This window comes from Salvelinus alpinus, chromosome 5 (assembly GCF_045679555.1).
Source record: "Salvelinus alpinus chromosome 5, SLU_Salpinus.1, whole genome shotgun sequence".
NCBI lineage: Eukaryota > Metazoa > Chordata > Actinopteri > Salmoniformes > Salmonidae > Salvelinus > Salvelinus alpinus.
Window position 1 is genome coordinate 43,301,676 of NC_092090.1, and position 70,842 is coordinate 43,372,517.

At 41.8% G+C, this 70,842-nt stretch overlaps 5 protein-coding genes and 1 long non-coding RNA gene across 11 annotated transcripts; 4 read left to right on the top strand and 2 right to left on the bottom strand.

Moving 5' to 3' along the window:
• Positions 1-24,739: 24,739 nt before the first annotated feature.
• On the top strand, positions 24,740-27,315 carry LOC139576215 (ribonuclease P protein subunit p29-like). 3 transcript variants are annotated; one of them, XM_071401998.1, is made up of 7 exons: positions 24,740-24,947; positions 25,134-25,186; positions 25,750-25,973; positions 26,112-26,189; positions 26,281-26,342; positions 26,540-26,641; positions 26,763-27,315. In XM_071401998.1, exons 1-7 carry the CDS (start codon positions 24,941-24,943, stop codon positions 26,897-26,899), a joined length of 663 nt encoding a protein of 220 aa, XP_071258099.1. In that variant the 5' UTR covers positions 24,740-24,940; the 3' UTR covers positions 26,900-27,315. The 3 variants fall into 3 exon arrangements, with proteins under 3 accessions (XP_071258099.1, XP_071258101.1, XP_071258102.1); XM_071402000.1 differs by having other exon boundaries at positions 24,746-24,947; positions 25,134-25,200; XM_071402001.1 differs by having other exon boundaries at positions 24,828-24,947; positions 25,134-25,178.
• Positions 27,316-33,714: 6,399 nt separating this feature from the next.
• Positions 33,715-35,386, top strand: LOC139576216 (pleckstrin homology domain-containing family F member 2-like). The gene is made up of 2 exons (XM_071402002.1): positions 33,715-33,880; positions 34,026-35,386. The coding sequence occupies exons 1-2, from the start codon at positions 33,789-33,791 to the stop codon at positions 34,927-34,929; spliced, it is 996 nt and encodes a 331-aa protein (XP_071258103.1). The 5' UTR covers positions 33,715-33,788; the 3' UTR covers positions 34,930-35,386.
• Positions 35,387-36,557: 1,171 nt separating this feature from the next.
• LOC139576217 (protein C19orf12 homolog) lies at positions 36,558-48,226 on the bottom strand. 3 transcript variants are annotated; one of them, XM_071402003.1, is made up of 3 exons: positions 43,105-43,354; positions 42,260-42,433; positions 36,558-38,257 (listed from the first exon to the last, which is right to left on the bottom strand). In XM_071402003.1, the coding sequence occupies exons 1-3, from the start codon at positions 43,298-43,300 to the stop codon at positions 37,992-37,994; spliced, it is 636 nt and encodes a 211-aa protein (XP_071258104.1). In that variant the 5' UTR covers positions 43,301-43,354; the 3' UTR covers positions 36,558-37,991. The 3 variants fall into 3 exon arrangements, with proteins under 3 accessions (XP_071258104.1, XP_071258105.1, XP_071258106.1); XM_071402004.1 differs by lacking the exon at positions 42,260-42,433 and having other exon boundaries at positions 43,105-43,370; XM_071402005.1 differs by lacking the exons at positions 42,260-42,433; positions 43,105-43,354 and adding an exon at positions 48,118-48,226 and having other exon boundaries at positions 37,951-38,257.
• LOC139576218 (tumor protein p53-inducible nuclear protein 2-like) lies at positions 43,431-46,715 on the top strand. Of its 2 annotated transcripts, none has more exons than XM_071402006.1 (4): positions 43,431-43,880; positions 45,155-45,320; positions 45,527-45,662; positions 45,774-46,715. In XM_071402006.1, exons 2-4 carry the CDS (start codon positions 45,194-45,196, stop codon positions 46,000-46,002), a joined length of 492 nt encoding a protein of 163 aa, XP_071258107.1. In that variant the 5' UTR covers positions 43,431-43,880; positions 45,155-45,193; the 3' UTR covers positions 46,003-46,715. The 2 variants fall into 2 exon arrangements, with proteins under 2 accessions (XP_071258107.1, XP_071258108.1); XM_071402007.1 differs by having other exon boundaries at positions 43,749-43,880; positions 45,502-45,662.
• Positions 48,227-48,486: 260 nt separating the features above from the next.
• LOC139576219 (uncharacterized) lies at positions 48,487-49,843 on the bottom strand. The gene is made up of 4 exons (XR_011675076.1): positions 49,705-49,843; positions 49,044-49,114; positions 48,860-48,919; positions 48,487-48,609 (listed from the first exon to the last, which is right to left on the bottom strand). It is a non-coding gene; the product is annotated as an uncharacterized lncRNA (long non-coding RNA).
• Positions 49,844-50,107: 264 nt separating this feature from the next.
• LOC139576220 (G1/S-specific cyclin-E1-like) lies at positions 50,108-54,958 on the top strand. Its single transcript, XM_071402009.1, has 12 exons — positions 50,108-50,316; positions 50,816-50,863; positions 51,053-51,140; positions 51,247-51,306; positions 51,530-51,699; positions 52,137-52,272; positions 52,712-52,858; positions 52,953-53,048; positions 53,327-53,461; positions 53,707-53,818; positions 53,951-54,108; positions 54,284-54,958. Exons 2-12 carry the CDS (start codon positions 50,850-50,852, stop codon positions 54,398-54,400), a joined length of 1,233 nt encoding a protein of 410 aa, XP_071258110.1. The 5' UTR covers positions 50,108-50,316; positions 50,816-50,849; the 3' UTR covers positions 54,401-54,958.
• Positions 54,959-70,842: the final 15,884 nt, after the last annotated feature.

Sequence of the window (70,842 nt, forward strand, 5' to 3'; positions counted from 1 at the left end):
CCGGATAGGTGACTGTAGCCCAGGAGTGGCTGATGGAACTCCTCAGCTGGCTAGCTCCGGAATAATTTAAGTTTGCTCCGGGATCGACGTAAGCCAATAGTCACACGGTTTGCAGCTAGCTAGCTGTGAAATCAAGGTGCAAACGTCCAGAGCCTGCGGCTGAAATCCGGGGACACTGAGAAAAATAGTCCCGGTATGCTCCGGTCCGAGTCGCGTTGCACAAAAGTGCCGATAGATTATCGAGCTAAAGGAATAGCTGAAGACCACAAACGTGGGCAGCTGAAACACCAACGCTAGCCAGCAAACCGGCTAACTTCTAGGCAGCTTCAGATCAGCTACTGGCTAGCTTCTAGTTAGCTTCTGGTTAGCCTCTGGCTAGCCTCTGGCTAGCTTCCACTGTGGATTTTCAGATTTTAGGTAAATAATACTTTTTTTTTGTAATTTGTGAGGCGGGTTGCAGGAAAGCTTTTGTAGTTGAGTTCTTGGATAATAAAATATATAAAGATATGCGAAGAAAGGTGTAAATATATATATATACAGGACACGACAAGACGAGGACAAAAAAATAACGTCTGAACTGCTATGCCATCTTGGAACTTAAATGTGTCTGTAGGTTGTGACAAATGCAGAGTGAAATGCAAAGAAAGCTTCCTTTCCTGTCAATCTGTCCATATGCAAGGGCAGCTTGAGAAGACAGAACCAACTGTCATCTTCGTGTGAGTGGATTCTGCTATATGTCTTCAATCCTTTAAGTGAAAATGGCATAAATAATTTACAAATGCCTATGAGAAGTTCAATGGCAGATTTGATTTCAATATGCCCATTTTTCAAGCCTCAGAATCGGGCCTTAAACTGAAAGAAAGGGAAGTAGAAGTTCATGTGTCTACTGAACTGGCACCAGGTAAGCTACATTTCAATAATTAAACTAGTGCCTACTGTACATTTAGCAATGACCATGTATTTAAGAATTCATAAATCAGTGAATACATTTGATATAAACAGTAACTATAGCTATAACCTAATGTCTAGTATAGACTGTACACTTGCAGTATCAAGCAACACTAGGCCTCAAGTAGCTTGAGGACTGATTATCTTCTTTAAAAATGTAACGCAATATCAATATGACGTTGTGCTCACTAAGCCACATGACCTGACCATGACCCGTGTCATTACATTAAAAGGAACAGAATAATATTCATGTAATTTGTGAGCACTGGGCCACTCGATCCCAAACAGCACAAGGGCTATTATTATAACAACATACTCTAGAGCAGGGATCATCAACTAGATTCAGCGACGGGACGTTTTTTTCTTGAGAGGATGGTCAGGGGGGCAGAACATAATTATAAATAATTTGTACACTGGAAATTGACAGCAGGAAGCCAAAACAGATACAATATTTAACTCAAACATAATAATTAGCCAAACCTTGCTTACATTTGTATACGATTATGTGTCTCTCTGTTATGTGTGGGAATACTTGGGAACAGATTTCCAAAATAGAAAAAACTTGGAGCTGTTTTCCTGGTGTTTTTTGTCTTTTATGTTCAACCATGTTTGTTTTCTTTGCTCAGAAAATTTGAGGGGCCAAATAAAACCAGGCCCGCATGCCGCCAGTTGGGGAACCCTGCTCTAGAGTCTAATGCTGGCAGAGTATTCTGTGAAGGAGTATTCTGTGAAGAAACACATACAGTATATAACAATAAAAGAAATGACAGTAATACCAATCCTAGGACAGCCTTCTGCTCAACATGTATTACTTTGCTGCTGCCTGTCGCAATAAAGCTGGGTGTATTCATATTTACTCTGTTATTTAGTTTACTCTGAAAGAGCAGTTGCTTTTAGCTAAGTTACAAGCTGGTATATGGATTAACCTCAGAGGTAATTATCTTCAGTGTGACCTACCCTGTGGATAACCCGACACTTTAACCCAGGCATGTGGAGGGAACATGACGTCCCAAACATGAGGAGCTGTCAGTGGCAAGCACATAGAAATAAATACCCACCGTGGCACACCACATCTCTGTGACATTAGGAGCGTCCATAAACACACAACACACACTCTCTCGCCCTCTCTTGTTAAAACACGCTCAGGAAACATGTGAGACAGATAGCTAGATACATTCTACTCAAGTGTTTGGGAATAGACACTTCTCAAGTGGCTCCTCGTGTTTTCATCTGTTACATGAGCTGGTATCTGGTCACATTGCATATTACTCACAAGGTCCTACTGACCTTTATCACACAAGTGATCCACAAGTGTACTGACTTACGAGCAGCATGTTTTCCTACAGTCAAATTTCCAAAACATTCCTTTTCATGGCTGCAGTGCCTGGGGCTCTCAGACTGCACTGTTGACATTAGTGAGTCAGCCTGGCCATAGGTCATAGACTGTGGTCAATGTCATTCTTTACCAAGTTCATAGTTACAGATAGCCTTTGTCAGGTTCTACAATACAAAGTTGCATGGTTTTCTGAAATCAAGTGGAAAGCTGTTTTCAAATGCTTTCAAAGTTAATGTGTGCTGATGTAAGGTATTGTCATCTTGAGTGTAGTGCTGTGTATAAGTCCGTGGCTCGTCAGGCTAATGTGTGTTGATATATTGGCTGTTTGTGTATGCATGTGGGTTGGATATGCATGTGTTCTTTTAAAAGTAGGCGGAGGGCATATTCCTGTATGTGTTTACTGCCCTACTGAGTCTGAATTTGTTTCCACTAAGCAGAGGCTGTCGGGCTGTCGGCTGGCTACGAGCACAAGAGTCATTATCAGCCAGCCCCCACAGTGTGTGTGTGTGTGTGTGTGTGTGTGTGTGTGTGTGTGTGTGTGTGTGTGTGTGTGTGTGTGTGTGTGTGTGTGTGTGTGTGTGTGTGTGTGTGTGTGTGTGTGTGTGTGTGTGTGTGTGTGTGTGTGTGTGTGTGTGTGTGTGTGTGTGTGTGTGTGTGTGTGTGTGTGTGTGTGTGTGTGTCCTCTGGCTAAGGCTCAGAAGCAGTGTCAGAGACATAATGTAGAATAGGAGGTAAGTACATGAGGCTCCATTTAAAAATGAAAACAAAATAAAAACCAATGATTAATTGATTCTTGACATCTGCAAGAGAGGTATTTGTTGCCAAAAAATCACATTAAAAGTGTTTACAGTTACAAATTCATATCATCAAAAAGAATATTGCAAACAATGTGGGTTCTATCTATAAATCAATCACTATGATTTTGTGTGTAATCCTTTAACAATGAAGCGATAAAGATGTTGTTTATTTTCTGGCCTCTGTTTGCCTATCAAAATAAATCAGGCAGTACTATGCGTATTTCAGACATTACGACATTCCTACAAGGCTAGACAGTCTATCAAATGTGATGTCAGACTGCCCCCTGGAGGACAATCAAGAATAAATACAAAAACTGACTGGAAATAGGTGGTTTCTTTCACACACAGAGAGAGAGGGAAAGAGAGAGAAACAAGCAAGAGGGAAGAAAAAGCAAGCATCAAAACATATTAGATTGTTATCTGGGGCATGTCAGAGCAGAAACTATAACCATGAAGTCCAAGGAACTGTCCGTAGATCTCCGAGATAGAATTGTGATGAGGTATACATCTGGGGACGGGTATAAAATAATTTCTAGAATGTTGAAAGTTTCCAAGAGCGCAGTGGTCTCCATTTGGGAAATTGAAAAAATATGGAACTACCCAGCCTAGAGCTGTCCGTCTGACAAAACTGAGCAACTGTGTAAGAAGGACATTGGTCAGGGAGGGGACCAAGAACCCAATGACCACTCTGACAGAACTACACAGTTCCTTGGCTGAGATGGGAGAACCTGCCAGAAGGACAACAGTAATACGCTCCATCATTCGACTCTGTTTGTTCCTAACTGGAAATTGAGACCCGACTTATCATTCCTTGCAAAGACTGAGCGGTAGTATTGAGTGAGTTTTCCAATGGAAGTCCCGCCCCTGTGTCTACATCACATCTTTTCTGGTATCCCTTCTGGTATAAACACAGAAGAGATGGACATTCTGCTACTTCGCTTCTACTGCTTGCGCAATTATGTCTCTATCAAGTTTGGAGGAGTGTCTGTGCGAACTGGTGAGACAATACAAGAACCTTTGCAACCCTTTGATGTAGGTGTATTCGGACAAGCAAGCAAAAGACAACAGCTGGAGGGAGAAAGCACGGAATTTGAAAACCAATACTGATATTAAAGGAACATGGAGAAAGATTTGGGAACGGTTTGTTCACATTCTGAAAAGGGTGAAGGAGACGAGGAGTGGGGCTGCCGCTGGTGTGTGTCCCACCGATTGTCAGACAACTGGATTGACTTTGTGTTCACGTGAAACATCGTCAGACAGACACCAATATGTGACTCGCTTCAGAAAACTAGGCATATGTCGCACGTCACTACTTCACAGGATCAGCATTGGAAAGTAAATAAAATGCGTTTTTGGGCAGATATGCCTTCCGCAACATGTGAACTTTCATGTGCCTTAATAACAAACTTGTATTCCAGCCTAGTTGGTTTAGCTACATAAAAAGACAGGAACCTTCCCGCTAGCAATGATTGGCTGAGATAATGGTGGGCTGGACATGCCGGGTTGATGAGTTTGGATTGGTCTGCCATGTAGCATGCTTATGTCTATAACGTGAGCTGAATGTATTGATAGTCCTTTCTACCGTGCCGTTTTTGAAAGATATAACCTTAGCCATGGAGAACTACAAAAGTGTTGCTACTTTTCTCAACAACATTGATGCCCCGCTATCAACAGATCAGTTGGAAAAAGTGATGGGCTACTTTCTGCACATGCCAAGGTCAGTGTGAACTGGAGTGATTTTACACAACGCTGGCCAAACAAGATGTAGCTACAAACAAAATGGAGTTAAATGGTTCCAGTCTGTGTGAAGCTTTCATCCATGTATACAGGTATGAGTCAAGCTACATTTTCAGATATAACTTTGTAATTTTGTCAGAAAGTTGTTTTTATTGCAAGTTAAAGTAAAGTAAAGTAAAGTAATTAAGTAAAAATACTTTAAAGTTCTACTTAAGTATTTTAGGGGTATCTGTACTTTAATTTACTATTTACATTTTTGACAACTTTTACTTTTACTCCACTACATTCCTAAAGAAAATAATTGACTTTCTACTCCATACATTTTCCCTGACACCCAAAAGTACTCGTTACGTTTTGAATGCTTAGCAGGACAGGGAAATTGTCTAATTCATCCACTTAAAGAGAAAATCCTCGGTCATCCATACTGTATCTAATCTGGCGGACAAACAAAACACAAATGCTTTGTTTGTAAATTATGCCTGAGTGTGGGAGTGTACACCTGGCTATCCGTAAATGTTAAAACCAAGAAATTTGTGCCACCTGGTTTGCTTAATATAAGAAGTTTGAAATAATATGTACTTTTGCTTTTACTTTTAATGCTTAAGTATATTTTAGCAATTACATTTACTTTTGATTCTGAACTATATTTAAAACCAAATACCTTTTTACTTTTACTCAAGTAGGTTTTTACTGGGGGACTTTCACTTTTACTTGAGTCCTTTTCTATTAAGGTATCTTTACTTTTACTCAAGTATGACAGTTGGGTACTTTTTCCACCACTGCTAACATTACGTGTATGATCTGTGTAGTAATATGATTTTTATCAGAAATCCATTGCCTTCCGAGTTATAGCCTAATGTTAGCTAGCTAACATTGAACCTAGTTTTAGCTTTAGCTACCTGCAGATTCATACTACAGCTATGACATTGTTTGTACTGGTAGTAGTATGAGTTGGGATTATGCCGGTTCATTGTTTAGCTAGCTAGCTAGCTACATGTCTAAACAAAAGACTCCACTTCGGCTGGATTATATTACATGACCCATCATATTAGCCAGGTGTGTCTGAAGGTGATTAAGGCCATCTATTGTATTTCATGAACATATGCACATGTCTAGACAATAGTGACGCATCCACTTAGCTAGATGTGGCTGGGGCGTGGTTATAGCATTTCCTCCAATTCAGACAAGTGTGTCAGGTAACATTCATCTAATACTGATAAAATATGTATAAAATATTTTTTTTCTGGACACTTTCTGTTTTTGATATTGCTACTATGCAAGTAACCACTTCACTGTACCGTTTACACCTTCTGTATCCTGTGCATGTGACAAATACATTTGATATAGTGTGTGTTTACCACATGGCCTCACATGTGAATCCTTAACCCTTTCACACGTACCATCACACGGGTGTGACCATTCTACAGTGGTCCCTGAAGCGTATGATCACACCCGTGTGATTAGAACGCTCATTTAGAACGGCCAGTTTCGAATGACGTAACAATCAGCGTTTGAGCTGGCCACACTTTTTTCAGAAACTATTTACACAAACACAGTCCTTACAAAGTTATGTCCAGAATGTGAGCAGTTTATTTTTGGATGCAATGTTCAGATATTCACAGAAGTATCTATAGCATAACACAATCATCCCAACCGGGAAAATGTAGGCTACATTTATCCTAGCCCTAATTGAGGTCCAGCAACACAAGCGGTCATATTTGTATAACTTTATAATTAATCACATCATGGGTGAGCTCACCATTGATCAAAATAATTGAGTAAAACATTTTCTAGAAATCGACAGTAATCCAACGATGATTAGTTTCAGCGCGCAGCCATGCTTTTTTTCCTCACAGAAACCAAAGATAATAAGAGAAGACAATATGAGTTTGGTACATTTATAGTATGCATTTTGAAGGGGTGTGTCATCTACCATTGTTCACATCCCACCATTCACTTCCTGAAGTTATCAAAAAATGAGTGAACTCTTACTCATTTTGTTATAGCATCTTTGGTCCGACAGACGATTACGTGAAACCCAGAATGCATTGTATGTCAACAAACATGGTTCCACACACATAGCTGGAATAAGCTTAGCTCATCATAATCAGTACAACCCTCAAAAACGTATTTTACACACATAACATGTGCCCATTACAATCTATGCAAGAATCGGAATGCATGATTTATCACCGTTACTTGAAAACGTGAATAAAACAGTAAATATATAAATAATTACCATACAAAACATTTTCTGATAGTGATTTATTGATACAAATGGTGCATGCCGGCAGTCAATCACGTTTCCTCTCACTCCCACTCTGAGCCATTCAGTGTTGTTTATGTATGTAGCTAGTGAGCTACATATATACACAAAAATATTATGTTACAGTAGAAACCACATAACACAACTCGCAGAAACTATTATAACGTAATAAGGCACAACTTTGATAGAAACGCACACATTTCCAAAGTTATTATTGGTAACGGAAACCACTATGACTGCGATGCAGGCAACAGACGGAAAATGTGAACACGTGTGTGCAGGACGGGAGATGAGCAAATGACTGCAGACTTGAACTGCACTAACAATTGGGAAGTGTTCGGGGAAATTTGTCCGGGTTAGAAATGTTTTAAAAAATGTATTGGTCCGCAAAAGTAAAAATTACTACTTTTATGTGAATGAATGAGGCGGAACACACCTCTATTCAAACTGTTCTTAGGAATTAATTTGAAATTGACAAGTTGAAAACAGCCTATAAATAAAAACAGGCTGCGTGCCTTGGTTTGAGGGAAGCGCGGATTAAATGTACTGTTGCGTAACAATCACATTCTGGAATGGAGAGAACGTTCTAACATCACATGCATAAGAAAACTCACACTTGGGTGACCGTTAGAGATATTTGGAACTCAGGCATGAAAAGGTTAAAGAGATAGGTGGGGCTAAGGCTTAAGAGGGTGTGAACGATAATGAATGGGGGTAGACAAAGAAGAGCTCTCCAGTAGATTTACCAAAACATTCAAGGACCATTTTCTCAAATGTGGGCTTACAATTTTATCAACTTTCAAAGCAGAATTACTTTCCCATTGTTCTTCAACTGCAGGGTATTTTTTTTTACCCAATGTAAAAAATATAATTTCAAATGTTGCTACATAAGACCGAATCGAGGCGGTCGGTCACATACAGTACATTCGGAAAGTATTCAGACCCCTTGGCTTTTTCCACATTTTGTTACGTTACAGCTTTATTCTAAAATTGATTCAATAATTTTTTTCTCATCAATCTACACACAATACCCCATAATGACAAAGCAAAAACAGGTTCTTTAAAAAAAATGTTTTATGCAGAATAAAAACAGAAATACTTTAATTACATAAGTATTCAGACCCTTTTTTATGAGACTCGAAATTGAGCTCAGGTGCTTCCTGTTTCCATTGATCATCCTTGAGATGTTTCTACAACTTGAATGGAGTGCACCTGTGGTAAAATAAATTGATTGGACATTATTTGGAAAGGCACACATCTGTCTATATAAGGTCCCACAGTTGACGACCCATGTCAGAGCAAAAAACAATCCATGAGGTCGAAGGAATTGGCCGTAGAGCTCCGATACAGGATTGTGTTGAAGCACAGATCTGGAGAAGGATACCAACACATTTCTGTAGCATTGAAGGTCCCCAAGAACAGTGGCCACCATCACTCTTAAATTGAAGAAGTTTGGAACCATCAAACTGAGCAATTGGGCGAGAAGGGTCTTGGTCAGGGAGGCGACCAAGAACCCGATTGCCACTCTGAAAGAGCTTCAGAGCTCCTCTGTGGAGATAGGAAAACCTTCCAGAAGAACAATCATCTCTGCACCAATCAGGCCTTTATGGTAGTGTGGCTAGACTGAATCCACTCCTCAGTAAAAGGTATATGACAGCCCACTAGGAGTTTGCCAAAAGGCTCTCAGACCATGAGAAACAAGATTCTCTGGTCTGATGAAACCAAGATTGAACTCTTTGGCCTGAATGGCAAGTGTCACGTCTGGACGAAACCTGGCACCATCCCTACAGCAAAGGATGGTGGTGGCAGCATCATGCTGTGGGGATGTTTTTCAGCGGCAGGGACTGGGAGACTAGTCAGAGATTGAGGGAAAGATGAACGGAGCAAAGTACAGAGAGATCCTTGATGAAAACCTGCTCCAGAGCGCTCAGGACCTCAGACTGGGGCGAAGGTTCATCTTCCAACAGGACAACGACCCTAAGTACATAGCCAAGACAACGCGGTCTGGACAAGTCTCTGAATGTCCTTGAGTGGCCCAGCCAGAGCCCGGACTTGAACCCGGTCAAACATCTCTGGAGGGACCTGAAAATACCTGTGCAGCGACGCTCCCCATCCAACCTGACAGAGCTTGAGAGGATCTGCAGAGAAGAATGGGAGAAACACCCCATATACAGGTGTGCCAAGCTTGTAGCATCATACCCAAGAAAACTCAAGGCTGAAATCGCTGCCAAATGTGCTTCAACAAAGTACTGAGTAAAGGGTCTGATTACTTACATAAATGTGATATTTATTTATTTGTATTAATTTGCTAACATTTCTAAAAAACAGTTTTTGCATTGTCATTGTGGGGTATTGTGTGTAGATTAATGAGGGGGGAAAACGACTTAATCCATTTTAGAATAAGGCTGTAACGTAATCAAATGTGGAAAAAGTAAAGGAGTCTGAAAACATTCTGAATGCACTGTATGCCAGATATGGTATGTACTGGTCATGCAGCCAAGCCCTTTTGTACAGTCAGTTTGTTATCTTATGTTTAGCAGACCTACGTAGAACATGTGAACTCAGCTCTTTTGTGGATGGTAGAAATTGAGTGGGAAATAGTCCGTGCCTGTGTTATCATAACGATTAGCAGGGCTAGTTTAAACATCAAAAAACAGACAGTCTGTCAATAAGATTGAGATATTTCTGAAATCCTTTCCTTGGGTAATCATTTTAACTCAAAGGAGCCCATGGATATGTTTTAAGATTGCATTCCATTCTAATGTATTTAAAAATATATATTTAACGTTTGTTTAACTAGTACATACACACAGCAAGTAGGTCACATGGGGAGAGGCATTGTGCCATGAAGGTGTTGCTTTGTTTGTTTTTTTAAATGAGGTTTGCTGTTCACTTGCGCTATATAAGATGGAAGGGAGTTCCATGCACTCATGGCTCTGTATAATACTGTACGTTTCCTTGAATTTGTTCTGGACCTGGGGACTGTGAAAAGACCCCTGGTGGCATGTCTGGTGGGGTAAGTGTGTGTGTCAGTGTTGTGTAGGAGTTGACTATGCAAACAATTTGGAATTTCCAACACATGAATGTTTCTTACAAAAACAACAACTCTTAGCCAAGAGAGAGTATTAATATTTGACTATATTATCAAGACTGTTTCAATGACAGCTTTTTCCATCGACGTAACATTGCAAAAATCAGAAACTTTCTGTCCAAAAATGATGCAGAAACATTTATCCATGCTTTTATTTCTTCTACGTTAGACTACTGCAATGTTCTACTTTCCGGCTACCCGGATAAAGCACTAAATAAACTTCAGTTAGTGCTAAACACGGCTGCTAGAATCTTCACTAGAACCAAAAAATGTGATCATATTACCCCAGTACTAGCCTCTCTACAATGGCTTCCTGTTAAGGCTAGGGCTGATTTCAATGTTTTACTGCTATCCTACAAAGCATTAAATGGGCTTGCTCCTACCTATCTTTCCGATTTGGTCCTGCCGTACATACCTACACGTACGTTACGGTCACAAGCCCTCCTTACTGTCCCTAGAATTTCTAAGCAAACAGCTGGAGGCGGGGTTTTCTCCTATAGAGCTCAATTTTTCTGGAATGGTCTGCCTATCCATGTGAGAGACGCAGATCCAGCCTCGACCTTTAAGTCTTTATTGAACACTCATCTCTTCAGTAGGTCCTATGATTGAGTGTAGTCTGGCCCAGGAGTGTGAAGGTGAACGGAAAGGCACTGGAGCAACGAACCGCCCTTGCTGTCTCTGCCTGGCGGGTTCCCCTCTCTCCACTGGGATTCTCTGCCTCAAACCCTATTAAAGGGGCTGAGTCACTGGCTTACTGGTGCTCTTCCATGCCGTCCCTAGGAGGGGTGCATCACTTGAGTGGGTTGAGTCACTGACGTGATCTTCCTGTCCGGGTTGGCACCCTCCTTGGGTTCATGCCGTGGGGGAGATCATCGTGGGCTATACTCGGACTTGTCTCAGGATAGTAAGTTGGTGGTTGAAGTATCCCTCAAGTGGTGTGGGGGCTGTGCTTTGGCAAAATGGGTGGGGTTATATTCTGCCTGTTTGGCCCTGTCCGGGGGTATCGTCGGACGGGGCCACAGTGTCTCCCGACCCCTCCGGTCTCAGCTACCAGTATTTATACTGCAATAGTTTGTGCCGGGAGGCTAGGTTCAGTCTGTTATATCTGGAGTATTTCTCCTGTCTTATCCGGTGTCCTGTGTGAATTTAAGTAAGCTCTCTCTAATTCTCTCTCTCTTTTTCTCTCTCTTTCTTTCTTTCTTTCTCTCAGAGGACCTGAGCCCTAGGACCATGTCTCAGGACTACTGGGCCTGATGACTCCTTGCTGTCCCTAGTCCACCTGGCCGTGCTGCTGCTCCAGTTTCAACTGTTCTGCCTCCGGCTATGGAACCCTGACCTGTTCACTGGACGTGCTACCTTGTCCCAGACCTGCTGTTTTCAACTCTCTAGAGCCAGCAGGAGCGGTAGAGATACTCTAAATGATCGGCTATGAGGCTGGGTTTCTGTACAGCACTTTGTGACATCAGCTGATATAAGAAGGGCTTTATAAATAAATTTGATTGATATTATCCCTCTGATTAAAAAGAAGAGGAAGATGTGCTGCTCTGTTCTGGGCCAGTTGCAGCTTAACAAGGTTTTTATTTGCAGCACTTTACCATATGTGCATCGTTTCAGGAAATTAGGCATGTGTCGCGGGTCACTACTTCACAGGAGAGCCTTTTGAATGTCAACTTTTTTTTAAATCAAAATGTGTTTTTTGGCAGAAATGCCATCTCGATCATGTGAACTTTCATGTGCCTTAAAAACAAACTTGTATGCCATCTGTAAATAGGAATTAAATTGTTAAATTACGAGCCTAGTTGGTTTAACCACAGAAAAAGCCAGCAACCTTCCCGCTAGCCATAATTGACTGAGATAATGAGTGTGCTGGACATGCCGAGAGATTAGTTTGGATTTGTCTGCCATATAGCACGCTTCTGTCTATTTAAGCTGGTCAGTATGTGTAGGTAATCTTGTTTAACGCGGCTTTTAAAAATTTATATTGGCATAGTATTGGCATTTTCCGGAGTTCCAAATTAAGCAGCAGCAGCTGAAAAGATGAGCTCCTACAAATATTGAAATTTAAATGTTTTTTTAGAGTAAAGTACATCGAAAAAAATCAAAAGAAAACTGCAAACTGAATAGGAGACCAAACAAGCAGCAAACAAAGAAGAAAGGCTTTTGAAAAAGTAACAATTTTTCATAAAATTATACCGTTTTCTTAGCTAGCTAAGTTGTTTACCTGTTGCTAGGCAGTTGCTAGGGACATTCCTGAAAGAAGCTAGCTAGCTAACAAGGAGTGTCTAGTTGGCAGAAGAGAAGAAGGGACAAAGAAGGGACAAAGTGGGACAAAATAAGGACAGAAGAAAAGGGAAAGGGGACATTAAGGTGAAGCAGTCCTCTAAAGACACAAAAGACAATAATACAAGAAACAACACTTCTATTGCCTCTCCCTCTACGATACGCACTTCCGGTTTGGTTTGGAGCGAGTAGTTGCATTCCGCTTTGCTCCACAGGTAGTATTACAGGTAGTATTACATTTCATTTCATTACAGTACAACAGTTTGATTTGTTTGATCTTAGCTGGCTACATAGCCGTCTTTGTATCCAAGATAATTGTGTAGTCTAGAGTAATTGTCGAGGTTACCTAGCCAGTTAGAGGTTACCTAGCCAGCTACACTTTCAAACAAAGTCAACAACGCAGCCACTGCTAGCTAGCCTATTTCACCAGCCAGCAGTACTATATCATTTTAGTCAATAAGATTTTTTGCAACGTAAGCTTAACTTTCTGAACATTCGAGACGTGTAGTCCACTTGTCATTCCAATCTCCTTTGCATTAGCGTAGCCTCTTCTGTAGCCTGTCAACTATGTGTCTGTCTATCCCTGTTCTCTCCTCTCTGCACAGACCATACAAACGCTTCACACCGCGTGGCCGCTGCTACTCTAACCTGGTGGTCCCAGCGCGCACGACCCACGTGGAGTTCCAGGTCTCAGGCAGCCTCTGGAACTGCCGATCTGCGGCCAACAAGGCAGAGTTCATCTCAGCCTATGCTTCCCTCCAGTCCCTCGACTTCTTGGCACTGACGGAAACATGGATTACCACTGATAACACTGCTACTCCTACTGCTCTCTCCTCGTCTGCCCACGTGTTCTCGCACACCCCGAGAGCTTCTGGTCAGCGGGGTGGTGGCACTGGGATCCTCATCTCTCCCAAGTGGACATTCTCTCTTTCTCCCCTGACCCATCTGTCTATCGCCTCCTTTGAATTCCATGCTGTCACAGTTACCAGCCCTTTCAAGCTTAACATCCTTATCATTTATCGCCCTCCAGGTTCCCTTGGAGAGTTCATCAATGAGCTTGACGCCCTGATAAGTTCCTTTCCTGAGGATGGCTCACCTCTCACAGTTCTGGGTGACTTTAACCTCCCCACGTCTACCTTTGACTCATTCCTCTCTGCCTCCTTCTTTCCACTCCTCTCCTCTTTTGACCTCACCCTCTCACCTTCCCCCCCTACTCACAAGGCAGGCAATACGCTTGACCTCATCTTTACTAGATGCTGTTCTTCCACTAATCTCATTGCAACTCCCCTCCAAGTCTCCGACCACTACCTTGTATCCTTTTCCCTCTCGCTCTCATCCAACACTTCCCACACTGCCCCTACTCGGATGGTATCGCGCCGTCCCAACCTTCGCTCTCTCTCCCCCGCTACTCTCTCCTCTTCCATCCTATCATCTCTTCCCTCTGCTCAAACCTTCTCCAACCTATCTCCTGATTCTGCCTCCTCAACCCTCCTCTCCTCCCTTTCTGCATCCTTTGACTCTCTATGTCCCCTATCCTCCAGGCCGGCTCGGTCCTCCCCTCCTGCTCCGTGGCTCGACGACTCATTGCGAGCTCACAGAACAGGGCTCCGGGCAGCCGAGCGGAAATGGAGGAAAACTCGCCTCCCTGCGGACCTGGCATCCTTTCACTCCCTCCTCTCTACATTCTCCTCTTCTGTCTCTGCTGCTAAAGCCAATTTCTACCACTCTAAATTCCAAGCATCTGCCTCTAACCCTAGGAAGCTCTTTGCCACCTTCTCCTCCCTCCTGAATCCTCCTCCCCCTCCTCCCCCTCCTCCCTCTCTGCTGATGACTTCGTCAACCATTTTGAAAAGAAGGTCGACGACATCCGATCCTCGTTTGCTAAGTCAAACGACACCGCTGGTTCTGCTCACACTGCCCTACCCTGTACTTTGACCTCTTTCTCCCCTCTCTCTCCAGATGAAATCTCGCGTCTTGTGACGGCCGGCCGCCCAACAACCTGCCCGCTTGACCCTATCCCCTCCTCTCTTCTCCAGACCATTTCCGGAGACCTTCTCCCTTACCTCACCTCGCTCATCAACTCATCCTTGACCGCTGGCTACGTCCCTTCCGTCTTCAAGAGAGCGAGAGTTGCACCCCTTCTGAAAAAAACTACACTCGATCCCTCCGATGTCAACAACTACAGACCAGTATCCCTTCTTTCTTTTCTCTCCAAAACTCTTGAACGTGCCGTCCTTGGCCAGCTCTCCTGCTATCTCTCTCAGAATGACCTTCTTGATCCAAATCAGTCAGGTTTCAAGACTAGTCATTCAACTGAGACTGCTCTTCTCTGTGTCACGGAGGCACTCCGCACTGCTAAAGCTAACTCTCTCTCCTCTGCTCTCATCCTTCTAGACCTATCGGCTGCCTTTGATACTGTGAACCATCAGATCCTCCTCTCCACCCTCTCCGAGCTGGGCATCTCCGGCGCGGCCTACGCTTGGATTGCGTCCTACCTGACAGGTCGCTCCTACCAGGTGGCGTGGCGAGAATCTGTCTCCGCACCACGTGCTCTCACCACTGGTGTCCCCCAGGGCTCTGTTCTAGGCCCTCTCCTATTCTCGCTATACACCAAGTCACTTGGCTCTGTCATATCCTCACATGGTCTCTCCTATCATTGCTATGCAGACGACACACAATTAATCTTCTCCTTTCCCCCCTCTGATAACCAGGTGGTGAATCGCATCTCTGCATGTCTGGCAGACATATCAGTGTGGATGACGGATCACCACCTCAAGCTGAACCTCGGCAAGACGGAGCTGCTCTTCCTCCCGGGGAAGGACTGCCCGTTCCATGATCTCGCCATCACGGTTGACAACTCCATTGTGTCCTCCTCCCAGAGTGCTAAGAACCTTGGCGTGATCCTGGACAACACCCTGTCGTTCTCAACTAACATCAAGGCGGTGACCCGTTCCTGTAGGTTCATGCTCTACAACATTCGCAGAGTACGACCCTGCCTCACGCAGGAAGCGGCGCAGGTCCTAATCCAGGCACTTGTCATCTCCCGTCTGGATTACTGCAACTCGCTGTTGGCTGGGCTCCCTGCCTGTGCCATTAAACCCCTACAACTCATCCAGAACGCCGCAGCCCGTCTGGTGTTCAACTTTCCCAAGTTCTCTCACGTCACCCCGCTCCTCCGCTCTCTCCACTGGCTTCCAGTTGAAGCTCGCATCCGCTACAAGACCATGGTGCTTGCCTACGGAGCTGTGAGGGGAACGGCACCTCCGTACCTTCAGGCTCTGATCAGGCCCTACACCCAAACAAGGGCACTGCGTTCATCCACCTCTGGCCTGCTCGCCTCCCTACCTCTGAGGAAGTACAGTTCCCGCTCAGCCCAGTCAAAACTGTTCGCTGCTCTGGCACCCCAATGGTGGAACAAACTCCCTCACGACGCCAGGTCAGCGGAGTCAATCACCACCTTCCGGAGACACCTGAAACCCCACCTCTTTAAGGAATACCTAGGATAGGATAAAGTAATCCTTCTAACCCCCCCCCCCCCCTTAAAAGAGTTAGATGCACTATTGTAAAGTGGTTGTTCCACTGGATATCATAAGGTGAATGCACCAATTTGTAAGTCGCTCTGGATAAGAGCGTCTGCTAAATGACTTAAATGTAAATGTAAATAGTAAAACTGCATACGTGTTGCGCTCCACTTTCTGGAGGACCGAGTTTTGAAATCAGTGGCATTCGAGTATGATAGCTAAGGAGATGGAGAAAACACATGTCTCCGGATTACATCTTCAAACTAAGTGCAACCATGGCACCCGTGACAGGGAGACACATCCATCCATGATGTATATGGGTAAGAAAGTCTAGCTAGCTACATTTTGGTTAGCTACCTGCAGATTCATGCAGTGTAGTAACGTCAGGAGTTGGGATTATGGTTAATTGTTTACCTAGCTAGCTAGCTAGCTTCAGGTCTTAACAAAAGACTCCACTATGCAAGTAACCATTTCGGGTGCGTTCGTAAATTCAGTCTGGCCATCTACTCCGATTTCAGAGCACTCTCGTCTGAGTGTGCCAGAGCGCAGAATAACTGATGAATATACAAACGTTCAACACCTGTTGAATGTGGCCGGTGTCTGTAAACGTTGGCAAAAAAGCGTAATTAAATTGTTGCCAGCAGCACAGTTACAGTCACCAACACTCTGGATAACATGAAAACAGCCTAACCAGCTCTGCAAGGCCGAGTAAAATGGTAAAATGGTACCAAATACAATGCTCTTAGTTTTAGAGATGTTCAGGACCCGTTTATTACTGGCCACCCATTCCAAAACTGACTGCAAGGATTTCAATGACTTCCTTTCCTGTGGTTGCTGATGCGTATATGGTTGAATCATCAGCATACATGAACACACATGCTTTGTTTAATGACAGTAGCACATCATTGGTAAAAGTAGAAGGCCTTGCTGCCTGCCCTGTTGTATACCAAACTTTACATGTTTGACATTAGATAAGCTTCCACTAAAGAAAACCCTTTAAGTTATATTAGACAGTTAGCGCTGAATCAACGATATGACAGAGGTTGACAAGCCATAAGACATACATTTTTTCAACAACAGGATATGGTCAATAATATCAAAGGCTGCACTGAAATCTAACACTACAGCTCCCACAATCTTCTTATTATCAATTTCTTTCAACCACTCATCAGTAATTTGTGTCAGTGCAGTACATGTTGAGTGCCCTTCTCTATAAGCATGCTGAAAGTCTGCTGTTAATTTGTTTACAGAGAAATAGCATTGTATTTGGTCAACAAATACAACAAAAACAAAAAATGTAACAGTTTGCTAAAAGTTGGCAGCAAGCTGATAGGTCTGCTGTTAGAACCAGCAAAGGCCGCTTTACCACTCTTGGGTAGTAGAATGACTTTGGCTTCCCTCCAGGGCTGAGGACAAAGACTTTCCTATAGGCTCAGATTAAAGATTTGACAGATAGGAGTGGCTATAGAGTCATCTACCATCCTCAGTACCTTTCCCTCTAAGTTGTCAATCCCAGGAGGATTGTCATTATTGATCGATAACAATACTTTTCCCACTTCTCCCATACTAACTTTACAAAAGTCAAACTTACAATGCCTCTATTATTCGTTTTTTAATGCATGAGTACAATGGCTCACTGTTCGTTGTTGGCAATTCCTTTCTAAGTTTGCCCACTTTGCCAATGAAGTAATCATTAAAATAATTGGCAACAACATGGTTTTGTGATGAATAAGCCATCTGATTCAATGAAAGATAGAGTTGAATTTGGCTTTTTGCCCATCATTTCATTTAAAATACTCAAGTTGTTTTCAATAATTCTTTATATCATTGATCTTTGCTTCATAACTTAACAGCTTGAGAAAATCTGCAAGGAATAATGGGAAAAAAATCTCCAAATCCGGATCTGCAAAGCTGATACAGACATACCCTAGACGACTCAAATCTGTCATCGCCGCCAAAGGTTCTCCTACAAAGCATTGGCTTAAAGGTGTGAAGACTTGTGTAATGAGACGTTTCTGTATTTCATTTTCAATAAAAGTTTAATATATTTCTACAACCACGTTTTCCCTTTGTCATTATGGGGTATTGTGTGTAAATGGGTGAGATAAAACATGTTTTTTATCCATTTTGAATTCTGTAACACAACAAAATGTGGAATAAGTCAAGGGGTATGAATACTTTTTGAAGGCACTGCATGTTACGACTTCCGCCGAAGTTGGTGCCTCTCCTTGTTCGGGCGGCGTTCGGCGGTCGTCGTCACCGGCTTTCTAGCTGCCACCGATCTACGTTCTTTTTCTATTTTGTTTTGTCTTGATTGAACACACCTGGTTGTCACGTTCCTGACCTGTTTTCCTTGTTTTTGTATGTGTTTAGTTGGTCAGGGCGTGAGTTGGGGTGGGCATTCTATGTTATGTGTTTCTATGTTGGGTTAAATGTGTTGCCTGATATGGTTCTCAATTAGAGGCAGGTGTTTGACGTTTCCTCTGATTGAGAACCATATTAAGGTAGGCTGTTCTCACTGTTTGTTTGTGGGTGATTGTCTTCCGTGTCTGTGTATGTCGCACCACACGGGACTGTTTAGTTTGTCGTTCGTGTATGTAGTCTGCTCCTGTTCGTGCGTTCTTCGTGTCTATGTAAGTTCTCAAGTTCAGGTCTGTCTACGTCGTTTTGTTGTTTTGTAATTTCTCAAGTGTTCTTCGTGTTTCGTTTTTTTTCATTTAATAAATCATTATGTCTACATTCAACGCTGCATTTTGGTCCGACCCTTACTCCTTCTCCTCATCCGAGGAGGAGGAATTAGACAGCCGTTACACTGGTTCCCATTACGTTAATATTATATATTATTATAAAATTTAACCCTCTGGTAAATGATTTAGACATTTTTACATGTGATTAATAGTGTCAATTACGGCCCTATTCAATATGCCAAGATTTTAGTTTTTTTTAGCTTCCAATTACATTCTGCTCTTAGTTCTACCATAGTTCTTGGGATACTGTCTGGAAGCCTATGGCTATGTGCTTTTCTTTTGTAGGTGAACATACTCTTAGAAAAAAAAGGGTTCCAAAATGGTTCTTCAGCTGTCCCAATTGGAGAACCCTTTTTGGTTCCAGGTAGAAATAACCCTTTTAGGTTCTAAATAGCAAAAGAAATGTAAAGAGTGTATGTGCGAACACTTTCCTTGTTTATTTAGTAGACACAATTACTCCGATAGATTTGCAGTCCCTACAGCTATGTATTGCCCATTCAATGACCAAACCCCAACAGTGGTATTATTAGCAGTCTGTTCTAACCAACGGAGCTACCTCGCTCCTAAGCAAGTGTAAAAACCTGGAGGACAGAACAACTAAGTGTAAAGTTCAGTGAAGCTCAGCAGAGCTGCAGAGGCTGAGGTGAACTAAAACTGATCTGTGACCTTCACAATAACACATCAGAGCACAAAAGTAGAGGAGAGCTCTAATCTCCCAGGTATCCGGTAAGTAGCCTACCTACTGTGGCAGTAGTCAAAAAGGGCCACATGAGAATCCCCTCCTACCAAGTGCCAATATGAATTTTAAGAACAGTGAAATCAATAGTCAAATCATGACTTAATTCTCACGTCCTAGGGCATAAACCAGAGACCAATCATTTAGTCTTTAAGGTGAAAAGAAACAGACACAAGAATACAAGTCAGTCAGTTAGATAAGCGAAACAGGGGTTGAGTAAAGATGCGGAACATCTTTTGACGGCCTCCTTAATAATATTTGCTGGAGTACATTGAGACGACCTAAACTAGAAGAAACACACAAGTGCAGGAGAACAGGCATCAAGGGAGCAGAAAGCTGGTGGGCATAACATAGGCTTAGTGCACTTCATTGCCCAACAACAGCCTATTGATGCTTCACTGAAATCGAGTCTTTAAAATAAAAAGTAATCTAGCTTTTCTGGGTCTAAATTGATCTGCCACTCTGAAACTAAAACAGCATGCTTGTTGAGGAGGGGGGATTATCACTGTTGGGGCATAAGACTACAAAGAGACTCTCTCGCCAGCAAAAAAAGATGACTATAATTGTAGAATATTTGTCTGGTATAATTTGTGTGGATGCCATTTTGATTTATTTTGAAAATGCTATACATATGCTATTTTAGGAGCAGGATGCAAGTTCATGACTTATGGAGAATAACTAGTTCGCTAAACATTCAAAAAATGACTCACTCAAGTATCAGCTTCCTAAATAATGTGATAACCATTCATATTAAGCCTCTTCACGCATTAGTCTACTTGTAGGGTAGCCAACTACACAACTCCTCGATTTACGATGAAGGTGAGCGGCGGCTAGTATGAGTGGACTGGAGCTCCGATGTCACATAAAATTCAGTTTTTATTCAAAAAACAACTGATTTCAGCACCCAAAGAATAGCCCGCAATTACGCAGAACAATGGCGTGTGTAATTGCAGGCTATTCTTTGGGTGCTGAAATCAGTAGTTTTATTTTAAAAATCTAGAAGATTGAAATACTGCTCATTTTTAATAACTGCTAGTTTTTCGTCAGCATGCTAGGCTAGCTAATGGTCAAGTAGTCCATTGGATCAGAGATTTGGTTATAATGACGAGATACCTATGTCTCCACCCTAACAATGGGATTCGTTGTCGACAGAGCGGAGCGGCGGGCTGTCAAGTTTGCCTATTCCTCTCTTTGGATTGGTGGATAAAACTTTTTTAATATTCAATGTGGGGTGTTGAAGTCAACAGCCTGTATTCAATGGAGAGAGATGCTATGCTACTAGCCTCCTGTCATGAATATGCATAGCCATCAAGACAACTCCGATATGAAGTGTTTTTTCTCAAAGTTGCCGGGATGTCACATGTCTTACTCATATCAGTACACTCGTAACAACCTAAGCATTACAAAACTTATATTAGATCAAATAAACTTCACGTAGCAAATAAGCGATTACATTTTTTGTTGACCAAATTCAACACTCTCATTGACCTCCATACAAAAACTCCTCGCTTGGTGAGCGAAAGAAAGTAAACAATGCCACCTGCTGGAGAAGACAGATTTTTGGCCCAGTTAGCTGACGGAACAACTAGCAATCATAAAACACTAGTGGTATTTCAATCTTCTCGATTTGTCAGTTGTGATAATGGGACAATTAGCAGTACACTGCCATCTCCCATCCCTGGATTGAGGTACTTTTCCCGAGCCATATCTGGCGCCAGCTCTGCACTGTCCTGATCGTTGCACAGCCACATTCTATGGAGCAAGATACCTGCCAAAAGGTTGACCATACATATCGCTATGATCGCAAGAAAATCCATACGTAAATTGTTAGGATCGTAAGAAAAGCCATGAAACATGAACGTACACGTGAAATGTAATCTGTGAACATACAAACACCATGTTATGATTACGGACTAACATTTTAGGCTTGAACAAATCTTGTGTTGCAAATCTGACATACAATAATACCTTTCAGAGTTTAGGCAGTTTCATCTCACCAGCAAAAAAACATTCACCAAATGGCCAGTGAGGAGTGCTACCCGAACTAGCATTCCGGAAAAGAGGTTTTCAAGTTAAAAGTCTCCATTCTCTATTACCTCTCAGTTGGTTTACTTTATATTTAGATAGCAAATGTAATGGATTAGTTTGCCAGCGCAAGACTAGATAGCACTAGCTGTGTTATGCCTACAACAGTGAAGCTTCAGTCCACTAGGTGTATCTCTACAGCATGAGCATAGCTCTATGAGACGTGGACATCCCCATGCAAGCATCTTGTCTTATCATTTTGGGTACTGGTGTCTTTAGAATTTTTGTATTTTTATAAGTGTTTTTATTATAGGGCTCCCTTTAAAAAGAGACCCTAGCTCATAGGCCTCTAAATAAATGTTAAACAAAATAGTTGAAGAAGCACGTTCAGTGGCTGATAGGGGAAACAGATCTGACAATATAAAAAAAAGATGTTTAAGTAATTTAGCAGACGCCCTTAACCAGAGCGACTTACAGGGGCAATTGGGATTAAGGTGCCTTGCTCAATCAAGGGCACATCAACACAGTTTTCACTTTGGGGATTCAAACCAGCAACATTTTGGATACTGGCCCAATGCTCTTAACCACTAGGCTACATGACACCCAATAAACAGAGGCTATAGATAGTCTTGACCATTTGAGACCCCTTGGCTATTTCGCTCAGGACAGGTTATAGACAAGACTTAATCAATATTTTGTTTTGTCTCATTTATTGATAAGGATATAGCCTCTGCGTGATGGAGTTGTGCAATGCAAATTGGTATAACAAGCCTACATACAGAGTGGAATTCACTAATACAACAGCCAAAATGCCTAATATAAGTCCTACAATCCGTGCTCCCAAATACTGTAAAAAGTGTGATTAATTTGGTTACATGATCACCACAATAGCCCCAAGTGGCAAAAAAAAAAATATTATGCAATTATACGTCCATTAAATAACACACAACAGCATGGCATATTTAGATAGGGCCCTACCTGTTTTGAGCCCCACATCTTTGGGGGGCTTGTCTGTTTTGCATGTTATTTTGACTATTTTGACATTAATACGTGTCACATATCAGTTTGCAAACAATGTAAAAAAAAAAAAAATATCATTGCGTTAATAAAGCCGCATACAAACATGGTCTCTTTTTTGGTTACTTGAGTAAGGCAGCTCCAAAAGGCAGGTGTTCCAGCCTAACTCAGTGCTTTCTGTGGTGGTGGGGCAAGCCAGCAGAAAATACGGAGCGTTGTGCCGTGATTGGCTCAGTGTTCTGTCACTCATGGTGACACTACGTCACCGCCAAGTCTATGGGTAGAGCTAGAAAATTCTAGCCCCTTGGGTGCTGCCATAGAGTTACATTAGAAGTGCCATTGGCCACAGATAAAATGAAGTCAAATCAAGTTGTATGTACAGTAGCTTTGATTGGCGGCCTATGCATATTTGTAAACAACAGCTGGTGCACGAAATCTAAGGAAGTCTCGAGGTTTTGCTCACCTGAGGTAGAGTATGTCATGATAAGCTGTAGACCACACTATGTGCAACCAGAGGGAAAACAACTCTGGACCACCTTTACTCCACATGCAGAGACCCATACAAGCTCTCCCTCGCCCTCCATTTGGCAAATCTGAACATAATTCTATCCTCTTGATTTCCTGCTTAGAAGCTAAAACTAAAGCAGGAAGCACCATTGACTCGGTCAATAAGAAAGTGGTCAGACGAAGCAGATGCTAAGCTACAGGACTGTTTTGCTAGCACAGACTGGAATATGTTCTGGGATTCTTCTGATGGCATTGAGGAGTATACCACATCAGTCACTGGCTTCATCAATAAGTGCATCGATGATGTCGTCATCACTGTGAGCGATCATACATACCTCAACCAGAAGCCATGGATTACAGGCAACATCCGCACTCAGCTAAAGGGTAGAGCCGCCGCTTTCAAGGAGCGGGACTCTAACCCGGAAGCCTATAAGAAATCCCGCTATGCTACGTCTGTAGCCATAAAGTGCTTTGAAAGGCTGGTCATGGCTCACATCAACACCATTATCCCAGAAACCCTAGACCCACTCCAATTTGCATACCGCCCCAACAGATCCACAGCTGATGCAAACTGTATTACACTCAACACTGCCATTTCCCACCTGGACAAAAGGAACACCTTTGTGAGAATGCTATTCATTGACTACAGCTCAGCATTCAACACCATAGTGTCCTCAAAGCTCATCACAAAGCTAAGGACCCTGGGACTAAACACCTCACTTTGCAACTGGATCCTGGACTTCCTGATGGGCCGCCCCCAGGTGGTAAGGGTAGGGAACAACACATCCGCTGATCCTCAACACGGAGGCCCCTCAGGGGTGCGTGCTCAGTCCCCTCCTGTACTCCCTGTTCACTCATGACTGCATGGCCAGGCATGACTCCAACACCATCATCAAGTTTGCCGATGACACAACAGTGGTAGGCCTGATCACCGACAACGATGAGACAGCCTATAGGGAGGGTACTATTTAATGAAGCTGCCAGTTTGCGCTGTTCTGTGAAGGGAGTAGTACACAGCGTTGTACGAGATCTTCAGTTTCGTGGCAATTTCTCGCATGGAATAGCCTTCATTTCTCAGAACAAGAATAGAATGACGAGTTTCAGAAGAAAGTTATTTGTTTCTGGCCATTTTGAGCCTGTAATCGAACCCACAAATGCTGATGCTCCAGATACTCAACAAGTCTAAAGGCCAGTTTTATTGATTATTTAATAAGTACAGCAGTTTTCAGCTGTGCTAACATAATTGCAAAGGGGTTTTCTAATGATAAATGAGCCTTTTAAAATGATAAACTTGGATTAGCTAACACAACGTGCCATTGGAACACAGGAGTGAGGGTTGCTGATAATGGGCCTCTGTACGCCTATGTAGATATTCCTTTTAAAAAATGCAGTTTCTAGCTACAATAGTCCTTTACGACATTAGAAATGTCTACACTGTATGTATGTCTGATCAATTTGATGTTATTTTAATTGACAAAAAAAATGATTTTCTTTCAAAAACAAGGACAAAAACTAGTGACCCCAAACGTTTGAACCGTAGTGTATATTTTTCAGAATTTTCAGCTCAGCACCCCTACTTCACGCGGCTATGACCGTAAGCGTTAATATTAATGTTAATGTTAGTGTTAATGTTCAGACCAAGCATTGGGGTTCTTAACAAAACACCCCCATACAGAAGAGGCCTTCCTCCAATGTATAATGTAATGGAACAAATAGTCATGATCAAGGGCTAGGTTTACGGTATGAACGTCTCAAGGATCCCATTTAGCAATAACCATAGCTTCTCGCCGGCCTAAATCAGTGTTGCAGATGTGCGCCTGCGTACGGTAGTCCCATGTGTTGTGAATACATGCATTGCCAGTTGAGAGCTAGCTAGCTATTTTACAACTGGAGCTGTGGCTTCTATAGACATACTTGCATACCAGGTGAAATATGGAGAGTGAGTATCCTAATCTGTCTTTTTTAAACGAACTATTACTCACATGAATCCATTCGTTGTTCATTATTTAAAGATTAGCTAGCTACACGTTTACGAACGTTAGCATATGTGTTGTTCCTAGCTACATCTCACAACATTCGCTAAAATGCTAACTGATAACATAACATTTGTTCTCTTATCTTCTAGGACTCGTGCAGGCTAGCCTACCTCCTGATCAGGGACGCATTCTGGGTATAGTGGTGGGTATCCTACGGTACTGATGTGATACTGTTGTGTTAGCTATCATTATGTAGCCAGGAATTAGGTTGGACACAACCTGAGACAGGCATTTATAGAAAGCCTTCCACTGCAACTAGGTAGTCTGCTGTTAGGATCTAATCACAGACACTCTTTAACATATTCACCATTATAAACTGGGTGGTTAGCAACCGAACCAATAGAATGAACGACCAGCCGGCTTGGGTAGCAGCCCGAGATTTGTGTTGGAACTATATCTTGTGGAAGGATGTAATAGTATGAGTAAATTCATACTATGTCAGTCATTATTTGAATATTTTGGTAACCCGTTGTATAAAAGTGATAATGCTTTCGAAGCCAGTGTTTGGAGGATATATTGGCATGGTTTTCCGGCCCTCTACTAATATATCCTTCAAACACCAGCTTCTCAGGCATTATCACTTAAATATGCTGTCACATAGCCTAGCTGTTTTCAGTTGTGCAGACAAGCTAGCTACATAGCCTAACTAGCCTGTTAGTTATAGTTGTCTCGTGATGGGATATGTCTGTTCTGGTGCCCATACAGTCTCAGAGTGATAAGCAGGCGGAGATGTTCACAAATGGCTTTCTGAAGAACAGTTTACCGGGTTTGAGCAAGAAGGAAATCGGCGACTTCATGCTTCGCAAGGCTGTGGTTCTAAAGTATGCGAAAAAGAAAAAGGAGAAGAAAAAGAAAAAGAAAGCGAAGGGTCTCACTGCTAAACAAAGGAGAGAGATGAAGGTCTTTCAGCTGAAACCAGAGCATCAAAAGTTTGTACATGCTTTTTCCTCGTAGTAGGACTAAATATGTTGTTTACACTGCTCCGACATGTAAGAGGTTTACGTTCTAATAAGGCGTATTTCATTTTTTTTTTTTTACACGCTTATTATTATTTTTTATCTCTGTAGATATGAGCTTTTCTTGCCCTTGCATGAGCTATGGAAACAGTACATCAGAGATCTGTGCAACGGATTGAAACCAGAGAGGTAAGAAATGCATTGTGTTTGGTTCATGTAGGACAAAGCTTTTTGTATGGCTAGAATGTTAAATCCTAATAAAATGACATCTATGTTGAAGCAACCCACAGACAATTCAGCAGAGGCTGTTGAAGGCTGATTTTCATGGTGCCATTCTTACAGGTGAGAGCTTGTTTATTTGGTCAAAACACTTTTGCTGTTACTGTCACTAATCGATGCCAGTCTTGAGGATCTTATTTAGCACATCTATGGCACATTGTATATAATTTACATTTAAGTCATTTAGCAGACGCTCTTATCCAGAGCGACTTAATCATGTCTATGTAATGATCACCAACGTTTTTGCATGTGTGAAACAGTGGCGAGGTCCAAATGCCCCTCGTATGTAGGCACCACAGGAATCCTAGTGCAGGAGATGAAACATGTCTTCAAAATAATCACAAAGGAGGACAAACTGAAAGGTTTGTACGCCACATTTCAGTACCTTTGTTTAGGTACTCATTAAGTCTGCTGTTATTGAACTTTTTTTCCAACTGCCAAGCTGACATTCTATTTTCTTCCTTCTCTCTCCGTCTTCTGCAGTCATACCCAAGCGAAACAGTGTGTTTGCCGTGGAGATTGATGGCTTTGTCTCCCATATCTATGGTAGCAAGTTTGAACTCCGCTCCAGCGAGCGATCGGCAAAGAAATTTAAAGTCAAAGGAACCATAGACCTGTGATCCTGTTGGAGTGTAGTAATGAGACTGAACTCAAAGGACAGAGAAGTAAACAACTCCTGTCAGGATCTATAATAAGGACTATCACCATCTTCAATTCTTATTTTCAAGTTATACGGGAACCTCAGCATCTGTTTTGGATGCAAGTCCTGTTCTATAGCATTTTGTACTGTAGCAAAGACAGAAGACCTGACAAACTCAAAGCAATCAAAACATAGTTGTGATTTAGAGAGCATTTGTGTTGGTATTTTCTTTTTTTGTAAACGTATCCATTGATTGGTCAATGATTCAATTCTTTTACATAATTGTAAATGCATTATGATCTGTTTTCAGTTGTTTTGAGCAACACTACCTATGTCCACAAGGTGGCACTAAATCAATCTGCTTCAATGTATGTACAATAAACATCTATATCTATACATTTTTGTCAAATGACAGATTACATTTTCTTGATCACCTAGTTTGAAGTAACACAATGAGTTTCAATACAATGATACTACGTGTGTGGAAACTGAAAATGTGCCTGTCTTTGGTATACAAGATGCTTAATTTCCTGATCATTTGGGAATTTCCTAGGTGGTCAACTTTTTGCGAGGTACCTGTTGTATATTGTTGGTTTGGATGTTGGTTTGTCAATTGAAGTTACGTAGGTACTAGAAACATTGCTGACCTGAAATTTTCATTTGGTAGTTGAGTTGCATTGACAAGTAGGTCTCTCATTGTTGGCTTTTAGATAGCTCATACACTGCTCAAAAAAATAAAGGGAACACTAAAATAACACATCCTAGATCTGAATGAATGAACTATTCTTATTAAATACTTTTTTCTTTACATAGTTGAATGTGCTGACAACAAAATCACACAAATTATCAATGGAAATCAAATTTATCAACCCATGGAGGTCTGGATTTGGAGTCACACTCAAAATTAAAGTGGAAAACCACACTACAGGCTGATCCAACTTTGATGTAATGTCCTTAAAACAAGTCAAAATGAGGCTCAGTAGTGTGTGTGGCCTCCACGTGCCTGTATGACCTCCCTACAATGCCTGGGCATGCTCCTGATGAGGTGGCGGATGGTCTCCTGAGGGATCTCCTCCCAGACCTGGTCTAAAGCATCCGCCATCTCCTGGACAGTCTGTGGTGCAACGTGGCGTTGGTGGATGGAGCGAGACATGATGTCCCAGATGTGCTCAATTGGATTCAGGTCTGGGGAACGGGCGGGCCAGTCCATAGCATCAATGCCTTCCTCTTGCAGGAACTGCTGACACACTCCAGCCACATGAGGTCTAGCATTGTCTTGCATTAGGAGGAACCCAGGGCCAACTGCACCAGCATATGGTCTCACAAGGGGTCTGAGGATCTCATCTCGGTAACTAATGGCAGTCAGGCTACCTCTGGCGAGCCCATGGAGGGCTGTGCGGCCCCCCAAAGAAATGCCACCCCACACCATGCCTGACCCACCGCCAAACCGGTCATGCTGGAGGATGTTGCAGGCAGCAGAACGTTCTCCACGGCGTCTCCAGACTGTCACGTTTGTCACATGTGCTCAGTGTGAACCTGCTTTCATCTGTGAAGAGCACAGGGCGCCAGTGGCGAATTTGCCAATCTTGGTGTTCTCTGGCAAATGCCAAACGTCCTGCACGGTGTTGGGCTGTAAGCACAACCCCCACCTGTGGACGTCGGGCCCTCATACCACCCTCATGGAGTCTGTTTCTGACCGTTTGAGCAGACACATGCACATTTGTGGCCTGCTTGAGGTCATTTTGCAGGGCTCTGGCAGTGCTCCTTCTGCTCCTTCTTGCACAAAGGCGGAGGTAGTGGTCCTGCTGCTGGGTTGTTGCCCTCCTACAGCCTCCTCCACGTCTCCTAAAGTACTGGCCTGTCTCCTGGTAGCGCCTCCATGCTCTGGACACTACGCTGACAGACACAACAAACCTTCTTGCCACAGCTCGCATTGATGTGCCATCCTGGATGATCTGCACTACCTGAGCCACTTGTGTGGGTTGTAGACTCCGTCTCATGCTACCACTAGAGTGAAAGCACCGCCAGCATTCAAAAGTGACCAAAACATCAGCCAGGAAGCATAGGAACTGAGAAGTGGTCTGTGGTCACCACCTGCAGAACCACTCCTTTATTGGGGGTGTCTTGCTAATTGCCTATAATTTCCATCTGTTGTCTATTCCATTTACACAACAGCATGTGAAATTTATTGTCAATCAGTGTTGCTTCCTAAGTGGACAGTTTGATTTCACAGAAGTGTGATTGACTTGGAGTTACATTGTGTTGTTTAAGTGTTCCCTTTATTTTTTTGAGCAGTGTATTTGTTTCTTTATTAACCATGAGTATGATTTTGTCAACTTTTTATGCTATTACAATAATGAAAACGGAGTAATTGAATTTATATATTTTTTTTTAATCAATTTAATAGACAAAGCATTTGCTGTCTGTTTTGTAAAATATTGTAACATTTTATTTCCCAGTAAAACGCCTATCCCTGTTCTAAAGTAGTGTGCCGACGAATGAGATATTTCGTTGTTTGGGCAGGGGGGTGTGTATGAGACCAGCTGGAAGGGAACAACTTAATGTCATCACTTCCTTCTTCACTGGGACTTCAAATATGCTTTCTACTCTTTCTTTTCACAGGGTGTAAGGTCTTGGTCAAGAGGGCTGGTGTATCAGTCCGTGCAATGCAACCTCATTTGATGCAGCAAAAAAGCATACAATTTATTCAACCTTGTATGTGTAATATTCAAGTCCACTGTTTCTTGCATGCATGTGCTATGTTTATTTTTTCTGCCCTGGTGACTTGGCATTCCATGCTAAAGAATAGCCACACTTGGACATATTTTGGGGTTTTTTCCCTCATAAAAAAACCCACAGGATGCACATTAACCAGATTTCACAATTTTTTGGTTCTACTTCTGTATTCTTGTGAAGCTTGTTAGAAATCTCTCATGTTTGTCATGGTATAATGGCCGGTAAGAGTATTCCTTGAAACAATGTCTTCATCTTTTTCTCCACCTGTACAGTCTTTGCTGTATTCTGCTCAACCAGACAGACAACATTGGGGTTGTTTTTTAAATGTTGGTTGTTGACAGACAGTTGATGATGGTCTGTTTTAAAAATAGAATGATGCCTTTTTGGTAAACATCAGGCACAGTTCAACTGTACTTTCATGTAGTGTTTTTTCTACTGAAAAAAAGGCCAACCCTGTTAGCTGTAATAACTCTTGCACCTAGTTCAATGATACACACGTTTGAGCTAACACAATTACATCGTTTACTCATTCTTTTGGTGAGATGGAGATAGTTGTGTTTAAAGAAGATATGGCCTCTGAAAATGGCCCGTTTGTGCGTTTGCTTTTTTAATCTGCGTGTTCCATCATAAGGTGGCCTGAGAAGATCACGTATGATTGTTTGAATTGTGATGTCATGACATTTTTCAATGCTTCCCTATCAGAAGTTGGTCTTTGTGTAGGCCTATGTCCTAGTTTATACAACATTCCATAAGAGTGATCCATCAAGAGAACACTTTCTCATACTACCGAATATTTGTGGTTTTCCCCAGAGCGAGAATCTGGTCAACATGCAGCAAAATCATTTGTGATTTTCCATTCAATGCTGCTTTTCAATTATAGCAAGTTCATTGTTTTGTTTTTCAGTTGCAACTAGCTAGTATCACTAGCCATCATTATATTCCTATAATTTATAGCCATGCGATTTTTTCCCTATCATTACATTGTTATTAATATTTCTGCTTAAAGCTGGAATCCCTGGTTGCTACGTACATTTTTGGACCTATAAATGAATGATACACTTTGAACGGGGTATGGTAGTAGGTGCCAGGTGCACCGATTTAAGTGTATCAAGTACTGCACACTGCTGTGTTTTTCACTCAACAGTTTCCTGTGTTTTATCAAGAATGGCCCATCAAAAGAGGTTGTAACTCAATATTAGGAGTGTGTCCTAATTTTTTGTACACCTCAATTCATCAGAGCATGGACTCTACAAGGTGTCAAGTGTTCCACATGGTGCTGGCCCATGTTGACTCCAATGCTTCCCACAGTTGTGTCAAGTTGGCTGGATGTCCTTTGGGTGGTGGACCATTCTTGATACACACGGAAAACTGTTGAGTCTGAAAAACCCAGCAGCATTGCAGTTCTTGACACAAACCGGTGCGCCTGGCACCTACCATACCCCGTTCAAATGCACTTAAATATTTTGTCTTTCCAAAAGGGCTTGTAAGTAAGTGTTAATTAAAAATATATATCTAAAACTAAAAAAACGAATAGTTAAAGAACAGCAGTAAAATAACAGTAGCAAGGCTATATGCAGGGGTACCGGTACAGAGTCAATGTGTGGGGGTACAGGTTAGTCGAGGTAATTGAGGTAATATGTACATGTAGCTAGATTTAAAGTGACTATGGATAGATAATAACCAGAGAGTAGCAGCAGTGTAAAAGGGGGGAGGTGGACAATGCAAATAGTCTGGGTAGCCATTTGATTAGCTGTTCAGGAGTCTTATGACTTGGGGGTAGAAGCTGTTAATACTTTTGGACCTAGACTGATTGAAGTGGATTGAACAAGTGACTTCAATAAAGGATCATAGCTTTCACCTGGATGTACAGTGGGGAGAACAAGTATTTGATACACTGCCGATTTTGCAGGTTTTCCTACTTACAAAGCATGTAGAGGTCTGTAATTTTTATCACAGGTACACTTCAACTGTGAGAGACGGAATCTAAAACAAAAATCCAGAAAATCACATTGTATGATTTTTAAGTAATTAATTTGCATTTTATTGCATGACATAAGTATTTGATACATCAGAAAAGCAGAACTTAATATTGGGTACAGAAACCTTTGTTTGCAATTACAGAGATCATACATTTCCTGTAGTTCTTGACCAGGTTTGCACCCACTGCAGCAGGGATTTTGGCCCACTCCTCCATACAGACCTTCTCCAGATCCTTCAGGTTTCGGGGCTGTCGCTGGGCAATACGGACTTTCAGCTCCCTCCAAAGATTTTCTATTGGGTTCAGGTCTGGAGACTGGCTAGGCCACTCCAGGACCTTGAGATGCTTCTTACGGAGCCACTCCTTAGTTGCCCTGGCTGTGTGTTTCGGGTCGTTGTCATGCTGGAAGACCCAGCCACGACCTATCTTCAATGCTCTTACTGAGGGAAGGAGGTTGTTGGCCAAGATCTCGCGATGCATGGCCCCATCCATCCTCCCCTCAATACGGTGCAGTCGTCCTGTCCCCTTTGCAGAAAAGCATCCCCAAAGAATGATGTTTCCACCTCCAAGCTTCACGGTTAGGATGGTGTTCTTGGGGTTGTACTAATCCTTCTTCTTCCTCCAAACACGGCGAGTGGAGTTTAGACCAAAAAGCTCTATTTTTGTCTCATCAGACCACATGACCTTCTCCAATTCCTCCTCTGGATCATCCAGATGGTCATTGGCAAACTTCAGACGGGCCTGGACATGCGCTGGCTTGAGCAGGGGGACCTTGCGTGCGCTGCAGGATTTTAATCCATGACGGCGTAGTGTGTTACTAATGGTTTTCTTTTAGACTGTGGTCCCAGCTCTCTTCAGGTCATTGACCAGGTCCTGCCGTGTAGTTCTGGGCTGATCCCTCACCTTCCTCATGATCATTGATGCCCCACGAGGTGAGATCTTGCATGGAGCCCCAGACCGAGGATGATTGACCGTCATCTTGAACTTCTTCCATTTTCTAATAATTGCGCCAACAGTTGTTGCCTTCTCACCAAGCTGCTTGCCTATTGTCCTGTAGCCCATCCCAGCCTTGTGCAGGTCTACAATTTTATCCCTGATGTCCTTACACAGCTCTCTGGTCTTGGCCATTGTGGAGAGGTTGGAGTCTGTTTGATTGAGTGTGTGGACAGGTGTCTTTTATACAGGTAACGAGTTCAAACAGGTGCAGTTAATACAGGTAATGAGTGGAGAACAGGAGGGCTTCTTAAAGAAAAACTAACAGGTCTGTGAGAGCCGGAATTCTTACTGGTTGGTAGGTGATCAAATACTTATGTCATGCAATAAAATGCGAATTAATTACTTAAAAATCATACAATGTGATTTTCTGGATTTTTGTTTTAAATTCCGTCTCTCACAGTTGAAGTGTACCTATGATAAAAATTAGACCTCTACATGCTTTGTAAGTAGGAAAACCTGCAAAATCGGCAGTGTATCAAATACTTGTTCTCCCCACTGTACCTGGCCAGTCTATGTCATGGAAAGAACAGTTCTTAATGTTTTGTACACTCATACCCATTGATTCTTGAAGAATTATAAATGCAACATGAGCTTGGGTCAACTGTTGTTTTTTACTCCAGTGTTTGTAAGCAATGTAAATGTAAACAAACACTGTATAGCCTCAAAACATGGTAACAATGTTGATATCATGGATGATCAGTCCTTGCATCCATAGCCCTGTCTATGAATTTGAGAGTGTTTACACTTCTCCAAAGCCCATCCCTCAGCTTTTTACCAAAACACTGGCGGGATGACAGCTTTGTTATTGTTTCAATTAAGGATGCTAGCTCTAATGCTGTCCAACGGGGTTTCCTGTATTCATAGTCCTAGTCATAGAATTTGCAAATACAATACTTGTATTTACTGTAATTTAAACAGGATCCCTATGCCCCGAGTCACATCCCTTCATGTTTGAGAATCTGGTCTTGCCTGTTTTCCCTCGTTCTAATTGCTCTCTTTCTCGCTCTCCCCTCTTTCTCTCTCTCCGCGTCAAGTTGTTTTGGAACTCCCCATGCCGTGCGACTCAACAGGAAATGTGAGTTTCACATATAAAGGACCTCTCGTGGCAACTCACTCTTCATTACCGAAACGACTACTTGACACTGACAAAACCTACTGTATGGTGGTCAAACGGGAACTAAGCGATTTACTACCGAGACATAGACTGCTGCAGCGTAAACAAGATATTTATCACAAAACGGAGAGTAAAAGGTACAATCGACTATTTCTCACGATACATTTATTCGATCATTAGTGACATAGGCCTACCATTTCAGCTCATGTTTAAATCTTAATGTTATTTTTTGTTATTTCAATTGTATTTACATTTTGTGAATGTTTTGTTAATTTCCTGTAGTGGTGTAATCCAGCTCATCATGGTGGACCAGCTGGCTTTCACGCAAGAGAACAGAGAGCGGATCCTGGCGGTGGAGAACTCCTTTGGCCCCTTTGGGAAGTTTCTGTTCAGACCTGGCCGGGTCTTGATAGGCGAGGGGCGGCTGATGAAGCTGTGTCGACGCCGCCCACAGCCCAAAGTATTTTACTTGTTTAATGACATTTTGGTCTACGGTAGCATCATCCTTCATGGACACTGGCACAAGAACCAACAGATAATCTCCCTGGAGGATATCCAGCTAGAGGACCTGGAGGACGGGGTCAGCATGGAGAACCAGTGGCTGATCCGCACCCCAAGGAAGTCATTTTACGTGTCAGCTGCCTCTGCTGAGGAGAAGCAGGCCTGGATGGAGCACATCGAGGACTGCAGGTCCAAGCAGCTGCAGCATGCCGGCTGCCAGCCCGGATGCACCTTCGCCACCACCTGGATCCCTGACCGGGCGTCCGCCATCTGCATGCGCTGCGCTAAAACGTTTGGGGTCAACAAACGTCGCCACCACTGTCGTCGCTGCGGCTTCGTCGTCTGCAACGCCTGCTCCAAGAACCGGGCCGTAATCTGTCACATCTCTACTAAGCCTGTGAGGGTATGTCGACTGTGTCACCTCAGTCTCCAGGACCACGGGGCGCTGACCCAGGACGAGGTGCGTTCACAGGGGGACAGCGATGGGAGGAACTGCTCTGATGAGTACGAACTGGTCATGCCTGAGTACGAGGCGACTATCGACGATGAGGCAGATGAGCGGATAGATGAGCACGCACCACACAAGTGGGTTGAGTCTCAGATCAACTCTTGGTCCCCGTATAACTATTTAAAACCGCACCATCAAAGTCCCAATCTCACTGGCTTGTCAAACCACTTGACTTGAATTGGATTGACTTTTGGACAATGTGAGAGGACACTGAAAAGTATTTACTGAATGAGTATGTGGTGAAGAAAAGTGTCAAATCAAGACGTTACATGATCACATGTAATGATAAATATTGTGCAAATATGAACACTACTGGATCAATATATTCCTGTTAATATACCTTTGAGTGTATTGTGGAGCTTATTTGTGTTATCCGTTTGATAAATGTTAACCTGTATTATGCATTGTTGACTGTCCATTATACACACACGAAGCATCTTTGTTTACATGAAATATTTTGCACTGAATACTTTTATATTCATCCTATACTTATCTTCTTTAAAAAAGGCATGTGGACTAAGATAATGTGCCTATATTGTGTACCTGTAATTATAACTCTAAATGACAATACCTATGCTTCTTTATCACATTCATATCAACCATTTACCTGTAAAATAAAATATTTTGATAGCAACCTTTTGTCATCCTTGTCCTGAACACCTGGTAAGACTGCTTGTTGACCTCCAAACAGCTGTAATCAAACTATTCAGTGCTTAGTGTTACAAAGTCCAGCAGACACATGAAACAGTCCTGGGGTAACAGGTGCAGTAAATAAGCCTTTAGAGAAAGTTCTTGCATCACTTGATTTTCCTAACTCTAGTGTTGTCATTGGCAATACTCAGGCCAACTGCCAATTACATTTTGGAAAGAACTTATTCAAATGCAACATGTCTATCATTAACACTTTATCTAGAAGTCTTTGCTAGGTAAAGCTCCGCCTTAGCTCACTGGTCACCATAATACCCATCCGTAGGAGAAAAAAAAAGTTGCTGAAATATCTCCCTCACTAACTTTAAGCATCACCTATCTGAGCAATTTACCTATCGCTGCAGCTGTACACAGCCCATCTGTAAATAGCCCATCCAACTACCTACCTCATCCCCATATTGTTTTTATTTACTTTTTTTGCACACCAGTATTTCTACTTGCACATCATCATCATTTGCACATCTATCACTCCTGTGTTAATTTGCTAAATTGTAATTACTTCGCTACTATTGGCCTACTTATTGCCTTACCTCCTTACTCCATTTGCACACACTGTATATCGATTGTTCTATTGTGTTACTGACTGTACTTTTGTTTATCCCATGTGTAACTCTGTGTTGTTGTTTTTTTGTCGCACTGTTTTGCTTTATCTTGGCCAGGTCGCAGTTGGAAATGAGAACTTGTTCTCAACTGGCCTACTTGGTTAAATAAAGGTGAAATAAAATTAAAAATAACACTTCATAGGCATTTCAAACAAAATCAGTTTAAATCGTCTACTGTCTAAAAGGTTTTTCAACGAAGATATAAGACTGCTCTCACATCCCAGACTACCAATAAAGTGGTGATGTAATATGATATCGTGAGACTTCAAACCATTGGAATTTGAAAAAGCTGCGATTAAACTGTTTATTAGTAAGCCATTCCTACAAGACTAACAACCATCTCTCAGAAACGAATGACATAACTTCTTATGAAATTTGTCCTCGAGATGAGTAATCTATCTTTCTCTGTATGATGTTATGACAACCTGCATGACCACATTTGCTTGCAAAGAAGGAACAAGGAAACGCCTAGAAAAAAAATGCGCAGAGACGTCATAACAAACCACCTTTGCACATACTTCAAAAAGTGCTTTAATACCTTAAGATTCTAGTATTATTCAAAAGTCTACATTTGAAACATTGAAAAAGAGGAACTATGTTACATTGCGTACCATTTCAGAAAACCAGAACAAAAATACTAAGTAATTGCGTCAGATGAGATACCATTCTGTTCCGTGCATGCATCTGTCCAGGAGATTACATTGCGTAGCATTGTCTTCCTTTTCTTACAAATAATGTGTAAGTGGTTGAATTTCCCTTACGAAACTGTCAGTTGATTCACTGAAACATGTTTTCTGGCTTAATGATGTCATACTAAAAGCTTGTGAACATGCAAGTCACCATTTACCTTTACTTCATTCATCATGATTTTCATATAAACTCTTTAGTACAGAGCATTACAAAAAGTGTCTAAGATTTTCCCAATTAGTTCATTCTAGGACTAGGTGGGACTTATCACCATTAGGCGCCAGAAGTATCAAGGCCGGTTTCTCAGAAGTACTCATCTCTTACCATGTTCACAACGCATGAGTCGCTTGAGATCCAAGGCACACTTACAAGAGGAGTGATCAGGGTTATTTTGTCATTGTCTTTGTATGTTGCAAATAATGTAAATTATAAATGCACAGCAATATTCAACGTGTACATTTCAGTGCAGAATATTGGCAACAAATGATGCCCTACAGTACAAATAAAGTGCACCATATTGATTAATTGCTGGACTGTTCTTGCAAGAGAAGTTTCAATCATACCGCTACATTCAGAGGTAAAACTTTCTCATCTAAAACAAAACAAATGTGTACATTAAAGGGCAATTCCACCACTTTTCAACCTCATATTCATTATCTCCAGCGCCATACCAGTGTCTACATACAGTATGTAAAAACAGCGCGTTTTTATGATCTGTGGTTAAAAAGATAAGAAAGGTCATAAAAAATGCTTCTCTGTGACATAACAGGCTAGGATTAAAAGTAACAAAACAGTGATTTTCAAAAAAGTTTCGAGCCAGAGGGTATTTTCTTGCTCCTCACGTCACTGCGAGTCTCAAAGTGTTTGAAAATCACTGTTTTTAAATATGTTCTAACTTTTGATGATATCATTGGGTAGAACTTTTAACTCCATATTTGTTTCTACAAAACGTAGAAATGTGCCATTTTCACATATGTAGACACTGGTATTGTTCTGGAGGTAATGAAAATCACGTGAAAAAGTGGTGGAATTGTCCATTAAGTGCTTTATCAAAGGATATGATCAGATATTGGGTAACATGACTGGTCTGACATGAGCCTCAATGTATTAACTAAATAAGGCCTCTTCCACTGAAGGTTATTTCAGTCTCCAAAAATAAGCTGGAGTTGAACAAAAAGTTGTTTCTTTCAAAAGGCAGCAAATGTGTGTTCTAAGTTCCTCCAGATATTCAGTCTGTATAGATCAGTCCCCATATCTCACCTCTGCTCTCAGTTCCTTTGTGATATAACTGAGTAGGGCAGCAGTGACCTGCTGCTGGAGAGTAGCATTCCCTATGACCAGGGCGGTCAGCTGGGCCAGGTCTGTCCAGTCCAGTGAGCCCAAAACGGCCATGATATCAGCATAGAGCCTCTGCTGCTGGTGGGGAGGCAGCTCCATGATGATCTGAGGGAGAGGTCTGAACTGTTCACTGGTCATCCACCATCCCAACAGGCCACCTACTGCACCACCTAAAGAGCCACACAAACGAGATCTGTGTCAGAAGATCAAGAGGGGAGAAGAGCTGCAGCCCACAGATGGTTAAACACTCATGATTTTAAGATTTACAGAGAAGACAGAAATATCAATGGTGGAGGTGTGGCTGTTAATATTCAGAACCACATTCCTGTAAGGGATAGAGAGGATCTCATGTGAAATACTGCTTAAGTAATATGGCTACAGGTTCATCTGCCTCACCTAAAGCCCATTCTGGTGGGAAGCTGCTATAGACCACCAAGTGCTAACAGTCAGTATCTGGATAACATGTGTGAAATGCTTGATTATGTATGTGATATCAACAGAGAGGTATATTTTCTGGGTGATTTAAATATTGACTGGCTTTCATCAGGCTGCACACTCAAGAAAAAGCTTCAAACTGTAACTAGTGCCTGCAACCTGGTTCAGGTTATAAGTCAACCTAGCTACAAACAGTACAGGAATGAAATCATCAACATGTATTGATTAGATCTTTTCTAATGCTGCAGAAATTAGCTTGAAAGCAGTATCCAAATCCATTGGATGTAGTGATCACAATATAGCAGGCATATCTCGGAAAACCAAAGTTCCAAAGGCTGGGCTTAATATAGTGTGTAAGAGGTCATACAATATGTTTTGTAGTGATTCCTATGGTGTTGATGTGAAGAATATTTGTTGGTACGTGGTGTGTAATGACAAACAACCAGACGCTGCACTTGACACATTTATGAAATTGCTTATCCCAGTTACTAATAAGCATGCACCCATTAGGAAAATGACTGTAAAAATGTTAAATCCCCATGGATTGACGAGGAATTGAAAAAATATTATATTTGAGAGGGATGAGGCCAAAAAGATGGCAAACATGTCTGGCTGTACAACCAATTGGCAAATGTACTGCAAATTGAGAAATCATGTGACTAAACTGAATAGAAAAGAAGAAGAAACTACACTATAAAACAAAGATAAATGACAAAAAATTATAGTAAAAAGCTTTGGAGCACCTTAAATGAAATTTCGGACAAAAAGGCAAACCCCGGTCCATCATTCATTGAATCAGATGGCTCATTCATCATAAAACCAACTGATATTGCTAACTGCTTTAATGATTTTTTCATTGGCAAGATTAGCAAACGTAGGTATGACATGCCAGCAACAAATGCTGACACTACACATCCAAGTATATCTGACCAAATTATGAAACACAAGTATTGTATTTTTTAATTCCATAAAGTAAGTGTGGAAGTGGTGGAAAATGTATTGTTGTCTATCAAAAATGACAAGCCACCGGGGTCTGACAACTTGGATGGAAAATTACTGAGGATAATAGCGGACGATATTGCCACTCCTATTTGCCGATTAGAAAGTGTGTGCCCTCAGGTCTGGAGGGAAGCAAAAGTTATTCCCCTACCTAAGAATAGTAAAATCCCCTTAACTGGCTCAAATAGCTGACCAATCACCCTGTTACCAAGCCTTAGTAAACTTTTGGGAAAAATGGTATTTGACCAGATACAATGCTATTTTACAGTAAACAAATTGACAATAGAAGGACATTCAACAAGCACAGAACTTACACAAATGACTGATGATTGGCTGAAAGAAATTGATGATAAAAAGTTTGTTGGGGCTGTTTTGTTAGACTCCAGTGCGGCTTTTGACATTATTGATCATAGTCTGTTGCTGAAAAAACGTATGTGTTATGGCTTTACACCCCCTGCTATATTGTGGATAAAGAATTACCTGTCTAACAGAACATAGAGGGTTCTTCAATGGAAGCCTCTCCAACAAAATCCAGGTAGAATCAGGAATTCCCCAGGGCATTGAGTAAAGCCAGTGTGTCTATGTATGCGGATGACTCAACACTTTACACATCAGCTACTACAGCGACTGAAATGACTGCAACACTTAACAAAGAACTGCCGTTAGTTTCAGAATGGGTGGCAAGGAATAGGTTAGTCCTAAATATTTCAAAAACGAAAAGTATTGTATTTGGGATAAATCATTCACTAAACCCTAAACCTACACTAAATATTGTAATGAATAACGTGGAAATTGAGCTAGTTGAGGTGACTAAACTGCTTGGAATAACCCTGGATTGTGAACAGTCATGGTCAAAACATATTGATACTACAGTAGCTAGGATGGGGAGAAGTCTGTCTATAAGAAAGCATTCTTAACAGCACTATCAACAAGGCAGGTCCTACAGGCCCAAGTTGTCGCACCTGGACTACTGTTCAGTCATGCGGTCAGGTGCCACAAAGAGGTACTTAGGAAAATGTTTATTGGCTCAGAACAGGGCAGCACGGCTGTCCCTTGGATGCACATAATATTTCTACCCTAATGCTATACTTTATAAGCAGACTGCATATACCCTGAAAATCTCATAGCTGCACACACCCAGAGAGCTAACATAGTCAATCTCTCCTGGCTCAAAGTGGAGGAGAGATTGACCTCATCACTACTTGTATTTGTGAGAGGTATTGACATGATTGTGGACTACAGGAAAAAGAGGACCGAGCACGCCCCAATTCTCATCGACGGGGCTGCAGTGAAGCAGGTTGAGAGCTCTCAAGTTCCTTGGTGTCCACATCACCAACAAACTAACATGGTCCAAGCACACCAAGACAGTCGTGAAGAGGGCACGACAAAATCTATTCCCCCTTAGGAGACTGAAAAGACTTGGCATGGGTCCTCAGATCCTCAAAAGGTTCTACAGCTGCACCATCGAGAGCATCCTGACTGGTTGCATCACTGCCTGGTATGGCAACTGCTCGCCCTCCGACCGCAAGGCACTACAGAGGGTAGTGTGAACGGCCCAGTACATCACTGGGGCCAAGCTCCCTGTCATCCAGGACCTCTATACCAGGCGATGCCAGAGGAAGGCCCTAAAAATTGTCAAAGACTCCAGCCACCCTAGTCATAGACTGTTCTCTCTGCTACCGCACAGCAAGCGGTACCGGAGCGCCAAGTCTAGGTCCAAGAGGCTTCTAAACAGCTTCTACCCCCAAGCCATAAGACTCCTGAACACCTAATCAAATGGCTACCCAGACTATTTGCATTGCCCCCCACCCTCTTTTTACACCGCTGCTACTTGTTGTTATCATCTATGCATAGTCACTTAAATAACTCTACCTACATGTACATATTACCTCAACTGTGCGCACATTGATCCTGTGCCGGTACCCCCCTGTATATAGTCTCGATATTGTTATTTACTGCTGCTCTTTAATTACTTGTTACTTTTATTTCTTATCCGTATTTTTTTAAACTGCATTGTTGGTTAGGGGCTCGTAAGTAAGCATTTCACTGTAAGGTCTACACCTGTTGTATTCGGCGCATGTGACTAATACAATTTGATGTGATGATTTGATGATGCACCGAGCTGTCTGTTTAAACTACCGGCACACAGATCGGACACCCATGCAGTCCAGAACAGACTATTGGAGGCGCACAGTACTACATAGTGCCATGATTACATGGAACTCTATTCCACATCAAGTAACTCATGCCTGCAGTAAAATTACATTTAAAAAACAGATAAAATACACCTTATGGAACAGCGGGGAAACATAGACACATGCATACAAACACACAATAATATGTACACATGCATTTTGTGTTATAGATATGTGGTAGTAGAGTAGAAGCCTGAGGGCACACACTTAATTTGTTGTGAAATCTGTTATGAATGTATTGTAATGTTTTTTAAATGTATAACTGCATTAATTTTGCTGGACCCCAGGAAGAGTAGCTGCTGCCTTAAATAAAAATAAAACACCCATATTTATCCAAATCTACCTCACCAATCATAAGACAACATTGGCTGAGAATTATTCTACCCTAATGCCATACTTTATAGGTCTACTGCATATACACTGAAAATCTCATAGCTGCACTCAATACAATTGGTTTGAGAAAGGATATGGCTCCACCTTGTGGTTGAAGTAGGGAAATGCAGATGATTATAATTATGGTTACTTAATTGATAGGATCCTTACCAACAGCGATCCCTGGGGGACCACCTAGAAGACCCCCTAAAAATGCAGTCCCTCCTGCCACTGCGGATCCTTTCCCAGAATTCTTCACTGCTGCTTTTATCTGCTGATTTGCAGACAGGTCACAGCATAGTTGCATGACATCATCCATACGTGGAGCCATTGTAGCTGCTCTCCCTGGTGTTATGGCAAGAGGGATACTGAAGATCAACATGCAACCAAGCCAACTCATCTGTCTCTAGTATACATTGCGAGTAAAAATAGCCACTACCAATTTAACATTGGAAGAGATGTATGACTTGACTTCTGTGAAATGTCCTTATGACTAGGAGTATGCCATCTTCTGGTAATGAACTGCATAACACTGCTGAGAGTAGCCTATACCAAAAGTAAAATAAACTATTGTTCAAATGAATGGTATAGGCCTTTTTCACTCCAAATGTTGACAAAACCTGATAACTATATTATTGTAATCAATTCAGTTATCATATTTAGCATAAAGAGACTGGGGAAATAACTGAAACTTAATGCAGACCATTGCCATGAGTCAAAAACTTCTCACACAAGAGATTCAACATGCTTCCCTCGGAGTTATGTTATAACCACAATAATAACGACCGCAGATAACAATAATTCTACTTCACTTCTGATATGTATGCCTTTAATAATGGCGTTAAGACGACATATTGTTAGTGTGTGTCATCATGTGGCTATCAGCTTTCTCTCTCCGTTAAAAGTGTGGCAATAACCTTTACATAACGACATAGTTGTCCCCATCACACAGGACGGACTCTGACGTTGGCCTACATGAAAATAGCCTAAAGTAAACATTGGTGGTGAATCCCTACCGTCAGATCTCGCACTTCGATGATGTGTAACTTGTGTATAATGAGCGTTGGTTAAAAAAAAAATAGTACCGCGGTGAATGACGGGACATTCGTTTAGGACAAGCCCACATCCTGTTAAAACGATTCGCTGTGGTTTGTTAGAAGCACAATACAACACACAGTCAAATAAATAGGTCTCAGTAGGGCAACCTGTCATAATTGTCGTTTACGCGGCAAATATTTGCAACAATGTTGCACGAAAAGTCATTGAAACAATTCCCCCCTTTTCGTCATATTGGTGGGGTTCGTTTTGCATGTCCCAGTGCTCAAGGTTGGGGGAGACTCCTCTTAAGAATCAATGAAATTATCTAAAATAACCAACTCCCTGCAAACGGGGCACCGGGCCATGCAAAACGAAGTCGACCACTGACTGCAAACAGCTGTACAAAAAAAAGAAATCTTCCACTCTTATGTATTTTGACTTGTTATTATAGACCACACGCCTAGACTATTTGAAAGATTGGACGTCGGTTGAAACCAATTATCTAGGTATGTTTCAAGGAAGGACACTTTTGTTCACTTGACAGCTAGTTGCCAAAATATGATGACAAAGGTTAGTTAGTGCGCAACCAACTGAAGCTCCGCCTTCGAGTTGGGATTTTTGTTTACGTTCACCACCCACCAAAGCAAAGGGAAGCAGTTGGTGTTCATAAACAAGTCTGTATCAAAACAATTACAGATCAGTTATAGTTTCGAGCCAGCCGTCTGCCACCGCCCGTTAAATATACATTTGTCAGGTAAGAACAATTACATCGTAGCCTTCAACATTGTGCGAGAGGTTGTATCCGTGTAACAGCCTTTGTTCATGTGTTGTCTAGACACTTTTCTTTAGCCTACTAACTTATCTATCCACTGCATTGTTTGTATTGATTTCTACATCCCCAGAGTGTCCTATTAAGCCAGCTTTTTAGTTTGGTAGACTACCATGTAATTGTAACCATGTCATGTGTAATTTTGTATGTAGGTTAGTTTATTTGTTTGATTGTCAGTGAGTGAATTACATATAGTAAATGCAGTTCTTAATTATTTACTTATTTATTGAAGAAGTTTAAAAGCGAATTAATGCCATATGAAGTTCACCCAAACTACTCTCCTATGTTTTGTTTAAATGATTTAATAGTTTCTATCACACATATATATCTTGAATAGGGGCTAATGTAAGGATTGTCTTACATGTCTTTAAACTTCCCGATTTATGGACTTTTTGATGGCACACCAGAAAAGATATGCAATACATTTAGCACCTTATGAGTTAATTCTGTCGGGGCACAATTGGATCTTCCCTTGCTGGCAGGCTGGGGTGTAGCTGTTTATTGACAATATAGGTTGACAAGTACACCAAGGCATTCAAAGACCGTGGCTGTCTGGACAGCCCGAGGACTAAAAGTGGATGTTGTGGTATTCTGTCTAGTCTATGACACATCAAGCCTGAAAGACATACACATACTGTTTATACCTGATTATATTTTTAATAGGCCTATTCGACTAGAAATGTAGGCCTTTTAAATCAAATGATATACACTCAAATGTTTTTTTTAATTTACAAACCAGCTGTTTTCACCATAGTTTGGCCAATTGGCTTCATATTCACCACATTAGTTTATTCAGAACATATCTTAAGATTCAGATTCTGGCTTGAAATGAGATTGCTGGTCAGAAAGGATGCCATGTCCTCCAGTCTGCAGATAGCTTCCAAGGGGAATGCTGTTCCTCATTCTGCTGTGCTGGCAGGGTCATTAACCCAGGACCCAATGTTAAATACTAAAGGTCATAATGTAAGATGTTGTTCAGAGTGCTTCCCGGGAATAGTTTCCAATCTATTTTCTGTCAATGTGGATATTAAACTACACATGCCTTTTCAGGTTGTGCTGTTTTCTTGCATTTGATGCAATGTTTTACCATGATCAGTTTTGCAATTTTACCAGTTTAGCAATAATTGCATCCGTTATGCAACTGTTTACCTTATGGGGGCGACATACTGTAACACTATGTTAACTCATTTTCTTTGCAGACTGCAATAAGAGGGCCAAGGGAGCCAAACATATACACAATGATTGGAAAGATATTTGCCCATTTCCTTGGTAGCACAGACAATGATTTTTCCACAGATGACAATGAAACCTATGAGGAGCTCATTGAGTTTGAGGAGGGAGGATGGGTCGTTATCAACATTCAAGGTAAGCCGATAATTATGTTCCCTGAAAGTTGAAATCACAAGTTGGTTGTTGAACTGGTATGGGCATTGTTGTCTGCAGTTACTTGTTTTGTAAATGGTAGCATTGTAGTTATTTGGATAGTAGATCTAATGGTCACTATTAGAGGTCTCACTAGTGTTTTTCCTCTTTGGTCTCGGTTTAGTACATTTGTGGTCTGATGTTTCCAGAGAACAACTCCCTGAACCCGCCTGAGGAAGACCCTTTGGAAAACCTGCTGATTGAGCATCCCAGTATGTCTGTATACCAGATCAGACACCAGACCAGTGATGAGGAAGACTCAGATGAAGAGGATGCTTCTCCCAGGTCAGTTTTCATCCAGGGGATCCATCTACTTAGTCAGTGTGATAACACAACCATTATCCTAGAGAAAGGAGCGCCACATTTTACAGTTATTTTGTGTGCCCCCCCCCCCAGGCCTGTGCCAGTCAAACAGCATGTGTCCTGGAGGTTAGCTGCCTGGGGCAGCCCGCTTCCATGCAACGTCCAACTGCTTGCCATACAGCAAGCCAGGACTCACGTGGAGTGCAAGAAGCTGACCAGGAGTGCTTTCCAGAGACAGAACCTTGCCAAGATGCGATTCTCCCCCTCTGACAGACGCTTTGGTCACTTCAAACAACCCTGCCAGCGTCTGTACAACTACTGAGTGTCTACTGAGGAACCACGTCACTGTCTGAAGCCACTTAACATACAGACCGTAGACATATTACCATGTCAATTTCTTTACCCTGATCAAGGGAACCCCCTTTGCTGAGTATGTTATTAACATGCTGAGCCCAGTTTGAGAGTGAAATAGCCTTGAGTAGATGTGTGTGTGCATGTGAAAAGTATTATAATTGGCTTGTTACTGTTAAGTCTTATAGCTCTGATAAACTTTTATTTAGTGTATGAAATGCAAAAGGTTTTAGCACTTGCAAATATGAATTTGATTGAATATGGTATACATTTTGCTATTACTTTGTGAGCCTTAGATTTAGATACGTTGTGGGTATATTGCTTTCAGGAAAAGTTGTTAATTAAGTTTCATAGCTATGAAAAGCTATTTTGTATATGATATGTGACGACACAAAACATCACTCTTGAGTAATTGGACCTCTGAACAAATACAATGTATGTAAGGATTACCAAATAATGATGAACACTGTTTTCTAATGTATGTTTTCTAATTGTGTGATTCACTTTGTTTTCATACATTTATTCCCAGTGTGTTCGTATGTTTGCTATACTGCTACAAGACCTGTTTGTAAATATATTCCGTTTTTTTTGTGCTATTTTGGTGTATATTTAAATGTGAAAAATTGTTAAACAAGTCTGTTTTGTTTGGGTATTATTTGTGTTTTATTAAATAGCATGAGACAACTTCAGTAATTACATGTATTATTACCACCAAATGTATTTCATTGTTCTGCATTCAAATATTTTAGTAGCACATTTAGTGGATTTCATTTTCGAAGCAAACGCACCTTCCCCAAGAACTTCTTAACGCTTTCCGGATCAACAGCATTTCCCCAAACACCTCCCCTCTTGAAATGAGAGCCAATTATCATTGCAATAGCATCAAGGTAGTGTTCCATGTTGTAATGGGTTACTCCTGAGCCAATAAAAACTGGGAGTCTTACAGAATGCAACATCTGCAAATAGAAAATAAAAGATTGTAAATATTTTGAGATGTTACATTATGTTTACTGAGCTCATTATATTGGAAAGCTGTGCAAGAGCTTATATGAAACAAATACCTAAATGGTTGGATTTAGGAATGCATTGCAAGTGTCATGCATCATCTCTGATAAGTAAATGGTAAAAGTATGTTCAGAGATGATATGAGAAAAACACATGAGGAAAGAGATCAATCCAGACTCTGGCAGCTCCATATACCAATCTGACAACAGAGCCAGCCCAATGAAATCATACTGGGAGACTGTAGGAGCACCTCCAAACTAGGCAGCAGGGTTGTGCGGCAGTCTGGCCAGAGCCTGCCTGTGTTTACAGCCTTCTATCTAAGTCAGCCATCTGTAGGCTGTGCTTAAAAATAGCAGACGATGTTGGTGTCTATATTAGCCAAGCAGGGCTGTGGCAGGCAAGGGCAGGACCTGGCTGTGTGCCCATGGTCAGCATGATCCAGACTGGGGGGGACTGTGAGGCTGCCATCCTCTCCCCAGACGAGGCTGCTCTTTATAAGGCCAGCAGCGAGGCCCAGAGGCTCCATGGGCTTTAGGGAAGCTTAACCTCTGGGCCACATGAAAAACTAACGCCAGGAACTATCTGCCCTTTCAAATGTAGGAAGTATGCCATAGACTCGTATGCAGTGGGAGTGGTATGGAATTGAGTGAGGTGACTGAACATACTTTTGTTAGGGTGTGTGTTATGGTTAGGGAGAATGTATGACATTTAGAAAAAGGGCACTCCCTTATTAACCAAGACTACAGGCATGTTTGAGAGAAAATTAAAAAGGGAAAGTAAACTATGTTTGTACTAAGGTGCACGCTGAGCATTCCTAAAATGATACACCTAGCATTATGCCTCAGATATATAATGTATGTGCTGAGTGTCGGCTGCCCTTTGATCCAAGTGGTAAAATAGTGATTACACAGTAATAGCCTGTGCCTTATTTGTTTTATTTGGTATTCATTTAAACGAGCTGGGGGTCTTTTTATATTACTGTATGTGTCAGTATGTTTGTGCGTCATACCATACATGTGTGTATGTGTCATACCGTACATACATGTCTGTATGTGTCAGAGCATTCAGAGACAGGACACACCTCTGAGTTCCACTGGATCTGCCTGAACCCCTGTGGCTGTTCCAGTGATAATGAGCCCGTCAGAGAGGAAAAAACGCAGCTGCTCTGGCCGTCGTCTCCACTATGCTCACATCTGAAGTCAGGGCATGGGAGCTAGGAACACAAACCCACAAATCACAAAACATCCAATTACACTTACTACAAAAGTCAGAAATTGTACCTTTCATCTCCTTGCGGTACCGTTTACGGATAATATTAGCCGCAATACTTGCATGTTGAAAACCTTCTGAAATGCCATATCAGGACATCTAGGCTAGCCAGTGGGGTTGTCTGACTGGAATGTTTTTTGAACGATTGCGCACCTGTGCTTCTTTTTTATATCAGTGAAGATCTGTACATGTTCAGCCTTTATTTGCTTGCCGTATCGCAAAAGGACTCCGACACATGCATTCAAAAGGCCTTCATCAGCAACATGTGGGAAAACATATCCCTCTGCCCTGATAAAATCCATACCTTGGAAATAGACAACAACGAAATAGGTAGGTAAACATTTGCTTTTCCCAACCTCTTAATACGGATCTTTCTATTAAACTCAAATTCCAGGCTAGCCTGAAGCACTCTTGCATGCATGTATTAATCAGTAATAAGCAAAGCCAGCTATATCAACTTGAAGCCAGTGCAACAGCAAGAGCTGTTTGCTGCAGACAGGATCTGAACTGATCCCCCTCACTGCTGCACACACTGCTGTCATAGAGGCACACACCTCTGGTCCAATTGAGAATGTGTACTGAACGTCATGCATGTCCTCAATGATCAGCCCATCCTGTTCAAAAGATCAACAGACAATTAATTTCCAGTCATCCTTGAGGATGAATATTGTGGTTTACATAGGCTACAATATTAGTAACATCAAAAAGTAAGGAGTTCTTCTGTCTGCTTATACTTACAATTCCTGCATTGTGATAGATTCGTGGCGTGCTTCCTCAATAATTTGAGGCCATGCTTCCAAAAGGTGTGCCTGAAAAACATAAAATCAAAGTTTTAAAAAAAGAGAGTAAAAAACGACATGCGTCTCAATAATATTTACCTGGTAAGGCTTGAACATGAATCATTCCAATAACCACAAATTTGGCACGTCCAAAGAGTTTCAGAAACTGTTTCAAACCAGTTGCAATGTGGAGGCACAGTGGCTTTGAAATGAGTTCTCGTTCCCATGTAGCTGCTAGCTTGATCACGTGCCTGGTCAAAGTGTACGTTAATGCAGGTTTCGAGATCTATGAGTGATTGTCACCCAATCCAGTGTTTTCTTCGTGTGGCTCATGAAACATATTAAAATAACAGTTATGACAGAAAAGGCACATAGGGTGCAGATTAGCCTCCTCGTCTTCTGATAAGAAAACGCAAATGTATGAATTATATATGAAAGCATAAGATGGTGCCTAAAATGTATTTGACTAAACCTGCACTGTTATTTTCCAACAAATCATTAGTGTAGACAAAAGGAAGCCACTAAACGTAGCTAATGCACTAGTGCAGGGCGCCATCACCATTCTCGTTGAGCAAATTGCGCGGCATTAATTTGATCTTAAAAATAATGACATAAGTTACCTATTGCATTATGGACAGCGAAAGTCCATTCTGTCGGCTTGACAGAGAAACATCTTTTTAAATGTCAGGAAAAATCCGCATAAGGTCCGCATTTGCAGGTTTTTGAGAAGGACACAGTCTTTGTTTACATCCGTCTTCCCTAGCCACGCGGTACTTTGTGGTTCCGGATTCTAAGCACCGCCCCTGAGCTGTCGCCGCACCAGACACACCTCCCTTTTGCCGGATAAATGCAATATTTGGAACACCATTATAATGTAAATTTCTCACACAACATAAGATTTCAGGTGATTTCACTCTTCACTTCTGAACAATTAATGACTAATAATAATGTTCGTTGAACAGTAACTGCAAAGGGTTACTGAACAGCGCCAAGTATTTAAATCACCCGCTCGGACCGCCCCTTATGATATGTAGACAGCAAGCAGTTTATAAGCCAAGGCGCAAAACTCACCGCACTAGCGAAGAACAAGTACCTAGCAAAGTTCACAGCTTCCTTTTGATGACAGAGGCCACGAATCGAACGATAATTGAATAGCTAGCTAAGAACTGTAGCTATATTTTGTCTGATCCTTTCAGCCAAGTGTGGACTTCTTCGCAGGGGGATATTTTTAGGTAAGCTGGCAAAGAATTGAAATGTCTCTTGTTAGCTAGTAGTCTTGCAACTTTTCAATCAAACTCCCTCAACGTGATTCGAAATGAGTGTTAAGATTGTAAATATCCTGAATTTGAAAGGCGATGGACAACATTGGATGGATAGTGTTTTTGTGAGAGCTTGTTAGAGCGGGTGAATGGAAAATGGCATACTTGATGGCTCGGCCATTTTCTGTCCAGCTTCTCTCTCATTTAGAATAAATGAGCTCGTTTCCATCGACTGTAAGTCAAACTGTTAGGATTAGGTGATAGTGTGGAATCTGGTGTCGATGTATTCGTGGTTTTGTGACAATTGTTGCAGTATTTCATATTGTTTGTCGTCCTTTAACATTGTCCCACTTCCATTTGCCCGCGCCAAGAGTTTTTTGACGAGTTGGCTTTGTGAGTCTTACGTGGGGGGTTGGGTTTTGGTGTTATTACCTAAAAAAATCTGAACAAATAAAATATTTAATGTTTGCAGGTTCTCTATATTGGAGGGATACACGTGGGCTATAATGCCAAGAAAGGGGTAAGTTTCAGTTTTGCAGTTTGACCTAGTCTTGTCAATGTAGCTAGGTGACGAAAAAAGTTCACGCTAGGTAGCTGACTTGCTAACTAACTAGCCGCGGCGTAGCTAGTTAGCGAGCAATAACTAACACGTTTCTTAGCATTTCAGCAGGATGCATATTATAATTCAATATTTACTGTGTCACTTCAGGAGAAATGTGGAATCCAAGTCTATTGATCATGAGTTGACCAAGGAAACTACAGTGAGATCCAGGAAAAGAAAAGCAGACGTTGCCATTGTAAGTTATTGTTATCTGGGTATTGCTACTGTAGCGAGATGGTTACCTGGCTATGTCTTTGTAATATGGTTTATCAAAATGAACACTTTCCTTATTCCATCCTCAGTATTTGCAAGACCCAGATGAAGTGGCAGAGATGATAAAAAAGAAACAGTGTGGAACTCAGGTAACTACATGCATTGTAATGCATTCCATTGCAGACCATGCATGTGTTGGATTTAGCTAGCAACACACACCAGTCAGTGACCTACACAGGTTAATCAGGACTGTTCAATAAATGACACAATTGTGTTTAATCAGTTGCTATTGGTGTCAGTCTCAGAATCCTCTTCGTGCTGTTTGTTTTTATCAGTCGGACTTTCTTCTCTTTGCTTATCCCTCCTGTGCAGGTGTGCTGGAATCCTGAGTCGGTTTTCACAAGCCCGTGCAGGCGGATCCCCACGCCTGACAATGAAGTCGAGCAACCAGTTGCCTTGAATACCACTGGGTTTTCTGCTCTGTACACCTTCAAAAACATATTTGTCACCCCCACCAGGTCTTCCCCTCTTCCTGTGCTATGGTGAGTCACTTCTGGTATCTGGGACAACATGGGCAAGATGCAGTGACGCTGCTAAAGAGCAGGAGTGGTTACTTGACATGTTTGATAAGTAATGTATGATTTTCATTAGGAGATTGCATGACCTCATACCTTAAACTCTGCACTTACACTGTCCAAGGCCAAGCATTATGATAACCAATGTGTTCACCTGTTTCATTTGAATGTAACAGACCATGTAGTCCTCTCACTACTATTGTCTTTCTAAGAGTGTACAGTCTGCTGTTATAAGAACAGATCCCGCCTTGACACTCATTATGTGTACCTGTATACTATTTAATATTACAGTTCTGTGTTTGCACTCTGAATCAAGTTGAGGGATTCTATGTTCATCTCTTTTAATTTGAGAACTACAAATTTGAAATAGACGCTAACCCTCTGGAATGTGTTGCTCTTTGTAGCTGGGCAAGCAGAGATGACGTATGGAACAACCTGTTGAAGAAAGACGAGATGTATTCTCGAGACATCCACATCATGACGAAACACCCACACCTCCAACCCAAGATGAGGGCTATTCTTCTGGACTGGCTAATAGAGGTTTGTAGCTCTTTCTGTATCAAACGCCTACATTTGTCTCCCACAGTGTATCTACTACTTTGATCAATGTTACTTGATCAGTGTCATCCATGTTTATCGTAAGGTGGTGAGTGTATTAGTTTTACCAATAGATGTATGGCCCCAGTTTAACTAAGTCAACTGGGGCTAGACAGAAGAGATGGCTGTCAGGTGATGAGTATTAGCTAAGCTCTAACATATTCTAAGGGGAAGCCTAGTCAGTTGCACAACTGAATGCATTAAACCAAAATGTCTTCCGCCTTTAACCCAATTCTTCTGAATCAGCATTGATCTTTAAAGTTGGGTCGTGTCAGACCTATGGTATAGAGAACCATGATCAATACTATTACGTGGGGATCTCTTCCTTAGCTACTCTGACTTTGCCTACAACTTGTATTCTCAACCTTATTTTCTCTCTCAGGTGTGCGAGTTGTACAAGCTGCACAGGGAAACCTTCTACCTGGCTCAGGATTACTTTGATAGGTTCATGGCCACGCAGACCAATGTTTTCAAGTCAACACTACAGCTCATCGGCATCTCTTCTCTGTTTATAGCTGCCAAAATGGAGGTAGGAAGATGCCTCTTCTACAACCTGTGTTAAGTAATTTTCTCCATTTTGTATATCAGAGGGAGATTTTTAACATGTTCACTACCCTTTTCAGGAAATCTACCCTCCAAAGCTGCATCAATTTGCCTATGTTACTGATGGTGCCTGTACTGAGGATGACATCTTATGTATGGAGCTAATCATTATGAAGGTATGCCTCTCAAACGCTTTACGTCCCAGTGTTTCTCAGTACGGATGGGTCACACATCCTTATTGTTGTCTAAAGCTTGTTGAGACATGATCAACGTTTAGCCATTTACTGTTAAAAATGACTACATGTGTTCCTAATGATGCTCTGTCACTAATGGTAGTTCCTTTTTAACTTGATGGTAGGAGACTCAGAAGAAACATGTGTACTGAGCTGGGGAACTCTTCTCTGTGGAATGAAATCATCATGTGGCTCTTCCTACTGTGTCCCCCTTTGCTCAGGAGCTGAAGTGGCGTTTGAGTCCCCAGACATCTGTGTCCTGGCTAAACATCTACATGCAGATTGCCTACCTGAAAGATTCCGAGGAGGTTCTCATCCCACAGTACCCACAAACTACGTTTGTACAGATTGCTGAGGTAAGGTTACAACTGAGATTTCCCGCCACCGTACGTGATTCATGGTATCTTACAACAAAATATACCTAAGAAGATCAAGGCAAAATATGGTCTCACAGACGACAGTGCTTTTGCTTATACACGATGGCGTTGTAAGACAATGGTTATCACATTTCCTCAGAATGGCTCATTGCCTCAGGTCGGTGTTGTGCACATGCGGTGTTATTGTGCTCGCGTTTTTCCTTCATTTTGTTTTCTCTCTATAGCTCCTGGACCTGTGTGTGTTGGATGTGAAATCTCTGGAGTTCTGCTATGGAGTCCTGGCTGCCTCTGCCCTGTTCCATTTCTCCTCGCTGGAGCTGGTGGAGAAAGTCTCAGGTAGGCCGTTTCATTCTGAGGCTGTTCAGGTCAATCAACATCTTCAATCCAACCACTGAGTTGTAGTGGTTTGGTGGACTTGCCAAGGGTGTATTAGCCCTAACCACACCCCTTTTGTCTTGATCTGTGCAGCGCTGAAGTGGTTAGACGTTGAGGCTTGTGTGAGGTGGATGGTCCCCTTTGCCATGTCCATCAGAGAAGTGGGCAGCTCGGCCCTGAGGCCCTTCAAAGGAATCCCAGCAGACGACATGCATAACATCCAGACCCATGCTGCCTATCTGGACTGGATGGTGAGGGCATCGTTTGTGATTTGTATGGTTTTCAACCACACTGTCAAACATTGGCATAGGGCATTGTATCAGGCTGTTCAGAGAGAATATTTTTTCCCTCCGATTGTTTCTTGTGTTCAGTGGTACACAGCTGAGTTGCAGCCTGTATTGAGAGTTCTGTTGGTTTCTTCTTTAGGCGAAGGCATGCTCCTACCCACAAGTGGACGTAGATCGCAGCCAGAGTTCCCCAATACCGTCCGGAGTGCTCACTCCACCCCCCAGCAGCGAGAAACCAGAGGGCATTGTCTCTTGATTGCCGTTGGGTTAGTATGGGCTGAGGAAGTCTCAAGATGGGGACCAAGATATTGTAGGACTGGGAGAAATCCATTGCATTACACCAACATGTGCTCAAATGCTTTTTCTATATGCGTGCGGGTGTTTTGGTGTTAAGGTGAATGGATGTTTTTGGATGTCTCTGTCTTTTTTGAGTGATTGACAGTTTTTAATTGGAGTGTTGCCAAGCTGGACCACCTGCCAAAAACCCAGAGCTGTCACTGGCTCTGGGTGCTGCTAGAGAAGGTGGACTTGGATTGATGGAACAGTGGATGAATGTGTGTGTGTAGCTCACGCTTGCCATTTTGAGAAAGATAATACTGCCAGGTTTGGGGACCAGTAGCTCTGCTGCCAAAATGGACAAGTGGAACAGCCTGCTTCAGAAGCAGAAATATGGATTGTATTTTAAGATTTTAACTCTGCAACTTTCTCTCTTGCATTTGAGTTTTTACCAAAATGTATGATATTTGTTTTGAAATGAGATGCTGCTACTTATTTTTTAAATAAAGTCACTGTCGCAGACAGCTTTTATGTTTTACAATGTTGTGGGTCTTTGCCTTGTCCAGGGACAGGGATTGTAGCCTGGTTGAACCAGCCTGCTGTGTTCACTATTCTGTTTTATTGCGTGTGAAATAGCTTGGTGAACTCAATGATCAGGCTGGTTCTACCAGGCCGGTACAGAGTCGATGTGCAGGGGCACCAGTTAGGTAATATGTAGGTACTAGATTTAAAGTGACTATGCATAGATAATAAACAGTAGCAGCAGTGTAAAGGGGAGGGCAATGCAACTAGTCTGGGTAGCTGTTCAGGAGTCTTACGGCTTGGGGGTAGAAGTTAAGAAGCCTTTTGAAACTAGACTTGGCGCTCCGGTACCGCTTGCCCTGCGGTAGCAGAGAACAGTTTATTACTAGGGTGGCTGGAGTCTTTGACGGTTTTTAGGGCCTTCCTCCGACACCGCCTGGTATAGAGGTCAGGCGAAGCTGGAGTGATGTACTGGGCAGTACGCACTACCCTCTAGTGCCTTGCGGTCGTAGGATGAGCAGTTGCCATACCAGTCGGGATTCTCGATGGTGCAGCTGTAGAACTTTTTGAGGATCTCAGGACCCATGTCAAATCTTTTCAGTCTTTGTGCCCTCTTCACGACTGTCTTTGTGTGTTTGGACTAAGTTTGATGTGGACAAAGGAACTTGAATCTCAACCTGCCCACTACAGCCCCGCCGTTGAGAATGTGGTTGTGCTCAGTCCTCTTCCTGTAGTCGATGATCCTCGGTCTTGATCACGTTGAGGAAGAAGTTGTTGTCCTTGCACCACACGGCCAGGTCTCTGACCACCCTATAGGCTGTCTTGTCGGTGATCAGGCCTACCACTGTTGTCATCGGCAAACTTAATGATGGTGGAGTCGTGCCTGGCCATGCCAGGGATGGGTCTTAAGGACAAGATGGACCGACATGCATGTCGGCTGTGCACAGATCATTGGCTGGTTGGCTACTGTGTTGGTCTGCCTTGTACTTTAGGGTGTGGCCACATTTGAGATTTGTGTCTGAATATTCTGTATGGAGCCAATGGTTATTCAATGATTCATCATCCTGGAGAGGCCAATGATGACAGCTTTTAAGTCAACAGCATCACCATCTAATTCAGTTTAGGAGCCTGAGCTTGCTGATCTACTGAGGAAGTCCTACTGTAGCCTACGATGATGCTGTCCTATCATTTTCTATGTGTGTTATGGTGTATGTGTAACCCAAGTATGCCTAGTAGGCTAGATCTACTGTAGCATAGGCCTACGATGTCTTCTAGTTTTTTTACCTTTTAATAGGACCACAATGGAAATCAACTTGTCATCAGTTTTAAATTCCTTATCCACGTGTGATTTTATATTTAGAAATTGTCAAATCATCTTTGGGTTAATGACAAACGTACAATATGATAGCTTTTGTAGTTATGTAACTCATCTAAAAAATATATAGAGTAGAGTTGAACGTGTCACCGGCAATGATGTACAGTACCAGTCAAGTTTGTACTCATTCCAGGGTTTTTCTTTATTTTTTAAAACTATTTTCCATGTAAAATTAGTCAAAACACAAACTATGGAATCATGTAACCAGAAAAGTGTTAAATCGATATATTTGTGATTCTTCAAAATAGCAACCCTTTGCCTTGACATATTTGTATGCTCTCAGCCAGCTTCATGAGGTAGTCACCTGGAATGCATTTCAATTAACAGGTGTGCCTTAATTTGTGGAATTTCTTTCCTCTTTGTTTGAGCTAATCAGTTGTGTTGTGACAAAGTTGGGTTGGTATACAGAGGATATCCCTATTTGGTGAAAGACCAAGTCCATTTTATGGCGAGCGGTTCAAATAAGCAAAGAGAAATGACAGTCCGTTACTTTAAGACCGGCAGGTCAGTCAATATTGTAAAGAACTTTGAAAGTTTCTTCAAGTGCAGTCGCTAAAACCATCAAGCGCTATGATGAAACTGTCTCTCGTGAGGACCGCCACAGGAGAGGAAGACCCAGAGTTATCAGCCTCTGAAATTGAAGGCCAAATAAATGCTTCACAGAGTTCAAGTAACAGACACATCTCAACATCAACTGTTCAGTGGAGACTGCGTGAATAAGGCCTTCATGGTCAAATTGCTACAAAAAAACACTCCTAAAGGACACCAATAAGAAGAGACTTGCTTGGGCCAAGAAACACAAGCAGTGAACATTAGACAGGTGGAAATCTGTCCTTTGGTCTGATGAATCCAAATATGAGCTTTTTTAGTTCCAACCACCGTGTCTTTGTGAGACGCAGAGTAGGTGAACAGATGATCTCCGCATGTGTGGTTCACACCATGAAGTATGGAGATGGTATGGGGGTGCTTTTCTGGTGACACTGTCAGTGATTTATTTAGAAGTCAAGGCACACTTAACCAGCATGGCTAACACAGCATTCTGCAGCGATATGACATCCCGTCTGGTTTGCGCTTAGTGTGACTCGTTTGTTTTTCAACAGGACAATGACCCAACACAACTCCAGGTTGTGTAATTCCTATTTGACCAATATTGAGAGGGATGGAGTGCTGCATCAGATGACCTGGCCTCCACAATCACCTGACCTCAACCCAATTGAGATGGTTTGGGAAGAGTTGGACCGCAGAGTGAAGGAAAAGCAGCCAACAAGTGCTCAGCATATGTGGGAACTCATTCAAGACTTTTGGGAAAGCATTCCAGGTGAAGCTGGTTGAGAGAATGCCAAGAGTGTGCAAAGCTGCCATCAAGGAAAACATTGAAGAATCTAAAATATACTTTGATTTGTTTAACACTTTTTTGGTTTCTACATGATTCCATGTGTGTTATTTCATAGTTTTGATGTATTCACTATTATTCTACAATGTAGAAAATAATAAAGAAAAACCCCTGAATGAGTAGGTGTGTCCAAACTTTTGACTGGTACTATACGTCTACCATTTCATTAGTGTTCATGCTTCTCAATGTGGCGTACCCTTAGATGCTTCTTTTAAAGCCTTACCATTTTTATATGTGCCTCTTGCTAATCTAAAGTTTATGCTGAAAGTTATTGAAGTTCATGACATAAGATTTAAACTGTTTAAGAGAAGAGTGAGATAAAAGCACGTTTCTGTAAAATATAAACCACTAGAATCATCTGCTTTTCTTTAAACTCACAGAATATTGTAGAAAGTTAATGGATTGGCCACAAAGATGACATCTGAGGTGGTGCACTGGGCTAGTGTAAAGTACAGAAAACAGGAGGTATGTGAAAGGTGTAGATGTAAACATCTTCCGTGTCATTTTGTTTGTTTTCTTATTCACTGGCCATGATTTGGAATCAAAGGGGACAAAAAGGAAAGTCATCTGAATGAAAACAAAATGGAGCATAGGGATGGCCTCTAATGGCTGTCTCTTTCATGCGTTCACTGACAGACAGTGCCCTCTGCTTGCAGTCAAGGAGTGTGTGCTTAAAGATACACATGACTAATCCACTAGATGTCAGTATGACGCTTTCACTGTCAAAGCTGCTCTCTTGTAAGACTTGCCGGGGACTACTCGACAGATGCTGCTGGGAGTAATTCGTGTACTTGTCTAATGCTCTGGTCCTTCACTTTGTCACAAACCAGATTGGATCACCTAAGGGTTTGTTTTTCTTTGGCCAGCTGAATTTATCAGATGCATTTATCAAATGGATTGATAGTATTGTCTTACTAAATCATTTGGATATTCAGTCTACATCAATTCGTCACTCTTTTTTACTAATGGCAGGAATGTGAGTGAACCATGCCATCTGAAGTTATCCCCTAAATAATCTTTCAACCATTTCAAACGATTGTTGGAAAAAATATGGACTGTTCCTTTTCTGCTCTGGTGCTCTTCACACCCATCGACTGTTCTGCATCAATGTTCAGTGATTAACGCTGCATTAAAGCAGCAGCGGCCCTTGCTGTCTCTTTAAAGATAGGGGGGGGGGGCTTCACCCATCAGACAGGCTCTTGGGGCATGGGGCCCTCAGGCAGCCAGGCAGGAAACAGCACAACAGCTGTTATGCGCTCAATGGCCCCTTTGTTCTCGCAGCTCAGACGCTTGTGGCAGCAGCAGGTGCCCATTGGCTCAGCCACCAGCCGCACAAGAGTTCACACCTAGATAGGGGGTACAGTAGACACCAATCACTGAAAATGCTAAAGGGAATCCACCTACATATAGTAACAGTCTTTGGCCAGCGTTTGTGTTTTATATCATTCATACATTGCAATTCAAATGGCACCATGTGTCAAAATTGGAATGACTAAATTGATGTAATCCTGCTTTGATCGAGAAAAAGGTGCATGTATTCTTAATTAAAACTCGGTCAAAGGTGCAAGGGAAAACATTTGTGGCTACATATTTTTCAATTGGGAGGCTGACTCTGTGACACTTTAGGGTCAATAGAAATGTGTTTTGTCATGTCAAATAAACCACTTGGTGACACATTTTATCCCTGAGGCAAGGCAGGGGGTAGCAGAGGGAGGGTAGCAGTAAAATAGCACTGATATTCATCATGTATTTAGGTTTCCCATAGTCCCACATGCAGTATTACATTTTTGAAATGATTAACATCAATCAACATATTCAATGAGTCTATTAGTTGAGCTCTATTGGTTTGCAATACATGCCTATACCAATAACCTATATCTACCTAGGTGGTTTAGTCAGTGTTTGGCCCCTAACTAGACCCTCTTGATCTGTGCAGCTCTGAAGTGGTCCAACGTTGAGGAGTGTGTGAGGTGGATGGTTCCCCTTGCTATGTCCATCAGAGAAGTGGGCAGTTCAGCCATGAAGACCTTCAAAGGACTCACACAGACTACAAACATCCATACCAATGTTGCCTATCTGGACTGGATGGGGAGTTTCCGTTCTTCAAGGAGCTTGAGAGAATGGCGGGAATAAACAAAAATATGCAAAAAAACAAATGATAGTCCCACTAAACGCAAACCAGATGTGATGGCGTATTGCTGCAGAATGCTGTGGTAGCCATGCTGGTTAAGTGTGCCTTGAATTCTAAATAATCCCTGACAGTGTCACCAGCAAAACACCCCCACACCATCACACCTCCTCCTCCATGCTTCACGGTGGGAATCACACATGCAGAGATAATCCGTTCACCTACTCTGCGTCTCACAAAGACACGGTGGTTGGAACCAAAAATCTCAAATTTGGACTCATCAGACCAAAGGACAGATTTCCACCAGTCTAATGTCCATTGCTTGTTTTTCTTGGCCCAAGCAAGTCTCTTCTTATTATTAATGTCCTATAGTGGTGTTTTTTGTTGTTGCAGCAATTCAACCATAAAGGCCTGATTCAGTCTCCACTGAACAGTTGATGTTGAGATGTGTCTGTTACTTGAACTCTGTGAATCATTTATTTGGTCTGCAATTTCTGAGGCTGGTAACTCTAATGAACTTATCCACTGCAGAAGAGGTAACTCTGGGTCTTACTCTCCTGTGGCGGTCCTCACGAGAGACAGTGTTATCATAGCGCTTGATGGCTTTTGCGACTGCACTTGAAGAAACTTTCAAAGTTCTTAAAGTTTTCCGGATTGACTGACCTTCATGCCTTAAAGTAAGGATGGACTGTCATCTCTCTTTGCTTATTTGAGCTGTTCTTGCCATAATATGGACTTGGTCTTTTACCAAATAGGGCTTTCTTCTGTATACCAACCCTACTGTGTCACAACACAACTGATTGGCTCAAACGCATTAAGAAGGAAAGAAATTCCACAAATTAACTTTTAACAAGGCACACCTGTTAATTGAAATGCATTCCAGGTGACTACCTCATGATGCTGGTTGAGAGAATGCCAAGAGTGTGCAAAGCTCTCATCAAGGCAAAGGGTGGCTACTTTGAAGAATCTCAAATATAACATATATTTAGATTTCCTTAACACTTTTTTTGATTACTACATGATTCCATATGTGTTATTTCATTGTTGTGATGTTTTCACTATTATTCTACAATGTAGAAAATAGTACAAATAAAGAAAAACCCTGGAATGAGTAGGTGTGTCCAAACTTTTGACTGGTACTTTAAGTCAATATAGGTGCACTGTGCGGTTGAGAGAGAGGGAAACATGAAGAGAAAGATATGGAAGTATTCTATCTATGTGTACTCAATTCATTTTGCGGATGTTTTTAGAAAGTTAACAGCACAGAAGGGTGAGGGGAAGATTGATTTATACAGTAGGTCCACTTCGTTGTACCCTATAGGGTATGCCCTAAGATCAGGCTGTAGTTTGTCGGCCAACCTCACCAAAGCCCCCTTGCTGTCTTTTTAGGAGGGGGTGCTAATGAACCACATTCCACAGGAACTTTCATTCAGTCAGAGCACTGGGGAATTTCAGGCTCCCTTCCATGACCCTTTAGTGAACACTGAAATAAAGTGCTGTGAGCGGTCTCTGGGGGTGACCTGTCAAGCTGTTCAAATAGGCCGAGACACAATGTGTTGTCCTACTCTCATGCAAATGAAACAAAAATGATATTGTTATTACGGTAATGTTGTGCAATGTTATACTAATTTGGGACAAAATGTAATAGGCTATAGAAGGGATAGATGCAAATTTTCATGATGTATTCAAATCCAGGCGTCGAGGTTTTCAGCACTGCTGATTTTCCTCCTTCCCCTCTAGGACTGATTGGGTCCTGGTACCCCATTGGCCAATCAGTAATATTAGCCAATCAATTAACTACAAAGACAAGAGCTACAGTTCTGACCTCAAGGCCAGTATTTACATTTCAGCCTATAATAGTATATTAATTCACTAGATAAGCTTATTCTAAGATACCACAGTTTAAAGCAAATGACTCCTTAGTTGCTACGTAAATGTTTTGCCATATGAATTAATCATATATACCCATTGATTCTTGAAGAATATAACTTAGAAATAGCTGATGAGTTTAGTTCAACTGTTGTACCCCATCAGAACCCCAAATATAAGCTCCAATGTTTGTATACAACATAAATGGAAACAAACACCGTATAGACTCAAAACATACATTTGATATCATGGATGGTCAGTCCTTGCATTCATAGCTCTGTCTATGCATTTGAGAGTTGTTACGTTTCAGGTATAAAGCTTTGTTATTGTTTCAATAAAGGATTATAGCTTTAAATAATCAACTCCCACAAAAATATGAAAAGAGAAGAAAGTATGGAAACGACATAATGGCAAAAAGAGACTTAAAAGCCGCATAATCAAGCAAAATAAATAGATGAGGGAGACCTGCAGTATCTGTCACTGTCAAAGGAGCTGTCAATGAGGGACCACGTGGCTTTGAGACGGCATGCCAGTGTTTACATATGAGACTACACGAAACACGCCCTCTATTTCTCCTCACGCCCACAAAGGGAGGTGAGGGGAAACTGTATTTATATAAACCACGCCCAAACTTTGAATGAGCAACATGTACCTGAGGACTGAGCAGAACGAAAGCTTGGGTTGACTCTGTCCTTGTCCATTTAATTTAGAAACGGTGTTGTGTCCAGTAGTCGATTACAATTTCAGATAGAGTTGTGTCACGCGTTAAATGTAAAGTCAATGCATTTGCAACCTTTTATTATACTGAACGGCAAAGGTGCCATTTCCAGAACGGCAGAAGTTGAGAGAGGAAAGTGGAGTCATTTTTGAGACAGCATAGCGAGAAGGAAGTTATTTGCCAAGGTAGTGCCGCAGAATGAACTTTACATTTATTTTATTTTTTTCATCAAGTCCAACACGTATGTTGTTCCTTTGTACCAGTTATGTATGTACAGTGAGGCAAAAAAGTTTTTAGTCAGCCACCAATTGTGCAAGTTCTCCCACTTAAAAAGATGAGAGAGGCCTGTAATTTTCATCATAGGTACACTTCAACTATGACAGACAAAATGAGGAAAAAAAATCCAGAAAATCACATTGTAGGATTTTTAATGAATTTATTTGCAAATTATGGTGGAAAATAAGTATTTGGTCACCTACAAACAAGCAGGATTTCTGGCTCTCACAGACCTGTAACTTCTTTAAGAGGCTCCTCTGTCCTCCACTCGTTACCTGTATTAATGGCACCTGTTTGAACTTGTTATCAGTATAAAAGACACCTGTCCACAACCTCAAACAGTCACACTCCAAACTCCACTATGGCCAAGACCAAAGAGCTGTCGAAGGACACCAGAAGCAAAATTGTAGACCTGCACCAGGCTGGGAAGACTGCATCTGCAATAGGTAAGCAGCTTGGTTTGAAGAAATCAACTGTGGGAGCAATTATTAGGAAATGGAAGACATACAAGACCACTGATAATCTCCCTCGATCTGGAGCTCCACGCAAGATCTCACCCCGTGGGGTCAAAATGATCACAAGAACGGTGAGCAAAAATCCCAGAACCACACGGGGGGACCTAGTGAATGACCTGCAGAGAGCTGGGACCAAAGTAACAAAGCCTACCATCAGTAACACACTACGCCGCCAGGGACTCAAATCCTGCAGTGCCAGATGTGTCCCCCTGCTTAAGCCAGTACATGTCCAGGCCTGTCTGAAGTTTGCTAGAGAGCATTTGGATGATCCAGAAGAAGATTGGGAGAATGTCATATGGTCAGATGAAACCAAAATAGAACTTTTTGGTAAAAACTCAACTCGTCGTGTTTGGAGGACAAAGAATGCTGAGTTGCATCCAAAGAACACCATACCTACTGTGAAGCATGGGGGTGGAAACATCATGCTTTGGGGCTGTTTTTCTGCAAAGGGACCAGGACGACTGATCCGTGTGAAGGAAAGAATGAATGGGGCCATATATCGTGAGATTTTGAGTGAAAACCTCCTTCCATCAGCAAGGGCATTGAAGATGAAACGTGGCTGGGTCTTTCAGCATGACAATGATCCCAAACACACCGCCCGGGCAATGAAGGAGTGGCTTCGTAAGAAGCATTTCAAGGTCCTGGAGTGGCCTAGCCAGTCTCCAGATCTCAACCCCATAGAAAATCTTTGGAGGGAGTTGAAAGTCCGTGTTGCCCGGAAACAGCCCCAAAACATCACTGCTCTAGAGGAGATCTGCATGGAGGAATGGGCCAAAATACCAGCAACAGTGTGTGAAAACCTTGTGAAGACTTACAGAAAACGTTTGACCTCTGTCATTGCCAACAAAGGGTATATAACAAAGTATTGAGATAAACTTTTGTTATTGACCAAATACTTATTTTCCACCATAATTTGCAAATAAATTCATTAAAAATCCTACAATGTGATTTTCTGGATTTCTTTTTCTCATTTTGTCTGTCATAGTTGAAGTGTACCTATGATGAAAATTACAGGCCTCTCTCATCTTTTTAAGTGGGAGAACTTGCACAATTGGTGGCTGACTAAATACTTTTTTGCCCCACTGTATGTATGTACAGTGGGGAGAACAAGTATTTGATACACTGCCGATTTTGCAGGTTTTCCTACTTACAAAGCATGTAGAGGTCTGTAATTTTTATCATAGGTACACTTCAACTATGAGAGACGGAATCTAAAACAAAAATCCAGAAAATCACATTGTATGATTTTTAAGTAATTAATTAGCATTTTATTGCATGACATAAGTATTTGATCACCTACCAACCAGTAAGAATTCCGGCTCTCACAGACCTGTTCGTTTTTCTTTAAGAAGCCCTCCTATTCTCCACTCATTACCTGTATTAACTGCACCTGTTTGAACTCGTTACCTGTATAAAAGACACCTGTCCACCCACTCAATCAAACAGACTCCAACCTCTCCACAATGGCCAAGACCAGAGAGCTGTGTAAGGACATCAGGGATAAAATTGTAGACCTGCACAAGGCTGGGATGGGCTACAGGACAATAGGTAAGCAGCTTGGTAAGAAGGCAACAACTGTTGGCGCAATTATTAGAAAATGGAAGAAGTTCAAGATGACGGTCAATCACCCTCGGTCTGGGGCTCCATGCAAGATCTCACCTCGTGGGGCATCAATGATCATGAGGAAGGTGAGGGATCAGCCCAGAACTACACGGCAGGACCTGGTTAATGACCTGAAGAGAGCTGGGACCACAGTCTCAAAGAAAACCATTAGTAACACACTACGCCGTCATGGATTAAAATCCTGCAGCGCACGCAAGGTCCCCCTGCTCAAGCCAGCGCATGTCCAGGCCCGTCTGAAGTTTGCCAATGACCATCTGGATGATCCAGAGGAGGAATTGGAGAAGGTCATGTGGTCTGATGAGACAAAAATAGAGCTTTTTGGTCTAAACTCCACTCGCCGTGTTTGGAGGAAGAAGAAGGATGAGTACAACCCCAAGAACACCATCCCGACCGTGAAGCATGGAGGTGGAAACATCATTCTTTGGGGATGCTTTTCTGCAAAGGGGACAGGACGACTGCACCGTATTGAGGGGAGGATGGATGGGGCCATGTATCGCGAGATCTTGGCCAACAACCTCCTTCCCTCAGTAAGAGCATTGAAGATGGGTCGTGGCTGGGTCTTCCAGCATGACAACGACCCGAAACACACAGCCAGGGCAACTAAGGAGTGGCTCCGTAAGAAGCATCTCAAGGTCCTGGAGTGGCCTAGCCAGTCTCCAGACCTGAACCCAATAGAAAATCTTTGGAGGGAGCTGAAAGTCCGTATTGCCCAGCGACAGCCCCGAAACCTGAAGGATCTGGAGAAGGTCTGTATGGAGGAGTGGGCCAAAATCCCTGCTGCAGTGTGTGCAAACCTGGTCAAGAACTACAGGAAACGTATGATCTCTGTAATTGCAAACAAAGGTTTCTGTACCAAATATTAAGTTCTGCTTTTCTGATGTATCAAATACTTATGTCATGCAATAAAATGCGAATTAATTACTTAAAAATCATACAATGTGATTTTCTGGATTTTTGTTTTAAATTCCGTCTCTCACAGTTGAAGTGTACCTATGATAAAAATTACAGACCTCTACATGCTTTGTAAGTAGGAAAACCTGCAAAATCGGCAGTGTATCGAATACTTGTTCTCCCCACTGTACATACATCCACACTCCTACATATTTATTTGGACGGTGGAGCTAAAACGTTTAATTTGTCTCTACTTAAGCATCTTGGATTTGAGATCAAATGTGTCTTATGAGGCAACAGTACAGAATGTCACCTTTTATTTGAGGGTGTTTTCATACATTTCCGTTTTACCGTTTACAAATTAAAGCACATTATGTATCTAGTATACTCTCAAATATTTGGACAAATTCACGTATACTGTATGTGTATTAAAGTAGTCAAAAGTTTAATTGGGGGACTAGATACATAAAGTGCTTTAATTTATAAAAGGTAAAACAGATTTGTATGAAAATACCCTAAAATAAAATGTGGTATTCTGTACTGTCCCATTTACGTTTTACATGTTAGTCATTTAGCAGACGCCCTTATCCACAGAGACTTACAGTTAGTGCATTCATCTTTATATAGCTAGGTGAGACAACCACAAATCACAGTCGTAGGAAGTCATTTTTTCCTAAATAAAGAAGGTATCAGCAAAGTTAGTGCTATAAGTAAAAGACAATTGCTATTTTTTTTTGTGGGGGGGGGTGGACTGACTGAGACTTCCTATATAACATAGTCTTTGAAGAGGTGGGGTTTGTATGAAACATTTGAAACGTTGAAAATGCTGAAGTTTGCAGCCAAATTAAAAGTTTTAGCTTCACTGTCCAATTAAATACGTAGGGAAGTGTGTTTTTATCTACATATAGATGTGCAAACTATCTATTTATAAACAACTTTATAATTCAAATTAGCCTATATTCCTACAGACCAGTTTTTGTTAACTTACAATATGTTGTGGATGATTAAAAATATATAATTTAAATTGTCTAATTGTAGGCCCGTGGGCCTATGACGTAGAAGTACTGTCAACAAAAGTTGTTGTCGTATTTTCCAGCACATGCAAAGACAGTGAACTAAACTTGTGTTTGGTCTGTGAATACAGGTGACCTTGAAGCATTCATCAAAGACACCTGATGAAGCCCTACCCATCGGATAAGAGGTTAGTGATATACTCCACTGTGAAAATATTAGCATTTGAAGATATTCTACTATACATTTACATGCTATGTTAGGATGGGAATACAGGTAAAACTGATCATGGAAAACCAACAGATTTTAGATACAGTGTTATTGTGACTGTGCCAATGATATCCCCTCAAAATATTCTGAGCATAATCTTATGACACTTATTTGCCTAAACTGGCTTCAGTATCCCTCATAACTCAATGCATTTTTACCATATAGTCTTTATCCGTCTTCCACCATCTGAATGGCAACTACAAGTGTCTACAACTTTTTTTTTTACTGCTATGTTACATGTTGCCCGGAACTGTCAGAAGTAGGTAGAGGGTGGAGGTGGGTATGATACGTCCTAGAAAACACTGCCGTTTTCTCTGCTGGTATTTCATACTTCCCACAGCGAGAGGCTGTTCACAGCACTTGTTTTTGTTTGCTAATAACCAGGCTATTCCCTTCAGGGACACATTAGCTCTTGTAAACAAGTTGCTACAGTGTGTATATATGCTTTGATGTCACTGATTTAGTATCTTCTCTTTACACTTCAATATTTTATTAACTATATTCATAATTATGATATAAAGCAATGCTCATGAAGATATTTTCAATAAATGTAACGGCCTCAGCTAGCCAACAGTTCAGCTTATATTTAGGCTATGGAAGTGGAACCATGGTCTTAGCCATGCATTGCTACTACTACTTGAACACGAGCTTTTTCAACAAGCTCCCTGTGTGCTATTGTCATCAAAGCCGTGGCAGCTTATTGCAACTAAATTACAGTATAATACACTTCATTGTTGCTCATTTGTTCATTTGGTTCATTATAATCAGTTTACTTCACTTCTCCCTCAAATACAGTAGTCAGACTAAGATAGGGTTTGAACATCAACATAATGCTTGTCAGGACACACGTCGTGATTTGATTATGATGCTGCTATACGTCCTGTGAAGGCTTATCTCGCTGTAATATTGAGGAAACATTAAGGATCGTGGCATGGTAAAATGAACCTTATCATAGTGGTAATTGTTATTAATGGTAATAACAACTGAGTTGATAAAGGAGATTAACGCAGAGTGATATGTCAGCGAGGGCTCAGTATTATAATACAATAGTAGAATTGCAGTGCCGCAACTGTATCAGTTTGAGTGTATACATCTATTGTATTGCTCCCTATTAATTTGGTTTTCTAGAGTAAGACAATATGGATTAATATGGACTATATTCAGGAACAAATCTGATGTTTTGCATTTGGTACATGTAGTTCTGAATATCCTTATGGCCACGATTAAGCTCTCATGGTGTGATCAACAGCTGTGAGCACTAGAAATCTGATCTAGTTCATCTAGTGCTCTTCCATTACGTGAAATCTCTGTTGAACAGACAGTGGAGCAGAGAGATTGAACATCGCTCAGGTTTTGTTATGCTGTTTTAGTGTGCATCTGCCACCCCCTCGTGGCCGCGCACAGTAACTGCAGGGTCAGTGAAGCTATGGCTTTCTACAAATTGTGACTATTTTGGCTATTCTTTGCTCCAGCTGCAGTATTCTACCTCTATGGTGTTTGGACGACAATAGCTCTCAGAACTGCCGGTAGTGTGATTTGTGATTTGAAAAGGTTGCTTTGATGTGTAACCTAACGAAGTGTTGATTCAATGTCAGAACAAAAACCCTCCCACGACCCTTTGATTCTTATTTGCTGTCATTGCTCAAACAAACCAGCGGGGTTATCAATTGCATCATCCTTGATAATAATGAAAAATAAACATTTAATTTGTCTTATTTTAACATCATATCCGTAGTTGCCACAGTACCAGTCTTTGGCCTAGTGTTTTAAATTGAAAAAGACAGATATGATCAAATCTCAAACTAGACTGTGCAGTGCTGTGTATAATAAAGCATGAGGGAATTATAGGCTTATTTGAAAAGGGCAACACAAAGGCCCTCTTGTTCCTTTAAGTCTTTAGGTTTTTGGAGGGAGTGTGTGTCGAACACGAGGGCCGCTTCCTGTCAATTCTGTTCCACATATTCCCGGTTCCTTTCCATTGTAATTCCTTTAATTAAAGTGATTTTATTCACAGGCACACAGCTGGCACCGGCTACTTTCCATTAGGCATCTGAGTAGCCGCCTCGTTGGTTGGAGGACCCGCACTGGGGCTGCTTCCTAGGGAGCACAATACTATTTTCCTCTCCCCTCTGAGTTTGTTGTGTGTTTTGAATTTATTAATCATTGATTTTAATGCACGCCTCTTGACAGTGGCAGATACCCGCGCATTAATTAATTCCAGTGTCCCTGTTTAACAAAATGGCATTTAGAAACAATGTGAGGTCGACTGGTGTTCCCTCTGACCTATAAATGAAGGCGTTGAATGCAAAATGTCAAAATGAGCTTTTATTTGTTCTTCACTATTTGTTCTTTGCACTATTCATTTGATGGCGTAGATATAAATGAGGCCATTTCTGCCCTATTGAAGTATCTGTAAACACAGTTCGTTTTTTAATATTCATCATTATTTTGGTAGATCATAAAACACAATAATGTCTCTTTTGTTTGGCATCCTTCTTCAATACTCCTGCTTTGCATGCCGCTTCTGTCGGTCGCTGAATGGCATATTCTCAAAGGAATTGTCGGTCTTAAATTGAGAATAAAGGTGCCGTGCCGTCAACAATAGGTGGGCTATGTTTATCCTTTGAGGTCTTAAGTAAGTATGTTAAAAGATTGCCTTCAGTGAATTTCCGAGGAATAAAAAGAAAGATTAGATCACACATTAGGCATATGGTGTTGGAATTTGAATTGGGTCGGATTTGAATGTATTTATGTGAGTATTTGAAGAGAACTAAACTATTCATCCATTTAAATGAGTGACTGGTCTGTGTGGTTGAATAGATAAAAGCTTGCTCATAATCCTTATTGACAAGAGGGATGCGTAAAGACAGCTATTCCTAAATCCCAGCCGTGCCCTGCCCTGTGGATGGGCCTTATCCTTATTCAAGGAGGGTTTCTTAATGCTAAAGATTTCCTGACAGATTGCTTTCACCAGATTGATTAGCACATGTTGTTAGTAAGTGAACTGTGTCTGTGTGTGTGTGTCTGTGTGTGTGCCTGTGTGTGTGCACGAGCGCCTCTGAGAGAGAGGGGGGGGGGGTGGGGGCATGGAGTGCTTATCATTCTGAAAATTAAAAGAAGCAAACAACCACAGCCGTAACATGATGGCATTTAGCTGGCACCCTGCTGGGGTTTAGCACAACACTCTAACTGTGCTGACATCTGCAAAAGATAATGCAGAAAAGAGACACAAGGCTCACCTCACTCAAACTCAAAGTGCAGTAACTACACAGTAGTATACAGTACGTTTGCATAATATTATTTTTTCCTGTAGTCAAAGCAGCAGGATGATTGCCGAATGTAAAATAGCAGGAAGCCTCCTCGCAGGTCGTCCAGTCCAGTTTTGTTGACATGCTGTTCTCTAGCCATTGTATGAAGTAATGGTGTGAAATTGCTTGTATGCAAATACCCTGTATAGCATGTTCAATTGGACCCTTGTGAGGAAACAATTAGGGCTTTGAAGAAGGTTCCCACTATTCCTGCTGCACCTATGAAGCCTAAAGCAGGTTGGCCTTTCCCTTCTTCCCTCCCTCCCTCCTGCCTCCTTCCCTCCCCCTCTCCTCCCTCCTCTCTGAAGGGGGGATAACAGAGAGGAGAGGATCCATCGATCAGTGCCGATCGTTCAGCGCCCTGCCTGCACCCTGCCTCATTGTTTTTATCTTGTCTCTCAAGCAGGGCGAACCCTGTTGCCATGGCACCCCCCACACATTGGAGATGGCACTTCAACCCTTTTGCTTAATGATCTCTTGGATGATAGCCTACTTGTCAGGCGTTCGTGTTCTGTTGAAACGC

Coding starts and splice junctions, on each gene's coding strand:
- LOC139576215 (XM_071401998.1), top strand. Junction 25,187..25,749: donor GACGCATTCTGGGTATAGTG/GTGGGTATCCTA, acceptor GTGCCCATACAG/TCTCAGAGTGATAAGCAGGC. Junction 25,974..26,111: donor CTGAAACCAGAGCATCAAAA/GTTTGTACATGC, acceptor TTATCTCTGTAG/ATATGAGCTTTTCTTGCCCT.
- LOC139576216 (XM_071402002.1), top strand. CDS start 33,789: ATGGTGGTCAAACGGGAACTAAGCGATTTACTACCGAGACATAGACTG. Junction 33,881..34,025: donor CACAAAACGGAGAGTAAAAG/GTACAATCGACT, acceptor AATTTCCTGTAG/TGGTGTAATCCAGCTCATCA.
- LOC139576217 (XM_071402003.1), bottom strand. CDS start 43,300: ATGACAGGTTGCCCTACTGAGACCTATTTATTTGACTGTGTGTTGTAT. Junction 42,434..43,104: donor TCGAAGTGCGAGATCTGACG/GTAGGGATTCAC, acceptor CCATAACACCAG/GGAGAGCAGCTACAATGGCT. Junction 38,258..42,259: donor TCCCCCAGGGATCGCTGTTG/GTAAGGATCCTA, acceptor GTGGCTCTTTAG/GTGGTGCAGTAGGTGGCCTG.
- LOC139576218 (XM_071402006.1), top strand. CDS start 45,194: ATGATTGGAAAGATATTTGCCCATTTCCTTGGTAGCACAGACAATGAT. Junction 45,321..45,526: donor GGTCGTTATCAACATTCAAG/GTAAGCCGATAA, acceptor TGATGTTTCCAG/AGAACAACTCCCTGAACCCG. Junction 45,663..45,773: donor GAAGAGGATGCTTCTCCCAG/GTCAGTTTTCAT, acceptor CCCCCCCCCCAG/GCCTGTGCCAGTCAAACAGC.
- LOC139576220 (XM_071402009.1), top strand. Junction 51,141..51,246: donor GAAAAGCAGACGTTGCCATT/GTAAGTTATTGT, acceptor TTCCATCCTCAG/TATTTGCAAGACCCAGATGA. Junction 51,307..51,529: donor AGAAACAGTGTGGAACTCAG/GTAACTACATGC, acceptor CCTCCTGTGCAG/GTGTGCTGGAATCCTGAGTC.